The 72,089-nt window shown below is 42.5% G+C and overlaps 1 protein-coding gene across 1 annotated transcript; it reads right to left on the bottom strand.

Moving 5' to 3' along the window:
* Nucleotides 1–3,214: 3,214 nt before the first annotated feature.
* LOC124777477 (glucose dehydrogenase [FAD, quinone]-like) lies at nucleotides 3,215–53,075 on the bottom strand. The gene is made up of 3 exons (XM_047252910.1): nucleotides 52,828–53,075; nucleotides 41,473–41,675; nucleotides 3,215–4,413 (listed from the first exon to the last, which is right to left on the bottom strand). Exons 1-3 carry the CDS (start codon nucleotides 53,073–53,075, stop codon nucleotides 3,215–3,217), a joined length of 1,650 nt encoding a protein of 549 aa, XP_047108866.1.
* Between the last annotated feature and the right edge of the window lie 19,014 nt (nucleotides 53,076–72,089).

The following is a 72,089-nucleotide window of genomic DNA, read 5'->3' on the forward strand; positions in this document are numbered from 1 at the left end:
TACCAGACTCTGAAAGCGGAATGGTAGTTCGAGCTAGAGGCATGGAACATTCCATTTCGGAAATCGTTAGCTGATTCAATATTCGGAGATTCAGTGTCGAGAGTTCCAAATTTCAGGCACTACCTCTCCTCAAGTACAGCTCATTGGCAGACGGCCTACCCGTAACGACCGAAATCAGCGTCGTTGGCGTAAAGTTGTCAGTGCTAATAGACAGGCCATACTGCGTGAAATAACCACAGAAATTAATGTGGGACGTATGACGATTGTATCCGTGAGGCTTTACCGGGCTGTGGCAGCAGACGAGCGATGCGAATGCCTTTGCTAACAACAAGACATCGCCTGCAGCGACTCTCCTAGGCTGGTGACCTTATTGGTTGTACCTTAGACGACTGGGAAACCATGGCCTCGGTAGATGAGTCCCGATCTCAGTTGGTAAGAGATGATGATAAAATACGTCACCAAACCAAAGACCCAAGTTGCCCACTAGGCGCAATGCGAGCTGGTGGTGGATTTATAACGGTGTAGGCTGTGTTTACACGGAAAGGACTGGGTTCTCCGTCCCAACTTAACTGACCATCGACTGGAAACATTAGTGTTCGGCTACGTGAAGACCATTGCAGTCATTCATGGACTTCATGTTACGAAACGACAATGTCCTGTCACCTGGCCACATTTATTTGTGGTTGATTTGAAGAATTTTATGGACAATTCGAGTGAATGATTTGGCCACCGAGTTCGTTCGATACAAGTCCCAGCGAACACTTCTGGGACAAAATCGAGAGGTCACTTCGTGCACAACACCCTGCACCGGCAACACTTTCACTGTTACGGACGGCTGTAGCGTCAGCATGGCTCAGTATTTATGAAGCGGGCTTCCAACACTTGTTTAGTCCACGCTACGTCGAGTTCTTGCAGTATGCAGGGAAGAAGAAGATGCGATACGATATTACGTTGTATCCCATGACGTTTGCCACCACAGTGCGCACTGGAAATGTCACCGAGTAACCTTGGAAATATTGTCGGTGTATTTAGGATTCACACTTTACACACAAAATGGCTCTGAGCACTATGGGACTCAACTTCTGAGGTCATTAGTCCCCTAGAACTTAGAACTAGTTGAACCTAACTAACTTAAGTACATCACACACATCCATGCCCGAGGCAGGATTCGAATCTGCGACCGTAGCGGTCTCGCGGTTCAAGACTGCAGCGCCTAGAACCGCACGGCCACTTCAGCCGGCTTTACACACAAACAGGTACACAAATTCAGTAGACATTGCTTCATTCTCCGTGTTAGAAACGATTCCTTATTCCCACAAGAGAGTTTAAGTAACGAAGTGTTGAACTGTTGCACTACTCCTCTGCTTTTAGTCCGGTCATCATTATCATTATTGTAAGGGACAGTGAAACGAAAAAGAGACAGGTGGAAAAAAGTAACTGAACTGTTTACTATGTAATGACATAACCGTTAATACTTTTATCCCATGTGAGACAAGACTGTCAATGCCTTCATGGAAAAATGTTTTCGGTTGTCTAAGGAACCATGATTCTAACCAGGCCTGCTCCTCTTTGTCCGAAGCAAATCGACGGCCACCGATCTCTTTCTTCAGGGCTCCAAAAATATGGAAATGTCATGGGGAGAAAGCAGGACTATGTAACGGGTTCACTGCGAAACTTCTGCGAAGTTGTTTAGAGAAAGCTGCAGAAATTTCGCTGGGAAACCCTTTCACATCTTCCATACAGTCCTGATCTCTCCACAAACCACATCCATATTTTTCGAGCCCTGTAGAAAGACGTTTGTGCCCTTCCATTTATAAGTTTTTGCGGAGCTTAGAACTACATTCCTTCACTTGTAGTTTTGTATGATTAGATCCTTATTTTTTATTTTCTTATGGAAAATCTGAGTAAGCCTTAACCAGGCGAAACACGTTATTTGTAACAAAAATGACTTAGCAACCATTACTTTTTTCCATCTGACGCGTATTTATTTGACTGCCCCTTATACTATTACTCCTGCTTCAACTAATAGTACCACAACCATTACTACTAATTCTTCACTTACACTGCATTACAACTGCGATAATAATTTTTCTGAATGTAAAGCACGTTTTTACGTCCAAGGACAAGGATGAAAGTAAATGTAGTGCCTAGAGGGAAGATGCCATACTTTTTGCTTTTAAATTAAAGTATGATACGGCATTTTGAGAATCCTACAAAGAGATTAATCACACTTGTTGAGCAAGGTTTCTTCAAATTGAAAATGTACGTTTATGACAAAATCGTAAGTTTTGTGTCCGGTAGTAACTTCCGAAGCTAGGGGTAAGATGACAAAATCAACTTGATACCATCACCAATGACACTACATATTTAATTGTCAAACGCTGTGAAATACAAGTGTGTTTTTTTGCAATTAGTGACCATTCTATCGTTGATATTTATTGTTTTGCAGCACATTCATTACACATGTCCGATTTCAAATCACATACTTTTGGAAAGCTCGAAAACAGTTCACACCAACAAATGTACATTCCCCATTGCTATCTGGAGTCTTCCTCCACTCCACTGGCCTCTACTTGTGGTTCTTACTTAATTTCTAGTCATAGTTGCAAATAAGTAAATGTAAATTTTTTGTAGAAATAAATATACTAATTCTATCATTATTACGAAGGTTATTAAATAAAATCAAGAATCTTAATGCAAAACCTTTAATAATCATAAAATCAAAGTATAAAATAATGAACTAAAGCGTAATCTTAAAGATAGAGTGCCCATTGTAACTTACAGAAAAGGTGCCGTATTTTTTAGTTATCGTAGTGAGCTGCGAATTGAAATGTGTACCCCAGTATAGCATCAAACGGTAACTGGACTCACACTGGTGAAAATGTATAGACGTGACTGCTATTGTTTTTAAATGTAATCGGGACTTTTTGCAATGTAAAATTTAACGCATACCACAGTATTTTTGCTCTCAAAGACGAAAACTATCCGTTACATCCGTCACTGAGTACCTTTCTGTCTTGACAAGGGCATCATACCACGATTACCATCTCCGCACTATCACTCTACATTCCTTGCGTCACAGACACTTTTCTCATAGAAACAAACACATGTGTTCACTCACACATCCAGACACATGTCACACACGTTCCATACCTGAACGAATTTTCACATCAGGATGATGGTTTCTACGTGACTAGTGTTAATCATAGAGAACTCAGTTTCGTCCGCGCCATGTCTCAGCAATCATATCTGCAGCCTTTTCACCGATCATAATGGTTGGTGCGTTGGTGTTGCCGCTGACGATAGCTGGCATGACCGAGGCGTCGACGACGCGCAGCGCAGAGATGCCCCGCACCCGCAGCTGTGGATCGACGACTGCGTCATTTCCGGCGCCCATGGCACAAGTGCCAACCGGGTGCATAGCCGATGATGTCACGAAAGGCATGGCGCAGCGCCAGTAGTCCCTAGTGAGGGCGCCGTAGTGGGAGCACTGTGGCAGTGGTACGTGGCGAACACCTCGCACGCCGGGGGTCCGCAGGCCGACGTCGACCACCTGCTGGAGGCCTTCCAGTAAGGTCTCCATGTCCTCGGGTTGCGTCATGTAGTTGGCCTTGACGATCAGATCATCGTGCGGGTTCGCGCTTCGCAGCTCGACGCAACCCCTACTGCGCGGCTGCAGAAGCAACAGCACTGGCGCAACCATGCACCCTGTTTCCGTTAACACTTGTATCCACTCTGCCTGCCGACTAATTTTCGTCGTTGCTGATATGATGACTGGGACGGTATCGCCCACGGGGATCGCTAGTGCTGCGCACTGGTGATACACTTGCATGCTCGGCCTGTTTCCCTTGGAGGTCTCATTTATCGTCTGCAAGAAGCCCATAAATCCATTGCAGAGGATGTTAGAAAACGGCCCGGTTTTGTTCCGGTAGTACCTGAGCGTGTCCTTTAGCAGACTCTCCCTTCCGAAATTTCTGCAGTCGAAGACATACGCGAGGCCCTCGTAGAGAATGTGATCGTGGTAGTTACAGCCAACGCTAGAGTTCTGGATAACGGGAATCCCCAACGGCTTTAAAATTTCCTGCCTTCCAACTCCAGAGTGCATGAGTATCTTTGGTGAACCGAACGCCCCAGCAGACAGAATGATTTCACGAGATGCTCTGACTACTTTCGTTCTGCCGCGCTCCAGATATTGCACGCCGTACGCGGCCTTGGTGTTGACGTCTATCAGTACCCTGGTTACCAAAGCTCTCTGCTTTATATGTAGATTCGTTCGTCTCCTCGCTGGCTCGAGAAATGCTTTTGCTGTGCTGCAGCGTCTTCCTGCTCTTACTGTTCCATGGCAATATCCATAACCTACCATTGTGTTGTCGGTAAAGTCAGTTACAACACTCATGTTGGAGAGAATGACTCCTGGAAAAGTAAAACAGACGATAATTGGTATTTAATAAGGATCTGGGAAAACAGATGCAATGTTTCACTGAAATGAACAATGTGTCAAAAATTCTACGTGCAAAGTATTTATTTTCCTAAATACATCGTGTTCTTTGGAAAACAATTTTGCAAGAAATCATATTATTACATGTACATCATAATTTAAGAAGACATAAATAAAAAATTTAAAAAATTATATTTACTGTAACGATATGCGTCTGAACAATATAGACAAATTAGCAGGAGAATATAAGTCGTCGGCTATGACTTAAATACTACAGAGCTCTCATATTACTCGTATGACCTAAGTGGCAGTGAATGATTCTCGCTATGTAGTTTTGTTCAAAAATGGCTCTGAGCACTATGCGACTTAACTTCTAAGGTCATCAGTCGCCTAGAACTTAGAACTAATTAAACCTAACTAACCTAAGGACATCACACACATCCATGCCCGAGGCAGGATTCGAACCGGCGACCGTTGCGGTAACTCGGCTCCAGACTGTAGCGCCCAGAACCGCACGGCCACTCCGGCCGGCTACGTAGTTTTGTGATAACCACGTGTATTGTATGTAATGGCAAGTGACCAGAATTTCACAATGCAAAAGGTATGCTCACAGCCAAATATAGAAGTTTAAGGAATTGTTTGTATTTCACTGTTACAAATTTCGAGCATTTTGTGCTCTTCTTTATGCGTGCGTACATACATACATAGACATCTTTACTCAAACCACGTAACCGTAAGTGAAATTACACGGAAAATAAATATAAATTTGGTACTAGTAAAATACAAATAAATGTTTCATACAGTCACGGTTTCTATATTTGATGACTTTAGCCACGGTACATTAGGGTATGAAGATATTTTTGCTTTCTTTCACATCATTTGGCTCTTGTACGCTTTGTAGCACATAGCGATGGATCTGTAGTTTACTAGCTGCCTCGATGAATTCATAGGTAAGTTACCTAACAAGCCAACTTATTTCAGAGGTGTGATGCACATAAATGTCTGTATTAGTAAACAATTTTAATTTAGTGCTGTTAAAATGTTTTCGACAGTTCCGTAGGGTCGCAAGAATATCTGCGTAATTCTGTTGCATTATCGAGAGTTGTTTTTGGTTAAACAAAATTATATTTATCGCCTAGAGAAGAACACATGTTGTCACGGTGCTCGCTTATTTCCAAGTCCGTATCGATCTTAGTGCTGAGTTTTCACTCAGACGGCGCTTTGGCGTTAGGCGGTTGATTCCGGGTGTGATCGCTGGCCGCGTCGTAGCTGGAGGCGTGTGAGGAGGAAAGGGGTGACTACCTTGGCGTGGGGACAGTTCGGCTCGGTTGGGGTTGTTTGCGTCTGGACGCCGAGTGGGGCCCGATGAGAAGACTGGACCGTGATTTGACGGTTAATAGTGTGGACAGTGGCCTGGTGTGCGGTTTAACTTGATTCGCAAGGGGAGAAAAATTTCACCTGTTGCAGTTTGTCGAGCCTGAGTTAGAAATACCTTCTGTGTGCGGCGGGATGTCATTTCGTCCTCCTGTCTCTCCGTCGCTGGGAATGCTATCCTCGTTTACCGTCCCGTGGATGTATATCGATGGGGTACGCTGCTCTCCGTACTCTACTAGACGCTGGTGATGGAAGTGCGTCGTTCAGCGGCACGTTAGTCTGGGTGCTTTATGTTTGATCTTCAAGTGCATAGTCTTCGAGTGGCACTCCTTAGAGTTTTCCTTGCGCACTTAGATTGGAGTTTATTTTGTCTTGTGGTGCTCCCGCTTTCCATTAGCAAAGGTTAAGCTTGATTCGGCACTCCGTACGACGCTTGGCACCTCAGCAGGCGGGTCGGAGCCACCTTCGCGACTAAACGGAAGCATTTGGACTGAGAGGTCTTGTGTTTCGCATATTGTTCATAAATTGTTGTTTTGGTATTAAGTTGGCTGAGGTTTCATACGAATTTCCCGGCATTTGGTCTGTTGTCCGGCCCGGGCTAGGTCTCGTTATTTTAAAAGTCGATCCTTGTTTTGGCTTAGTATGATATTGGTTTAGAGCCTGGTGGTTCTCGCAGTACGCCGGGTCGCTGTGGTTGTGTTGTATTTTGTATGGGGCTGTGCGCTCGAAGCCGTGGAGTACCATTTGTGTGAACTGCTTCACTGGGGAGTACTGATCGGGCCATTCTTGGTCCTCTACTGTATGAAATGATTTTATTATTATTTTAAAGTAGCATTATCACTTAAATGATTTAATTCTTGTTGCGTTAATTGCAACTTGGGTACTGAGAAATTTAGTAGTGTAATTACGGAAGATTTAATAGTGGCGCATGCCCCTTTACCTGTTTCGTAATCTGTTAATTCTGTTAATTACCGATAGACCTTAAGCTCATGGTCATATGATGTGATTTTCTTAAATTATTGTATTTTTATGTCATGTTATTGTTTTTTTTTAATTTGCTGATCAGTGGTGTACTGTTCAAGTATTAAAATGTTTCACATAGCTATTGGGTAGAACGCACGGAACCGCAACGGAGAGAGTAGTTGCGTGCCTTACGTCTCAGTTGTTGGCGCGACCTGGTGTCCGTTGTTTGTTTTGGTGCACCTGAGTTAAGTATTGTGTTGCCTTCTCAAAATGGTTCAAATGGCTCTGAGCACTATGGAACTTAACATCTATGGTCATCAGTCCCCTAGAACTTAGAACTACTTAAACCTAACTAACCTAAGGACAGCACACAACACCCAGTCATCACGAGGCAGAGAAAATCCCTGACCCCGCCGGGAATCGAACCCGTGAACGCGGGCGCGGGAAGCGAGAACGCTACCGCACGACCACGAGCTGCGGACTGTTGCCTCCTCCCTTGCGGCCCGGCCGTGTTCTTCTCATAAAAATTTCCTTCAAGGCCTTTTAGTTAATTTTATGCTAGTATTATTTTAATTTCTTACATTGCTAAAATTGTGCAGCATTCATTATGCACACTGTTTCTCATAGCGGATTTGGTGTGCCAATGCAATTTCTTAAACTCCATTGTGTGTGCCCTTCGTGATACATATTGTTTGTCATAATAGATTTGAGTATGGCAATTATAATGTCTCGTATTTCATGATGTGCGTGTGTAATGGTGCAATAAATGGATGATTGTTATTTCTGTTTTTGGCGCCCTTCATGCCTCCTTTCTTGTCCCTATTGGTACGCTATCCTTGTACTTGTGTTGGTAATTCACATCACATACTACCCATGTTTTGCAACTGAACGATTACTTTATTTTTAACCTAGCGTGTTTCACATATTCTAAATGGGCATAACCAGTAGCCTGTATAAGAAAAGATAATTATTCAGCTACACAAATTTTGTTATTTGACATGAAGTGTTTCGTGACAGCACATTGTAATTAACTTACAATTTACAAAAATAGAGGTTTGGTTTACCTCGTAAATATATTTGTCCTCCCCTTTTCGTGTTCATAATGGGTCTATAGTAGCATTAGAGGAAAAGTAGAGTTTTCCAATTCACAGTTTGTCACAATTGTCTTTCAGTGGACATAAACTTTCTTGCTACACATTGCACATGACCTTTGTGTGGGGTTGGCTGACAGATCACGGGGGCTATAGAGGGTGGCAGTGGAGTAGGCCACTGCGGCGGCAGAGGGTGGGTGGAGTGACATTGGCGGCAGGGCAGATATGCATGCGCGCGCTCGCGCTCGCGCGCGTGTGTGTGTGTGTGTGTGCGTTTGTGTGTGTGTGTGTGTGTATGTGTGTGTGTGTGTGTGTGGCGAGCATGTTCATGTATGTAATTATTTTTATTATTTTTTAAAGTAATTTTTAGTAGTTTAAACTATTTTTTTCTGGTAACCTGTGTAGTGTTGGAATACCGTCCTGTTGTGGATTTATTGATCATTCAACGTATTTTCAATTTTCTTTGTGACACTGCGTATGAATTAGTTTTCATGGATAGTGAGCATTCTCGTTCTTTTGTTACAATGGAATAATACTGTAGCGGTGTGGTGGTGATTTTCTTGTAGTATATTGTATGTTGAGTGGATACATTCACTATTTAGTACCACTGTAGGTTCTTTGTACCTGATGCTACAGTTTCTTATATCATCATCATCATCATCATCATGCTTTAAGACTGATTATGCCTTTCAGCGTTCAGTCTGGAGCATAGTCCCCCTTATAAAATTCCTCCATGATCCCCTATTCAGTGCTAACATTGGTGCCTCTTCTGATGTTAAGCCTATTACTTCAAAATCATTCTTAACCGAATCCAGGTACCTTCTCCTTGGTCTACCCCGACTCCTCCTACCCTCTACTGCTGAACCCATGAGTCTCTTGGGTAACCTTGCTTCTCCCATGCTTCTCCCCCACCATCTAAGCCTGTTTGCCCTGACTGCTACATCTATAGAGTTCATCCAAGTTTTTCCTTGATTTCCTCATTGTGCAAACCCTCCTGCCATTGTTCCCATCTACTAGTACCTGCAATCATCCTAGCTACTTTCATATCAGTAACCTCAACATTATTGATAAGGTAACCTGAATCCACCCAGCTTTCGCTCCCATACAACGAAGTTGGTCGAAAGATTGAATGGTACACAGATAACTTAGTCTTGGTACTGACATCCTTCTTGCAGAAGAGAGTAGATCGTAACTGAGCGCTCACTGTATTAGCTTTGCTACACCTCGCTTCCAGTTCTTTCACTATGTTGCCATCCTGTGAGAATATGCATCCTAAGTACTTGAAACCGTCCACCTGTACTAACTTTGTTCCTCCTATTTGGCACTCAATCCGTTTATATCTCTTTCCCATTGGCATTACTCTTGTTTTGGAGATGCTAATCTTCATACCATAGTCCTTACATTTCTGATCTAGCTCTGAAATATTACTCTGCAAACTTTCAATAGGATCTGCCATCACAACTAAGTCATGCGCATATGCGAGACTGCTTACTTTGTGTTCACCTATCTTAATCTCACCCAGCCAGACTATTGTTTTCAACATATGATCCACAAATAATATGAACAACAGTGGAGACAGGTTGCAGCCTTGTCTTACCCCTGAAACTCCTCTGAACCATGGACTCAATCTACCATCAACTCTAACTGCTGCCTGACTATCTAAGTAAAGACATTTAATTGCTTGCAAAAGTTTGCCTCCTATTCCATAATCACGTTGAACAGACAATAACTTCCTCCTAGGAACCCGGTCATATGCCTTTTCTAGATCTATAAAACATAGATACAATTCCCTATTCCACTCGTAACACTTCTCTATTAATTGTTGTAAGCTAAAGATCTAGTCCTGACAACCTCTAAGAGGCCTAAACCCACACTGATTTTCATCCAATTTGTCCTCAAATAATACTCGCCCTTTCTTTCAACAATACCTGAGGTTTTACCCACAACGTTGATCAAAGACATACCTCTGTAGTTGTTACAATCTTTTCTGTTTCCATGTTTAAAGATTGGTGTGATTACTGCTTTCGTCCAGTCTGATGGAACCTGTCCCGACTCCCACGCCATTTCTTGATGAGTTCCGACTTAATTTCATCCACCCCGGCCGCTTTACTGCACTGCAATCTATTGACCATTTTCTCCACTTCCTCAAATGTGATCCTATTTCCATCATCATTCCTGTCCCATTGTACATCGAAATCTGAAACATTACTGATCGTATTTTGACCTACATTGGGCTACTCTTCAAAATATTCCCTCCATCTGCCCAAGGAATCCACAGGATTCACCAGCAGTTTTTCTGACCTGTCCAAAATGCTTGTCATTTCCTTCTTACCTCCCTTTCGAAGACTGCTAATTACACTCCAGAATGGTTTTCCAGCAGCTTGACCCAAGGTCTACAACCTGTTTCCAAAGTTATCCCAAGATTTCTTCTTGGATGCTGTAATTATCTGTTTGGCTTTGTTTCTTTCTTCAACATAACTTTCTCTGTCTACCTGAGTTCTAGTATGTAGCCATTTTTGATATGCCCTCTTTTTCCTTTTACAGGCTGCCTTGACTGTGTCATTCCACCAAGCTGTTTGCTTCATCCTACCTTTACACACTACTGTTCCAAGACATTCTTTGGCCACTCCTAGTACTGTGTCCCTGTACCTTGTCCATTCCTTTTCTAGTGACTGCAATTGACTACATTCAACTAACTGGTACCTTTCTGAGATCACTGTTATGTACTTGTGTCTGAGTTCCTTATCCTGAAGTTTCTCCACTCTTATCCTCCTACACATGGACCTGACCTTCTGCACTTTCGGCCTCACAATACTAATTTCACTGCAGATTAAATAGTGATCAGAGTCATCAAAGAATTCCCTGAATACACATGTGTCCCTCACAGCCTTCCTGAATTCCTGATCTGTTATTATATAGTCAATGACAGATCTGGTTCCCCTGCCTTCCCAAATATACTGTTGAATGTTCTTATGTTTAAGAAAGGAGTTTGTGATTACTAAGCCCATACTGGCACAGAAATCCAAGAGCTGTTTCCCGTTCCTGTTGGCTTCCATATACTCTCCAAATTTACCCATAACCTTGTCATACCCTTCTGTTCGATTTCCAATCCTGGCATTAAAATCACAGTTTCTTATAGTCGTCCCAATATATTTTCAATTGCAGCTATTACATTGTAGCTTATATACACATCCTGCTATATTGTAATTACCTTTTCCGTGTCGTAGATTCTAATTTAGTTTGTAAAATGCTACTTGTCTTGAAAGATATTGATAGTCTGCATTTTTGAAGGAGTTTATATTTCGGGTGCAAGCGGTCTACGGTATTGCAAGGGATGCCATTTTCTGTTTTTGATATGGGAAGAGTTTTCTGGTATTACTGTGCGTTGTATGTTACTGTTATGTATTGGTACGAGTATACCTGGAGTGTTATTATTATTGCTGCCTTCTCTTTGTGTATTGTGTTTAAAGGTCTTGTGTAGCTTGTGTACTAAGTTGCTGTTGTATCCATTGTTCTATGGCACGTTGGTAATCATATTTAGCTCATACTTGACGATTATTTTTACTGAGCAAATTGCATATAAAAAAAAAGGAAACCACCAACGCACTCAGTACCGAATGTTTTGTCTACTTCAAGTAAAAAATTAAAAGATCTAGAGAGACCTCCAAAAACCATTATGAGAAGTGAGAGTCCACAGAAAAACACTAGTTTTACAAAATTACCTTTTCTTGAGTGTTTTTCTTTTTGCATTCCGGATATCCAATATGGTTAGTGAAAAATGTATACCAATTATAAAGAATCGAAAACTGAACTGTATTAGAAATGAAACTAGTGATGGGAATTTAATACATAGTTTTTGATTGACAAAACAACTAACACCTTACAGGAACAACATTACGCCATAGCAAGGAGTGGCCAGTATGTGTTCAAGGATTGGATTCAGTTCTGATTTCATAACAGTTTGGCACCCTTGTTTGTATACGTCGTTAAAGACGGTGGTGTAGTTGTTGCTACACCAGTAGTCTCCACACCGTATTCTTGGAAGCGTGCTATTCATGGAGAATTTAAGAGGTTCTTATGATGATTCTTCTCCTATACGACTCATTTCATTAAACTTTGACGCGTACTGCAAGTGACTTACGCCATATCTATCAGGTTCTTGGTGAACTAGTTTGCTTGACGTTCAACTAACACTTAATTTGTGGAGCTTTCGCTCAGCAGTGTCCGTGATCGTCTATTAGAGTTTCAGACGAATTGTAAAATTAACCAGTGCTTTTATGTGGTTATAACAGAACAAACGACTTGTTTAATTCAATTACTGGTATTCTAACTCTATCTACTCATAGTTATTTGGTAAAACTTGTATTTATTTTACAACTGTAAGTTGAAGTTCTACTAAAAATCAGAATGCGACATCTGGTTGTCACTGACGTTGAACAGAGCCAGATGCATTAACAACTTGTTGTTAAACCAGAGAAGCTATTCTTTGCTCAGTATCATTCAAATTGTGAGATAACGTCTTTGCAGTTTTAAGAACGACACCTGAATATATAAATGCTGATATCGTCATGTTAAATGATGATCAGTTTTCAGTAATAAGAAGAGGGAAAAACCGAGAACTTAAACTAAAAGCCGGCCAGTGTGGCCGAGCCGTTCTAGGTGCTTCAATCTGAAACCGCGCGACCGCTACGGGTCGAATCCTGCCTCGGGCATGGATGTGTCTAATGTCCTTAGGATAGCTAGGTTTAAGTAGTTCTAAGTTCTAGGGGACTGATGACCTCAGATGTTAAGTCCCATAGTGATCAGAGCCATTTGAACCATTTTTTAACTAAAATTTTAGTATCCGATCAGAAAACAATTAGTTCTGAGTTGGGGTAACATTCGTCTCCGGTTCTTCTCGAAGCTATCCCTATACCACATCTGAAAACGGAGAAGACTTAGGTGCAGGCTTGGATGAACACCTCAACTGTTAAGAAATTACCGTCGGCACACGCAGAAAGACTTCCGCTTTCCTGTATACTCCCCTCACCTTCCCCCATCCCCTCCTCCAAGAACTTTTGGAACATATTTTCCACACGATGTGAAACGTAATCATTTGAAGCCAAACCGTTCATTATTCAACTTCGATTGTTTCTTAAAACTTATGAACAGTTTTTTGTTAGAAACCTCTCCCAATCACATTATTTTATTAACTTGTCTCAGTTATTTAAGACTGCAACATGTTTTGAGGTGCAACTATACAGGGTCGAGTGAAACTGTCTCACGAATTTTTAACCCTGGGTAGCTGATGCAAGTAGGAACCAAAGTTACTAACGTTACGTAGGACGCCAACCCACCATTTTTAAAATAACGCGCCCCGATTGGCCATGGGATTATCCTGTTGCCGTTCGTCGATTGACGGGCAGCGCTATGATTGTCGGTTCACAGATACAAACGTCCCTCGCCCCATCACTGCCACAATGTGATACGCATACATGTCGAATAGGTCTTGCTTTTTGTTGGCACCTCACGCCAGAGGCATTCACATTTAAGCTTCGCTTCGGAGCACACACACGTCACCTGCGATTTAGTCATACAGTAAGCATGGCGGCACAGCATTCATTTGAAGAACAACGAGTTATGGCTTTTGTTTATGGACTAGCCAAAGATAATACGCATAAAGCTCGACGGTGGTATGAAGAACGGTACCCAACAAGACGCCACTCACATCCGCAAACGTTTACAGCAATTCACCGGCGGCCTGGAGAAACAGGCTCGTTAGCGGGATATGATGCTGATGCTGGAAGATCTCGAACACGACGGGATGCTGCATTTGAAGAGACTGCTCTCGAGCGCTTCGAGGAAGCTCCTACGACAAGTACTCGAGTGGTTGGACACTGCTTGGGGGCCACTATTCAGTTAATCTGGGAGGTTTTCAGGGATGACGGCCAGCATCCATTTTGTTCCTACCCTGCCAAGACATAAACTCTGTGGCGGACTAAGAACACATGCTACGGTTTTGCCGGTGGTTTCTGCGGCGTGTTGCACGAGATCCCGACTTCCCCGCCATTGTGTTGCTTACCGACAAGTGCACCTTCCATCGGGATGAGCTTTACAACACTCGAAACGTTCACTATTGGGCAAGGGGAAATACTCACCTCACGTACGTCCACGGACACCAGGAACGATTTTCGCTCAACATTTGGGCAGGCATTGTGGGTGACCATTTGACTGGGCCTCCTCGACTTACCGGGGCCAATTACCTTCACTTTCTGCAGAAATTTTAAACTTCGGTTCCAAGAGCTCACTGACTGTTTCAGATTTAAAAATGGGCAACTTCAAATATAGGGCGAAGAAAACTGCCGAACATGGAGGCCGTCATGCGATTCCTCATCCAGACTCAAGACAAAAGCTTATCTGGGAAACTAAGATCGGTTTCATTTTGACAACACATGTATGAAAACGAGGAGCTGGCAACATTGTCACATCGTGCAGTGCATCGGAATGTACAGAGACGCGTTTGTCACTTAACTATACCAGCCGTCGTAGCTCACATCAATCCTCCAACCCACATCAACCCTCCATCCACCATTGAGCTATGGTTGAAATCCTCTCTCAGCTTTTTTTTGGCTTTTAGTCGTCCGTTCCCCGGTTCTCGTCATTTATAAGTATCACATCATTTTGTCACATGCGAATAGGCTACCACATAACAGTGGGAACCATTGAACCACATGCATGTGTCTACTAATTGCGCAGTGCACCACCATAACTGGTTCTGTGAAGTCCATGGAGGTTGGCCTCCCGATGGAATACGTCAATATGCTTATGGTGTTGCGTGTATCCGATAAACAAGCGGCTGCTGCTCCTCGCCACTCCGATAAGAATGTTTTTCATCGCCAGGAGTAACGCCTTCGGGAAACCGGTAATCTCCGTCCACAAGTAAGGGACAGAGGTCATCCAAGGACTGGACGTACTCCACAAACAGAGTACGAGATTCCTGGAAACGTTCACCAATCTTCTAGGAGTAGTAACCGTGATATAGCAAAGCAGTTCCAGGTATCTTAAAGACTGGTTTTGTAAGTGTTGCAGGATGAAAAACTGCATGTTCAGTTAATGTGTAATTATACGGTATCATTAGACATTAATTAAACTCAAGGGGGCGAGAAGACCTCATTTGCCGAGTACTGTTTTGTGTGTGACTTTTGTACTAAGTTGAAGATAAGGAATGTTTTATAAAAAACGTGATGTGGACTGACTAATCTAGCTTCACTCATGGAGGTAATTTTAACCGCCACAACAGCCATTATTGGACAGAACAAAACCCACACGTCACCTGTCAACGTTGCTTTCAGGCACACTTTGGCATACATCTGCGGGCTGGAATCGTGGGTGTGCTTTTGGGCCATTACCTGTTGCCGGACATTTCTCTGCAATGCTTTGACTGACACATTACAAAACGTTTCATGCAGCGTTCGACGACAGCTATGGTTCCAACATGATGGTGCACTGCCATACTTTGGAATTTAAACGAAGCATTTCTAGGGAAACGGGGTGGTCGTCGAGGTCCAATGTTCTGGCCTCCAAGTTCCCCAGACCTTAATCCAATAGATTTTTATTTGTGGGGATAACTCAAGGAACTAGAGAGAGAGAGTCGTTCTTCAATATTTTGGAGGAGTTTAGCTTGGATGAGAAAACTATAAATATCGTCAAGGAGACGCTCACGAATACGTCCTCTAAAGTCAGATTCATGGGTGAAGTATCGAAACCTTTTGAGATCAGAACAGATTTCTGACAAGGGAATGGTCTCTCACCCCTGCTGTTTAACTGAGCACTCCAAAAAGTTGAGGGAATGGAATGTAAGAACGAGAGCGGGAATAAGACTTGGAACAAAAAACAAATAAATCACGATTAAGTGTTTGGCATTTACTGACGACGTGGCGGTGCTCGAGGAAACGAGCGAGGAAGCTAAGAACAAATCGTTACAAGAGCAGGCAGGGAAAAGAAAAAACTAAGATTATGACCAATATAGTAGATACTCCTAAGAGAATTAAAGTAGGAGCCCAAAAAATAGAGGTGTTTAAGAGTTTGAAGTACCTAGGGGAATGGATTGAATGGAACAACCTTGAAGGAAAAGCAATGGGAGCAAAAAGTACCAAAATCGAACTAGCCTTCCAGAAAACCAAAAACACATACAATACGAAAGACCTGTCTTGGAACACCAATATAAGGCATTATAACACAGTAATTAAGCAGGAAGCACTCTATGCTGCAGAGACACTAGTCAAGAGCAGGAAAGGGCAAATGGAGAATTTGGAAATCAAGGGGGGGGGCGAATTTTGAGGAAGGTCTTGGGTCCCAAATTCCAAACTAAGAAACAAGTTCTCTACAGAAGTGAAGTCCTCTACGCAAAGTCGGAGAGACTCCCGGAAACCAGGGGGAAAAGGCCGGTTGATTTCTATGGACACATACTCCGAATGAATCGCGACAGAATAACTAACCAAATGTTTGACTTCTTTTACAAAAAGACGACTAAACCCAATTGATTTAAGCAAGTGTAAAAGGATTTGAGACAACTCCAGAGTACTGAAGTCATGTTAAAGAACGGCACAGCCAAGACCGTGACCAAAGACAAAACTAAGAGATTCCAAGAGGTTCAGAGGAGGAAAGGAAGAAGAGATCAGATAGAATGAAGAACTTCTGGAAGAAAAAGAGAGCACAAGCATGCAACAAGTGGTTGATCTGACATACCGCAAAGATGGGGTGTTTCGAAGTGGAAAAAAAGGAAGAAGTTGATCGTACTCCACGCATCGATGCATACGACCTAATAGCTCGTGTGCATGCTGTTCAGGGAGTGGTGAGTTCAGATGTGTTAGGTGTGGTCTAGCAAAGTATGATCCAGCGAGCGGCGAAGTGTCTGCAAATGTAAAGTGGTCCCTTTGAGCATCTTCTCTTAAATGTTGCTCGTACGTGTACGTACGGTCTCTGTGAAGATAAGCCTGAATGTCAAACGTAAAGACTAGAATTATTGCCTGTAGCTTAATGTTCAGTCTAGTACTGTCTGCTATTGTGTTTTTTTACCTCTTTGGATTCAGACGATGTTACTGAATCGAATGTTATTTTCTATTGATTTTATTTGCGTCACGGACAAAATAAAGTGGTCATTTACGTCTGTAAGAAGTTCATTTTACGTCGTAGTGTTTAAATAAAGGTAACAGTAACAGAAATAAATACGCAAGGTATCATACTGTGGAGGCGTAAATTGCATACAGTACGATGTTGTAACTGAAAAAAGGGGTCGGCTTGATCACAGCTTGAACAATGGCGTGTCTGCATATCTGTTCCCCAGTTTCACTGAGCTACTGGGACAGCTCCGACAGAGCGTGGAGTTCATGCTACCTGTTCTTGGCCACGCTGTACGAAGCCACAGCATTGCCAGAGCCTCGGTACATAAGTCGTATTTCTATTAAATCTGTTGGTGGGACAAGAGTTTGCCACATACACTTTTACCTTGAATTGGATGAGCAATCGCATGCCGACCGCCAAGAGTGGCGTGTTTACTTCATCCTGTATACAATGATTGACAAAAAAAGCATAGGAGGAAATGTAATGAAACTTCACAGGTTGAGAGAGTACGTGAAATTATTTTAGTGATTACAAAATCGTGTAAAATTTACAAAGTAGTATCAGCCCTCTTATCAGTATGACAATTAACCCCTCTGTCTCCGATGCTTGCATATATTCGGTTCGGTAGGATGTCATCATGTCGTTGTATCCTCCCCTGGCCCACAGCTGTTGGAACTGGTTCTTGATGTCCCCGACAGTCACATTGCGATGGAGCCGGGGGTGAAGCTGGTTCCACAGATATTCTGTCGGGACAGATCTGCGGATATTGCTGGCAACCAGGTACTCAACATCACGCAGGCAGTTCATAGAGACAGGTGCCACATGCGGGCGAGCTTTGTCCTGTTGAAAAATGGCACCACAGTAATGTCGAATGGGAGATGCAGCACTGCCGTGATGTACCACTAATCTCCCTCAATCACTACCGGACATCATCTGCAGCCATAAACTATGGCTGCCCGCACCATAAAGCCAGGAGAAACACTAATGTGCCTCCCGAAAACACTGGAAGAATGGGAGCTCTCCCCAGGTTGTCGCCATACTAGCCGACGACGGTCATCCATGGTGGGCAGAACCGCGATTCATCAGTGAACACACTACGACGCCATCCATCAGCAGTTCATTCTTTCTGCTTACGGCACCACACCCAACGCAGCCGTTTGTGTCGTGGCGTTAATGGCAGCCTATGCATTCGACGGCTGCTGTCCATCTCTGGTCAATCGCTCGGGAGTTACAGAGTGACGCACGAAGTCTATTACTTGTTCTCGAACGGCAGACGCAGATGTAAAAGGGTTATGTTTTTCTTGGTGCACAATATGGCCGTCCTGCCTTGTAGCCGGTCGTACACCTGAATGCCCCAAAATATCTAAATTGTACGCGATTCGACCAGCTAGAGAAACTGAGAGCTACACTGAAACTCATTACAACTCTGTTGGGTGCAGATGTCGCTGTCTCACACAAATACCTGGCATTCCAGTCTCCTTCACGATATCACCCAGCATCTGAAGCTGTTATATCCCTTACAGGCTATTCTCCATCATGCATAGTAGCAACAGTAAACACGAGCAGCACTAAGGCACTCTGGTGCCCGTTATATCCGTCTCAGAGAAATGCAAGTCTAATCATTTACATACTCGCCAATGGTGTGCACTTGTACGAAGCTACACTGAGTGCCGACCATGCCTTCAGCGTGATTCACTTCCTTTGTCAGGCTGTGAATATCATCTCTTACTGTAGTATAGTTCGCCTATTGACAGCAACGGTGCTTTAACAAAGTGTGCAGAACACACTGCAAATCGACACATAACACAAGGACCGAAACATCGATGAGACGTCGAATCACACTTTGTTTTCACGGTCATCTTGTTTTTAAAGCTCAGTTGTGTTCATTGTGATAAACACTGCATAAGATTTCCTTAGTATTTTCAAAACGACAGGCCACAAGATCCAATTAGCCGCAGCAAACATCTGATTCTCTTTTAAGCCAGTAATTTTATAGAAATAGAGGACATATGTTTTCATATTCTAATTCATATCGAATTTCTTTCCTAGAAACTATCAGTTTAATAGCTTTAACAATCAGAACTATTCCTTCTTGCATTGTTTCTAGACGAAAATGTATGTTGATTTTAATTGTACTTTTATTTTATGCACACAAGAAATCTTTTTGTATTTGTCAAATTACTTGTTGGAAAAAGAATGATATAATTCTGATGCATTTTTAAATTTTAAGTTAAAAATTAACGTAGACGTTATTACAAGTGCACCAAACAAAAATACAGAGTAGCTTTCTGCGTGTAAATGTATACTCAAAAAATTAATAAAACTTTCGAACATGACTTTCGATTTTTCTGCATGGTTTCGATATAACGTTGTGAGAGAGATGGGGGAGAGAGGGAGGGAGGAAAGGGGGCATGGCTTGTTCTTTCGTTTTTCAAACTTTACCTTTATTATGATTGCGCTTGTTCTCCATGTTGAATTTTGATTGGTTCTTTCATTCTGTAACTGTGACTGGCTGGCGTAGTACTGAACGCAGGTCAGTTGCAGAGAAATCGATCTCCATTAGCGGTTTCCGCATAGCCTGTTTGGCGAGCCTGTTGGCAAGTTCGTTGCCTGGGATTCCGACGTGACCTGGGGTCCAGACAAACACCACTGAACGACTGGACCGGTCCAGGGCATAGATGAACTCCTGGATGGTCGCTACCAAAGGATGAGAAGGGTAGCACTGGTCGATAGCTTGTATGCTGCTCAAGGAGTCAGTACACACAAGAAACGACTCCCCAGGGCACGAACGGATGTGCTCAGGAGCACGAGATATAGCCACCAGCCCATCAGTGAAAACACTGCAGCCATTTGGCAGGGAATGCTGTTCAATATCTCCTCCATGGACATATGCGTAGCCGACGTGATCATCATCCATCGAGTCGTCGGTGTAAACCACTTCATGGAGTCGGTACATGTCAAGAAACGAGACGAAGTGGCAGCGAAGAGCCGCGGGGTTAACTGAGTCCTTATGGCCATGTGAAAGGTCAAGGCAAAGCCGCGGCCTAGGTGTACACCATGGAGGTGTATGTGAATGGACCTCAAGTATAGGTGATGAAGGCAAGGTCTCCAGTTCGGGAAAAAAGGACAGGACACGAACTGCAATTGGAATCCCTGACCTGGGCCGCCGATGCGGGAGATGGACCGCAGTGGGTAGGAAAAGGCTGCGGCAATTCGGATGCACAGGAGAACTACGAACGTGTGCAATGTAACTGGCCAGGAGTTGTGCACGTCTAGCCTGCAATGGAGGGACTCTGGCCTCCACCAGGACACTAGTCACCAGACTCGTCCTAAAAGTGTCTGTCGCTAGGCAAACGTCAAAGTGATGCACTGGGTCGAGTAAACGCAAAGCTACCAAACAAGAAACCAGACTCCCATGGTCAAGACGGGATTGAACAAGAGCTCTGTAGAGCTGCAGCGGTGTAGAGCAATCTGCACCCCAGTTGGTGTTGCTCACGCAGCGGGGGGAATTGAGGTGCTGCCAGCACTTCCGCTTAAGCTGACAAAGGTGAGGAAACCAAGTGAATATGGCATCGGAAACCAGTCGTAAGAATAGATATGTCTCCACTACAGCGAGTGGATCATCATTAAGGTAAATTTCTGGTTCCCGATGAGTACGACGCCGACAGAAGAGCATAAAACACGACTCTGCGGCCGAAAACTGGAAACCCCTTGTGGGTGGCTCCCTGTAGGCGCCGCCCAGCAACACCAGTACTGGTGGAGCAGTACGAAATGCAGAAGCTGTCTATATACAGAGAAGGTGAAATGGAGGGCCGTTAGACCATTAATGGCCACTAAAAATGGAGATACACTCAATACGGAGTCCTGTGGGACCCCATTCTCCTGGATATGCTGGGGAACTATGGGAGGCACCAAACTGGACACGGAAAGTACGGTGCAACAGGAAATCTTGGACAAAAATCAGGAGCGGGCATCGGAGACTCCATTCGTATAATGTGGCAAGGATATGATGTTGCCAAGTCGTGTCATACGCTTTTCGTAAATCCAAAAAGATGGCAACCAGGTGTTGGCGTCTGGAAAAGGCTGTTAGGATGACAGACTTGTTGGCCACAAGATTACTAGTGGTAGAGCGAATCTGGCGGAAATCGCCCTGACATGGAGCTAGTAGGCCACATGACTCCAGGAGCCAACCTAACTGCCGACACATCATACTTTCCAGCAGCTTACAAAAATTGTTGATAAGGCTGATGGGCTAGTAGCTATCCACAACAAGCGGGTTTTTACCGGGATTGAGCACCGGAACGATGGTGCTCTCCCGCTATTTCCATGGAAAGACGCCATCGCCCCAGATCTCGTTGAAGATGACGAGATCAATCAGTGCAGCTCATACATTCCGGGGTACTGCACCATCTGGAGGAAGATATACATTGCAGATAGTTCTTTCGTGCGTCATCCTTATTCTGACAGCTACAGCTTCAAGAGGGGTCTCAAGAGGCACAGTTTCACTATAGACTGAGTGTAGGACATAAAAGAAAACTCCGCCTGACACTCGATTATAGTCGCTACGGTTCTTGTAATATCCCTTATAGCTGCAGAGGGCAGGGGTCCTCATTGCCGGTTAATACGTTTCCTGGAGTGCAATGCAGAACGCCGGTGTAAAGTTTAACAGTTGCTGTAGCTCAGCCAGGCGGTGGAAAAAACCGTCGCAATTCCACTGGAGGATGATGTCTTTGTGAGACTGGGTAGGCATGGAACATTCAATGAGGCGGTTTACGCCTCTGGGTCACTTGCTGTCACCGACTTAATGCCTGAGTAGTCTTTGTCCATTGTGTCTGTGGGTCCGGAGAGGTCTAGGCCCTCAGTGGATCGCAGAATCTCCACCTCATCCGCAGATGCAGAACTTGTAGGCAGCAGTGGTGTGAGCGCCACCGCAATTCGCTTAGTCTTGGGGATCTTCTTTTTGGATTTCTCTCCTTGGGTTCCCCTGGCTGGGAGAACTTCACTGAGTCACTCTCCAGGACTGAGGATGAGCGTGAAGCCCTACAACCAGCTGCCTTTGGGCTGCTGGCCGCTGTGGCCATGTGGTTCTAGGCGCTTGAGTCTGGAACCGCGTGACCGCTACGGTCGCGGGTTCGAATCCTGCCTCAAGCATGGATGTGTGTGATGTCCATAGGTTAGTTAGGTTTAAATAGTTCTACGTTCAGGGGACTGATGACCGCAGATGTTTGGTCCCATAGTGCTCATAGCCATTTGAACCATTTTTTGCTTTTGGGCTCTTTAGCCACTGGTGGGTGTCATCTTTCCCACTAGCAGAAACCTGGGAAGGGAGTGCCCCAAGGGACCCTTTGCTAGCGATAGAAGCTGAAGAAGACATAAACTTCTCTGGCTGAGAAGAGGGGACTGATACTCCCGATGTTTGAGGGGTGTTGCTCCCAAAGTAGGTGGTGCAGGAGCAAGAGGGAGAGAAGTGCCCCCCATCATTAACAGGGCAGGTGTAGTCTTCTGACTCTGAGAAGTGACTGGGGTTGGCAGAGCTGATGTCGCTAGAACTGTTGTAGTGACGGCATAAGATGATGTCATACATACAGGATGTAGGCGTTAAATTTCCTCTTTGCCTGTGCATTGAATTGAGCCCATGAACGCTTAGAGACTGCTCGTGTTTGACCACCAGCAAGAGATGATGTGCTATTCTTCATCGAGTGTCATTCACCCTGATGCTACCCACTCTGACCAGGGGCCCTCCCGACGGGCTCCACCCAGCCACAACCTGCCAGGTGGCCATTAACGGTAGTTACGATGCCCTAGGGTGATGGGCATCTACTCTTCAGCATACGTTGGAAGTTAATGGTGCAGGCAACAGCGTAGCGATCCCTGTATGGTCAGGGTGCTACAACCAACAGGGTGCATGGTTGCCCCACCACAATGGACTGGCTATCGTGCTGCATATCAGGTGCAACCAAGCAAACAAGTCCATTACAATCGTCAGTGTCGAAAACGATACTGCACAGCCGATGGAAAAATACGCACCCAGGAGGGTGACCTCGCCCAAAAAGTTGGAGAATGAGCAGAAGTGCAGATCCACGTCGACGAAGGATGCGACAGGTCTCAGCACATGATGGACATGATGCACCATGTAAGGCGCCCTTCTCCAGTTGGCTCGTTGTTCGGGAAAATTTTGAAAACTTTAGGTCAAACCCTACAGGAACCATCATATAAAGGTCGATACGTGTGAGACTCGTTTTAGTCATCTCTTAAGACAGGCAGGAATACCTTGGGCTTATTCTAACCCACGGATCTGCAGAGAGACACATGGTGGAGGTTCAGTGATGATTTGGGGAACCATATCGAGGTATTCCAGGATCCCCTTGGTTACAGTACAAGGTCGAATTACTGGCAAGGAATTGTGTGATAATTATGGACGATCAGGTGTATCCCATGGTACAATGTTTGTACCTGAGTGGTGATGCTGTGTCCGAAGACAATATTACCGCTATTCACACAGTTCACGTAGTCCAGTACTGGTTTCTGAGCACGAGGATGAATTTTCATAACTCCCCTGGCCAACACCGTCACTAGATCTCAGCATTATTGAGGTTTTGTGGTTTATTTTGGAGAGGAGAGAATCCTATGGGATATGTATTTCTCCATTCCGAGACGACTGGGTGCTGTCTTGAGCGTCAAGGATATCCTACACTGCATTAGGCACAGTAATGTATTGTGTTTTTGGTGGTTCCAAGTTTTTGTTCAACCCCTGAAACATCAAAATTGGTGATCAGAAAATAAATCAAGTTACGTAATTCTGTTACTTCGGTAATCCATAACGGACGAAACAAGAAGGACATGAAAAGCAGACTATCACAGGAAAAGAAGGCATTCCTGACTAAAAGAAGTCTATTAGTATCAAACACAAGCCTTAAACTGAGGGACAGGTTTCTGAGAATGTACTTTTCTAGAGCAGAATTGTATGGTAGGAATCGATGGTTTTTGGAAAACCCGAACAAAAGGGAATTGAAGCCTTTGAGATATGATGCTACTGAAAATAAAGATAAATGTAGCCATTTGCTACTTCAAATTAGGGATTGACAGTCGGTAGCCGTAATTCCTAGTTATTTTGGTTTGAACTTAGCCACGTGATCTTCGTTTGGTTGCCTCAGACCGAACACATGCAGGTTTTGCTTACCTAGCTGAAATTTTTTGCATCCGGAAAAGTCTCATTTTGACTTGTAATGAGCATTTCAACAAGTGGTGACCCACAAACCCACAGATGTTTGTGCGTTACCGCATTTTGGCGCGTGTAGGTGCTTGTATCTGCGCGCTCTATTACTCGATCCTCAAACTTCAATGCTAAATAATTCGGAAACGCCGCAACGTATCGACATTTTTCTCAACAGTTATTTTCCCAGCACGACCTCTCCTTCATCACACTTACAACCTTTCGAGACCGTTTCTGACCAAACTGTTTAGGTACCGTACTATGGTTAAATTGTCAAGGACGACGTCATTTTAAATATTTTACTTGCGTTTTGTGTTTGTGTTTAAGGTCTGTTTGCGACAACAGCTCATTCTTTCAATTTTGACAAAAACGACCAACACACCTGTCTTCAGGAAAAATTACATTCTGCTTATTGTCATTGTTGTGTCGTTTACTGTTCTCAACTTGTATGAGGTATAGGTATTCAAATGAAAACATTCCTATTGCACCAATGCCCATTTGTGCAATATAATTATTCTTTTGTCTGTTTTCTAGATTACTTTAGAAAACTAAAGGAAAATACCTAAGTCCACGCCCAGCAGTTCCAACAAATGTTGGTAAATATTCTAACTTCAGGCATGGTTCAAATGGCTCTGAGCACTATGGGACTTAACATCTATGGTCATCAGTCCCCTAGAACTTAGAACTACTTAAACCTATCTAACCTAAGGACAGCACACAACACCCAACCATCATGAGGCAGAGAAAATCCCTGACCCCGCCGGGAATCGAACCCGGGAACCCGGGCGTCGGAAGCGAGAACGCTACCGCACGACCACGAGATGCGGGCCTTCAGGCATGTACTGTAGGACAACAAACGTTCTCTCACGTCCGAAAAACCTATTTATGCTTACTGCCGTCCACTGCAATAGCTATAAGATGGTTATACAAAGGCTTTCGTACACCATCAAACACAGAGATTTCTTAAAAAAAGCATAGCTATTTCGTAAGATGATATGAAAAACTAGGTTACACATTGTTCTGACAAGTCAAGTAACTTTTATTGGATGCTGCACTAGTCTTCCTAGTATCTGTAAACAACGATCAGTTTATTGATGCTGACTGGTTTCGGACACCTGTGGGATTTTCAGACCACCTGTATCGTGTGATAACACAGGCGACTGATGGCCGATGTACAATAACTGTCCCTGCAGTGGTGATCAAACAGGCACTATGGTCGACTCAACAACGTTAAGTACATCCTGCTTCGGGCATGGATGTGTGTGATGTCATTAGGTTAGTTAGGTTTAAGTAGTTCTACGTTCTAGGGGACTGATGACCTCAGATGTTCAGTCCCATAGTGCTCAGAGCCATTTGAACCATTTTTGAACATTAAATACACCCCATAGGACGGACATTGAGCTCTTTAATGTCTGACCTTTGTAGCCTATGTAACGTTGTTGAGTCGACCATAGTGGCGCTTTGATCGTCAATGCAGGGACAGTATTTGTACACAGGTTATCGCCTGTACTGTACACGATACGGGTGGTTCGAATACGGGCGCAAGTGTCCGAAATTAGTCAACATCAAGAAATAAAAAAACAGATACTTCTCACTGGTGCTTATGCCGGCACCACAAGCAATTACTACTGGCCATTAAGATTGTAACCTCCCCCCTCACTTATCGACCTTAATGATAGTGAAAAATTAAACCGCGTGTACCTAATGGAAATTTGGGAAAAGCAATCGTCACCGAAGTTAATCTATCGGTAAAGAGGGAGGAAAGGGTTACATCTAAATGAAAGGAAAAATGCAAATGAAACTGGTGGAAATTAATTTTGAAAAGGGGTAAAGTTAATAAAGAAAGTAAATGTGCGGCCGTTACGTTAACAATTAACTAGCGGTAATTAGATATTTGAGATTTGGGGGAAATCACGGTCGCCAGTCCTAAGGACAATTACTATAGTAACTGAAAAAGAAAGGTTATTACACATATAATTAACACTAGAAGCGTGGCAACTGAAGGTTGACACGTGTAGTGTGAAAACTGAAAGTTTGTCAGAAGTAATAAATTTCGCTACACTCTGACTTAATTTAGCAAAAGAATTAATAAAACCGGAAAATCGAAAGTTAATTTAGTGACTGAAGTTAATAGTGAGCTTTCTTTCTGAAGCACATCGAAATCCAGTAAAATACGGTTAGTCTTGGACTACCTCAACAATCATTTCAAAAGCAACTTGACTCTACGCAATTTAGAAACAAGAGATTTTACTTTGAACTTGAATTAAATGATTCTGAACTATAGTAAAATTTAGTACGTACCAAGCTGAGCTGCAGTCACAGGTAAGCTAAAATATGCTAACAAAACTCGCACTCTAAATTTGTGCTCGTGTAACCTAAATATTGTAGCCAGCTACTGAACTTTGAAATTAAAGCAGTGAAATCTAATTATATTATTTTAATGCTGGCGTTTGAATTTCAACGACACTCGGGTTCATTTCGGAAAAGGAAGGGACCCTGCTTGGCAATGCAATTGGGACAATGAGCAACAAAGGTTCATGCTAAGTTGGTGTAATTTTGCGAGGCAAATGGAACAATTCGAAAAGCTGAGGTCTGCCATACAGTTCTGAAACTTTACGTGCTTTTAGTCTTCCTTGTTGGTTGATTGAAGGTTTGAAGCCGTCGATCGAGGAGGTGGCGACAGTCACTCATTGTCGGCCGTCGCTGTTGCAGAAGCTGGATGTTGGCGCGCCTTCTTCTCGACACGGTCACCAGGCGAAATGGGCTCTTGATGTGCGCCAGCTAATGCTTCCCGTCCGCGACACCATGTCCGAAACTATCATCGCGAGTCGAGCGCAGTTACATGCTGCCAAACCCCGAAAGCGCGGCAACTCGCGGGAGCGTCACACAACACCTGCTCCACTCGCTACTCCCGCCAGACCCTCACTGCTCTGCCCGCGCTCCACGCGGCAGAGTTAACACTACCAAAGATCCTACACACTTTGATTCGTCACACGACCTATCGACGTAATCGTTCGATAGCAGTTTTCCCTAGGCAAGACCCAGCGTAAAAATACAAATAATATTTACGAAACAAACCAATTATACATCGACATGAGTGCATAAATATATATATACAAACAGTAAAACAATTACAATATATAAAGAGACAGAAATGTCATATCTTGAGGTAACAAAACAAGGAAAAAAAATAATAGTACAATAGATGGAAATAGGAGTATATGCATTTCCGGCGTTACAAGTGCCCCACATTGTCTGAGGATGTTCGTGTAACGTAAACAGACTCAGAAAATGTCCCAAAAAAGAAACAGCGGAAATGCATATGCTCAAAACATCAACAAAATTTAGCATTCGTCTAATTAATCATAAATCAATTTTTAGACCATAATAATTGAGTGGGGACACTCCTAATCTTATTCCACTCTGTCATCTTGCACAAAATAAAACAGGTTGACAACATATTAAAATTCATAGAAGATATAGAAAATGGTTTAGCTATTCCAAAATCATTAAAATTCGTAACACTATGAGAAATGGAATACTATTTGCAAAATTAATCAGAGTACATGGTCATAAAAACAGGTAGATCAAAATACGCAAATTAATAATTAATTACATAGAATACACATTTTTACATAACCTTTTCATAATTAATATCTCGTCATGAGATTCCACTTAACGCTAAACAAGAAAATAATATTCAGTAGATCGAAAAAAACATAAATATTGACAGCAGAATTCTTTCACATCAGCTGTCCGGGAAGAAAAACTATTCCGCCTTTCGTACTCGCAAGTACAAAGAATGCCGACAGCGGCACAAGAGCCAACAGCGGCACAAGAGCCGACAGCGGCTCGCCTCGCCAGTATTGTTGCGCCCGCGTGTGCGGCACGCTTGATCTCACTCGCCCTTGTGACGGCGTTTCCAGAACGTCCGTTTCACTGAATTCTTTAGGAAAAACTCACTCCCGAGTAATCTCAAGGAGTCCCTTAATACTATCACAGTGGATAACTCAACACTGTCCATCATCACACGCATGTACTAGCCTGAAACTTAAAACAGCGTCTAAGTACATCGGCAATGACTAGTAAAACACATATTCATGAAATCTTACGTTGCTTAATCTACTGTGACTCAGCTGAAAACTTAAATTAGCAGCTTGGATTTTTCAATTGATAAATAATCACTCTCTCTTAAATCATTTAGTCAAAATTAATTACTTATTAATTACAACTTCTTTAATGTCCTCTTGGTCAGTCAAAAGCATGGAAATCTAGCAAACCTTAAATCTTACACTCTATATTTACATATTGTACAAATTACCCATTGTGTGGTATTAATCGATCCTAGGTTGGTACAATTTCAAGTCTACAATATTCCGTAAGCATTTGTGTGAGGTATACCAATGACTTTATATGGTCCATTATAAACAAACTTAAATTTAGAGATTTCATTGTCTATCTCGCTCGATTTCTCATGAGCTTTTACAAGTACTAAGTCTCCGATCGCAAACTTAGCAAAACGCGCTTTAGCGTCATGACGACGTATGCGAGCATCGGCTTTTAGCTTCATTACTTCTCGCAAACGATCTTTTTTCACACCAATACTAATGTCAATCCGTGGAGGGAATTTGATTATCTCTTCCAATTCACTTTCTACACTTTTGTCAATGCCGAAATTCCTCACTTTACGGCAGTTCAAATTCATACCTACATCAATACCATCCGGCCAGTTAACAATGTGTATAGGCTGGTATTGCCTATGCACACCGTCTCCTGCCTCGTCAAAACTAACTACTATTGTTTTATCTTGGGACGTACATGTCAAAGTTTTGCTTTCGCAATTAATCACTGCACGGTACTTTAATAGCCAATCTAACCCGATAATTACTTCCGCAGTTAAGTCTGGCACGACGACAAACTCTTGTTCAAATCGTGCCCCACATATCTCGAAGTTGACAAAAATCTGTTTTGTGACCGGTTTACTGGCCTTCCCAGTAGCACCGATAATTTTCACTCCTGTTACTGGCATAACTACGATGCCAGGTCTGTCCTTCAGTAACTCAAATATTTTCCCAGATACAGCACTCAATTCTGCACCGGTGTCAATCAACACGTTTAGTTGTAGGTCGTGCATATTAACAGACACTACTATCTGTCTACACTTGTCCTCGACTGTTTCTTTATTTTCCCACAGTAAATCCTCGTCTATATCCAGGTCATTCCAGAAAAAACCATCCGGCTTTGATCCCAAATCCGGTTTATCTGGCGGCTTTTTCAGCCTCCGTTCACATACAGTTTTAATTTTAACACGTTTGTCCTGAGGCTTAGTCTGTAGCTTCGCCTCCAATACCGAAACCTTTTCCTGTAACTCGTCAACTAGTGAGTGTTGCTTTGCTATCAATTCACTAATCGTCACCTTCGTTGATTCCACTTTGGTCAGATTAATCTCATCCGCCAATCTACCTGGAGGAATGTGTCCAGTAGTTTCTGCAATTACTTCCTCTGGATCTGCGCAACCCACACTGCTACCGTCTGACCGCATAACGTCAGCTCTAACCTCATACACGCTGAAATCTATGTGCTTTTCTACCAATTGTGTCCGGCTATCACTAAAATTTTCGTAATCTTTCCCCTTAATACTCTCGCAATGTTTAAACTGGAGGTTTGCGTCGGATGGGTCGGCTACTTCTACCACTATAACTTTCGGTAAAGTCTGCCGGTTAGGGCCAGAACTTTCCGTTACTCCTTCAACATCTAACTCCTGCGGGACGAAACACGACGAATCTTGCTCGTGCTGCCCATTAACATCAACTATTTCTGGTAAAGTCTGCCGGTTAGGGCCAGAACTTTCAATCACTTCACAAATACTATCTTCCTGTGGGACGAGACGCGGCAAATACTGCACGCGCTCCCCATAAACACTTCTCCCATACAGACCCCTATAATCTCTTAGTTCGTCGTATAAGCGACCGAACTGCCTTAACCAGACCTCATCCCTCTCTGCATCCCCTCGCTCAATGACGGACGTTTTATCCGACATCTGATCTTCTCTCAACAATTGCGAATCATTCTTAAACTCAATCTCCAGTTCCGCTGTGGGTATTACAGCTGCCACTTTATGATCGATTTCCGGAACACTACTTAAATTGTTCTCACTGACAGCGAATGTATTTTCTACTGCCGTGTATACAGCTGATCTACTACTTGTGGGCGCACTCTTTTCTCTTAACACTGGCACACTCTCCCGCTGTTGATTATTCCATACGGAATTTTCATAATGACGATACCTGGGTTTTCTCCTGTTATTGGGCCGCCAAAATTTCTCCACGCCCGCTCGGCCCCTCACCGGCGCGGCTAATGGTTTCCCTGTCTCGTCCCAGCAGATACGCTCCCCGGATGCTGCTGAGGCGGCTGATCACACCCTCTGGCGTTATTACTATTCTGTGAAGCCCGTATCACGTTAGTATGATACTGGTTTCTGTCATTCCTGTTATCATTTGCATTGTACCGATTGTTATTACGGCCCGAACCATTATTGTTATTGCTGCGGTATGCATTATTCCCATGGTTATCGTTGTTATGGTTGGGGTGGTACCCGTTGTTGTTACCACGGCCTCTACCACTGTCGCGATTATTGCGCCAATTGTCCTCGTCCTCAACTCTTTCCAGGAAATCATTGACTGTCCTATAATTGCTTCCTACGTAGCGTTTTGCATCATCTGGAAGCTTCTTGTAGAGTTCCCAGACTATTTCGGATTCCGTGCGGCGATCACGCAAATATTCCAACTTGCGGATCCAGCCCTCACAAAACTCCCTCATCGAACCGCGCGAATTCGCATCGAAAGGCCTCGATACGACAAATTCGCGCCAGACACTTTGCTGTTTTTGCTCTGACCAGTATTCAGCCAGAAACAAATTTTTAAACTCGTCAAAAGTCAGGTTCGTAATGTTGAGGTTTAAGCCCCAACGCTTGGCATCACCAGCCAGCACATCAATAACCGCATTAATTTTTCTCTCATTAGCCCATGATCTGGGTAAAACTCTTTCACAATTTTTAATGAAATCCGTCGCGTGAATACCGCCTTTTTTCAAGGGGTCGAACCGCTCCTCTTTCGTCAACAATTCCGAACTATGTGCACAGATTGGCACATAGCTCTGTTTTTCGTCAAGTTTCTTTTCTAATTCCGACACTCTCGTAATTACTTGGCAAGTGGTTGTCGCAAGCGTTTCCACTTCCCTCTTTTTCTCTTCGCAGGTATTAGCCTGCTTCGTCACTTTAGTGTCTACTTCGGACACTAAAGCCTTTAAAGTTTCCACCTTCTGTTGATCCTCTTTTTTCACTAATTGAATTTGTTCCGTCACCTTATTCTCGATGATCGGAGCAACTGCTTCTCCTACACTTTTCTCGATTCTGCTAATTTCGGAATCAAAACGAGTATTTATGCTCGCAATTTCCGCCTGAACGCCTATCATTTCCTGTTTAAGATTACCGATTTCGGTATTAATTACAACAATATCTTCTTTGATTTTATCAACTTTTGTATTAACAACTCCAACATTGTTGTTAACAACATTAATAGCTTTGTTCTGATTGTCTAGCTTTCGTTCAATCTTTTCAGACTGAGCTTCTTGCTTGGCAGACAGAGCTATAATTTCTGCCGATTGACTCTTGATTTCATTAATCAAAACATTCAATAAATCAGTTAAATTCCCGGAGACTACCGGTTTTACTTCCGTAGCTGGTTCCTCTATACATGTTCCCCCGTATTCATCATCAAGGGGTACAGATTTGATTTTCGCTTCCGATTCCGAAACATTTTCTAAAGTTTGGAATTCCATTTCTGCTCTTTGTTGCGTTTCGGCGGTCGCGTCTTTCATGCTAGCCGCCTGCCCCTGAACAATGGGAAACGCCGTGCGCGTTTCCCACTGTTCGACCGATTGTTCCGTATCCAAGTCTACCAAATTTTGGTAATTGTTGCCTTCACTCATTTTAATAATTTTCAGTATAAATGACAAATCTCAAATGTAATTAGGATTAACTCCCACTACTTATTCTCGCTGACGTAACGGCCTGTACGTAACCAGTACTTTGTTACGACATTTGCACCATGCAAAATTCGTGTCCAGAACAACCTCAAATTTGAAGATTGTCCTGTCACCAGGTCGCCACGTGTAACCTCCCCCCTCACTTACCGACCTTAATGACAGTGAAAAATGAAACCGCGTGTACCTAATGGGAGTTTTGGAAAAGCAATCGTCACCGAAGTTAACCTGTCGGTAAAGAGGGAGGAAAGGGTTACATCTAAATGAAAGGAAATGTGCTAATGAAGCTGGTGGAAATTAATTTTGAAAAGGGGTAAAGTTAATAAAGAAAGTAAATGTGCGGCCGTTACGTTAACAATTAACTAGCGGTAATTAGATATTTGAGATTTGGGGGAAATCACGGTCGCCAGTCCTAAGGACAATTACTATAGTAACTGAAAAAGAAAGGTTATTACACATATAATTAACACTAGAAGCGTGGCAACTGAAGGTTGACACGTGTAGTGTGAAAACTGAAAGTTTGTCAGAAGTAATAAATTTCGCTACACTCTGACTTAATTTAGCAAAAGAATTAATAAAACCGGAAAATCGAAAGTTAATTTAGTGACTGAAGTTAATAGTGAGCTTTCTTTCTGAAGCACATCGAAATCCAGTAAAATACGGTTAGTCTTGGACTACCTCAACAATCATTTCAAAAGCAACTTGACTCTACGCAATTTAGAAACAAGAGATTTTACTTTGAACTTGAATTAAATGATTCTGAACTATAGTAAAATTTAGTACGTACCAAGCTGAGCTGCAGTCACAGGTAAGCTAAAATATGCTAACAAAACTCGCACTCTAAATTTGTACTCGTGTAACCTAAATATTGTAGCCAGCTACTGAACTTTGAAATTAAAGCAGTGAAATCTAATTATATTATTTTAATGCTGGCGTTTGAATTTCAACGACACTCGGGTTCATTTCGGAAAAGGAAGGGACCCTGCTTGGCAATGCAATTGGGACAATGAGCAACAAAGGTTCATGCTAAGTTGGTGTAATTTTGCGAGGCAAATGGAACAATTCGAAAAGCTGAGGTCTGCCATACAGTTCTGAAACTTTACGTGCTTTTAGTCTTCCTTGTTGGTTGATTGAAGGTTTGAAGCCGTCGATCGAGGAGGTGGCGACAGTCACTCATTGTCGGCCGTCGCTGTTGCAGAAGCTGGATGTTGGCGCGCCTTCTTCTCGACACGGTCACCAGGCGAAATGGGCTCTTGATGTGCGCCAGCTAATGCTTCCCGTCCGCGACACCATGTCCGAAACTATCATCGCGAGTCGAGCGCAGTTACATGCTGCCAAACCCCGAAAGCGCGGCAACTCGCGGGAGCGTCACACAACACCTGCTCCACTCGCTACTCCCGCCAGACCCTCACTGCTCTGCCCGCGCTCCACGCGGCAGAGTTAACACTACCAAAGATCCTACACACTTTGATTCGTCACACGACCTATCGACGTAATCGTTCGATAGCAGTTTTCCCTAGGCAAGACCCAGCGTAAAAATACAAATAATATTTACGAAACAAACCAATTATACATCGACATGAGTGCATAAATATATATATACAAACAGTAAAACAATTACAATATATAAAGAGACAGAAATGTCATATCTTGAGGTAACAAAACAAGGAAAAAAAATAATAGTACAATAGATGGAAATAGGAGTATATGCATTTCCGGCGTTACAAGATGACGTGCTACAGACGCGACATTTAACCGACAGGAAGAAGACGCTGTGATATGCAAATGATTAGCTTTTCAGAGCATTCACACAAGGTTGGCGCCGGTGCCGACACCTACAACGTGCTGACATGAGGAAAGTTTCCAACTGATTTCTCATACACAAACAGCAGTTAACCGGCGTTGCCTGGTGAAACGTTGTTGTGATGCCTCGTGTAAGGAGGAGAAATGTGTACCATCACGTTTCCGACTCTGATAAAGATCGGATTGTAGCCTATCGCGATTGTGGTTTATCGTATCGCGACATTGCAGCTCGAGTTGATCGAGATCCAATGACTGTTAGCAGAATATGGAATCGGTGGGTTCAGGAGGGTAATACGGAACGCCGTGCTGGATCCCAACTGCCTCGTATCACTAGCAGTCGAGATGACAGGCATCTTATCCGCATGGTTGTAACGGATCGTGCAGCCACGTCTTGATCCCTGAGCCAACAGATGGGGACGTTTCCAAGACAACAACCATCTGCACTAACAGTTCGACGACGTTTGCAGCAGCATGGACTATCAACTCCGAGACCATGGCTGCGGTTACCCTTGACGCTGAATCACAGACAGGAGCGCCTGCGATGGTGTACACTGTGACGAACCTGGGTGCACGAATGGCAAAACGTCATTTTTAGGAAGAATCCAGGTTCTGTTTACAGCATCATGATGGTCGGGTCCCTGTTTAGCGACATCGCTGTGAACGCACATTTCGAAGCGTGTATTCGTCATCGCCATACTGGCGTATCACCCGGCGTGATGGTATGGGGTACCATTGTTTACACATCTCGGCACCTCTTGTTCGCATTGACGCACTTTTAGCAGTGGACGTTGCATTTCAGATGTGTTACGACCCTTAATTCGATCCCTGCGAACCCTACATTTCAGCAGGATAATGCAAGACCGCATGTTGCAGGTCCTGTACGGGCCTTTCTGGATACAGAAAATGTTCGACTGCTGCCCTAGCCAGCACATTCTCCACATCTCTCACCAACCGAAAACGTCTCGTCAGTGGTGGCCGAGCAACTGGCTCGTCACGATATCCCAGTCACTACTCTTGAAGAAATGTGGTATCGTGTTGAAGCTGCATGGGCAGCTTTACCTGTACACGTCATCCGAGCTCTGTTTGACTCAGTGTCCAGGCGTATCAAGGCCGTTATTACGGCCAGAGGTGGTTATTCTAGGTACTGATTTCTCAGGATCTATGCACCCAAATTGCGTGAAAATGTGATCACATGTCAGTTCTAGCAATATATTTGTCCAATGAATTCCCGTTTATCATCTGCATTTCTTTTTGGTGTAGCAATTTTAATGGCCAATATTGTAATACAAGTTGCGGACCTATTTTTCACCTGCCGCTTGTTGCAAGTTCGTAAACGGTAGGAATGTTGTACGAATCGTTCAGTTCTTCGGCGACTGAAATCCGCTCCTTGGTAACGAAATCCTTCGGGAGATACGATGTGAATGTCTTCATCGTCGCAAAAGCTGCGGTTGCCGCGAATCAGTTTCTTGAGTTCGTGAACGTTGTCGTCTGTTGTCGATGCCGATGGCCTTCCTTCTGTTACCAGCATCACCGATGTCTGTGCGGACTTGGTCCAGTTGTTGGCACCATTTCACTGCGGCTGGATGCGACATTACGTCTGGTCCATACACTGTCCGAATTTCGCAAAGAATCTGTGTGCAGTGCAGACGTTTTGTCCTCAACAATCGCATTGTGTCGCAAGCTTCAACTTTGGAGTACGTTTCCAGCTGATGCATCATTTCTCTCCCACACTGAGATGCGCCTGTTATTCGTAACGCAACAAAACTTTGTCTGTTGGAAACCAACTGTATGTGGGCTTCCACGGCCAGAGTCAGTTGACAGAAAAGTTTTCTGGGTATGGTACCACCTCATATGGTGTAAAACTAGTTTTGGAGAAAACCAACGTTTCGGCCACGGTTAGAGCGGCCTTCTTCTGCATCTACTGGTACGTTCTACCTATGCAGTGTCCCTCGTATTTAGTTGTTACTGTTCACTGCGCATGCCATTCCGTCATAATTACAGAAAGATAGTTCCTTTCATTGGTCACTTAAGGAAGGAGTGGGGACTTTATTGCTATAGGTTACTGCGGTGGAGGGAGAGCGTAACCTCTGTTGTCTATTGGCTCCTGTATTATGTGCAATGATTGGTGGTCACCGCCAAATGAGAAGTTGGCTACCAAATGCTCGACGTCGGCCGCGCGGCGGCAGTTACTCGCGGGTAGTGCTCGCGCCTCGTTTGACAATGTGGTCTGTTGGACTCTGATTGCGGGCAGCCTAGATGGGGCAAGCCTGAGTCCATCCTCTCTATTCATGTTGTTAGGGTGTTTAAGTGTTTCGATGGCCTCTCTGATTTTGCGTTTCGTCATAACCGGCTGCTTGGCCAACACACATACTTCGCTGAACTTTATGTGTTTTCCGCAACCTTGCTGATGTTCTGCCACAGCTGATTTGTTATGTTGCCCTAGACGAATAAAGTGCTCGGGTTATCGAATGCGCGTTGCTATTGATCTGCCAGTCTCGGCGATGTATGTCTCTCCACATTCGCATTCCATATTGTACACGCCTACAGTGTGTAATGCATCCACCTTGTCCTTAGTGGAGCCTAGCACGTCCTGGATCCTACGACCACTATAGAAGACAGGCTGCACCCCCAACCCGGCGAAGGAGGCTGTAGCCATTGGCTAGAAACGTTGTGCGTAGCCTTTTGAGCTCAGATGTTATGTTTTAAGCTTTACTTAGGCACTGCGCACGAACTGCCAAAGAACGGATGGGAGAGTTTTTCTGCGCTGGGTGGTGGTAGGATTGGGCGTGCAGATCTGTATGTGTGGGCTTGCGATATACTCTGTGCCCCAGTGTTCCCTCCGTTGTCCTGAAAACTTTGAAGTCTAGAAACGGAATTGCACCATTCTTCCCTACCTCGAACGTGAACTGTATCTTCCCGTGAATGTTGTTCAAACATTGGTTTTCTCCAGCAGTAGTTTTATACAATATGACGCGGTAACATAATAAGAAAACTTTTATGTCAAGTAGATATAGTCTCTATTGACAATGCGCTATTCATGTTACGCAATGGTCTTAGCTTGGGACGATTTGCGTTACTTAATTTTTGTAGTCTCCTCTTAAATTAATTATCCTTTTTGTAATTTCAGCTCCAACTTCCTTCTAAGTTTTTCATTACTATAGCTAATTTTATAAATATAGTTATATACTTTGTTTGAACTTTACATATATTTTATATCAATTTAACGTCATTTTATTGGTATCTTTAGATCAATTTAGTGGTAGTTTTCCACATATTTTAAATGATAGAAATCCGGGCCCTGAGGTCACACGTACTTGTTCATATTCTTAAAATAAATGAATGATCACCTACATGCGAGGAGAGAGTCACGGTTCAGGTTTCGCATGGACGGTCGTATGCAGTTGAGTCCCCACAAAAATATGTGAACAGTTAACAGATGTCGATGAAATATAAGTTTTGAAGTTTGCTGTCGAATGGTACGGCAGCAGTGAGTGTCCTACAGGTTTATTTATGGACGTTGGACGTAATTACAGACAAAATCATTGGACAAATCAGTAGTGTCGCATCCGTTGGCAGCCTACAGTGTTATTTGACCAGTTATTAAGGTTACAGCGAACTGTTATAGACTTATTGTTTAATTTAGAAAAACAATGCAACAATGGCAAACGTAAGTGTAAAAATGGATGTCATATTCACAGCCAATGTTAGCGTGCCTGGGTCAGAAAAAAGGTACGTTTTTGCTTCAGGCAACACCGTCGGCTTTCATAAGAAATGTGTTCTCTCTGTGAACAATCCTTTACCGACGTACGATCGCCAAAAAGGAAAAAAAAGAATCAACCAAATGCAGCAGGAGTTACTGGTAGCGTCCTCAGTTTACTTCCACCTCTTTGTAATTTTCCTCTGTTGTCCTACTTTTCGCTACCTATTTTGGTGTAATCCATCCTCATGGGCGTTCAGCTGTATTAGATTTGTATATTGTTATTGGATAATTCATTCACTTCTTTTATTGATCAGTTTTAGTTCACATGATCGATTATACAACTTTTAAGGTTCCGTACCTCAATCGCTAAAAATCGCTAAAAACGGAACCGTTACACGATCACTTTTTTGTACGTATGTCTGTCTGTCTGTCTGTCTGTCCGACTGTTGAAAACCCTTTTTCTCAGGAACGGGCAGTTGTATCAGGTACTTACTGAGGCCTTGGTTCCTTTGGTGGCGATAAAAACTGAAGTTTCTAAGTCAATGAAATCGGAAGAGAGGGCCCTTTATGTCACATATTTTGATATCTAAAAACTCACTCATCAGAGTCTATAGAAACTTCCCACTGTTTGTGGCGCAAGAAACTAAGCTTCTAAGTCAGTGGAATCAAATGATACGTCAATTTATGTTACACATATTTATATTCGCTAACTCTCTCATCCGTACCTACTGGGTACGTCCCGTTGGCCTGGAGTTTGACATTTTACAAGAAGAAGGGCCTCATAGTATAAGTAAAGAGGAAAAATCGAAATAATTAATTTATTTCATAAGAAAAAATTTCTTGGCATTTGTCATCCGACTGCCTCTTTCCATCCATCACAGGATTTTCAGAGCTGCAAAAAGCGTTCGACGATGTGAAATGGTGCAAGATGTTCGAAACGCTGAGCAAATTAGGAGTAGACTATAGGGAAAAACGGATGATGTGCAACCTGTACAAGAGCAAAGAGGGAAAAATAAGACTGGAAAACGAAGAAAGAAGTGCACGAACTAAAAATGGTGTAAGACAAGGATATAGTCTTTCGCCCTTAATGTTCAATCAATTCATTAAAGTAACAACGATGGAATTAAAGAAAAAAGTTTTAAGACTGGGATTAAAGTTCAAGGTGAAAGATTATCCATGATAACAGTCGCTGGTGGCATAGCTATCTTTAGTGAAAGTGAAGAAGAATTACAGGATACGTTGACCGTAACGAACTTAAATAGGCTGTTTAGGTTTTTATGTTGGTAACGCCACGTAGCGCTCTGTATGAAAATCACTGACATTGCCGTGTGCAGTCTATAGCTGGTTGGACTCATTGTTGGAATATTCGCTTGTGTAGTGTTGGGCAGTTGGATGTGAACAGCGCGTAGCGTTGTGCAGTTGGAGGTGAGCAGCCAGCAGTGGTGGATGTGGGGAGAAAGGTGGCAGAGTTTTGAGAACGGACAATCTGGACGTGTGTCCGTCAGAAAAAGGAAATTTGTAAGACTGGATGTCATGAACTGATATATATTATGACTTTTGAACACTATTAAGGTAAATACATTGTTTGTTCTCTATCAAAATCTTTCATTTGCTAACTATGCCTATCAGTAGCTAGTGCCTTCAGTAGTTAGAATCTTTCATGTAGCTGGCAATATTGGCGCTCCCTGTATTGCAGTAGTTCGAGTAACGGAGATTTTTGTGAGGTAAGTGATTCATGAAAGGTATAGGCTATTGTTAGTCAGGGCCATTCTTTTGTAGGGATTATTGAAAGTCAGACTGCGTTGCGCTAAAGAAAAAAAATTGTGTGTCAGTATAGTGATGATCATAATAAGTAAAGAAAGAAATGTCTGAGTACGTTCAGTTTTGCTCAGCTGTTTGAAAATCAAATAACGTAATAGGTTTATCAGCACACTCATTTATAATTTTTCTAAGGGGAAGTTACACGAAGAATCTAATGATAACAGAAGATGGATTGAGAGTAAATCGAGAAAGGAAGAAAGTAATGAGAAGTAGCAGAAACGAGAATCCGAATTGGCGATCAGAAAGTAGACGAAGTTAAGGGATTCCCCTCGCTAGCGTACATAGGAAGCAAAATAATGCATGATGGACGGAGCAACGAGAACATAAAAAGCAGACTCAAACAGGTAAAAAGGACATTTCTCATCAAAAGAAGTCTACTACTATCAAACATAGACCTTAATTTGAGGAAGATATTTCAGAGAATGTTCCGTTGAACCATAGCATTGTATAGTAGTGATATAATGACTGTGAGAAAACCTGAACAGTGGCGAATATTAGCATTTGAGAAGTGGAGCTACAGGCAATTGTTGAAAATCAGGTGGACTGGTAAGGCAAGGAATGAGAAGGTTCTCCGCAAAATCGGCGAGAAAAGAAATATATGGAAAATATTGACAGAAAGGAGAGGTTGGTTGGTAGGTTAATTGATTTGTGGGATGGGACCAAACAGAGTGGTCATCAGTCCCATCGGATTAGGGAAGGATGGAGAAGGAAGTCGGCCGTGCTCTTCCAAAGGACCCATACAGGCATTTGCCTGAAGAGAATTAGGGATATCACGGAAAATCTAAATCAGGATGGCCAGACGCGAGTTTGAACCGTCATCCTCCCGAATTCAAGTCTAGTGTGCTAAACACTACGCCACCGCGCTCGGTGAAAGGACAGGATGGCAGGAAATTTGCACAAACGAACTTTCAAAGGCACTGATGTGCACAGACGGTAGATTAGTTCGAGGAAGTGTATGAACACGGCAGTTAGTCGCAATCTCACTGGTTTTTTATTATTCCAGCACACCCACATCCTGCACGTTTGGATGAGTTACCCTCCAACAAACTCTCAGCAGCACATGACTCCACATGTTTTTACTGGTGTATAGGCAGGAGTAAACTGAAGTTGAAGATGGCTATCTGTAGGTGAAACGTGGACATGCAAGAATATTAAGTAACCAAAGGGATTGCTGTGTGTGTAGAGGAAGATAGAGCCTGGAGTACACCCAGCTAACAATTGAGGACGCACGTAGCAACAGCTGCTCTGAAATGAAGAGTTTGGCACGGGAGAGGAATTAGTAGCAAGTCACTTGAAACCAGCCAGATGTCTGGAGACTCAGAAATACGTTGTACTGCGTATTACATGTAAGACCTCTTATTCAGGATCCGCGCCGTCTGAGGCGTCTTCTAATGGTCCTCTCATGGTCCGCGCGGCTCCCCCCGTCGGAGGTTCGAGTCCTCCCTCGGGCATGGGTGTGTGTGTCGTCCTTACGGTAAGTTAGTTTAAGTTAGATTAAATAGTGTGTAAGCTTAGGGACCGACAACCTCAGCAGTTCGGTCCCGTAAGACCTTACCACAAATTTCAAAATTTTTCTTATACAGGATTTGCAAAATAAAGCTGGCCCGAAAAATAATTCAAGCACCTTAAGACAGGCAACCCAGTTTGCATCATCCACACCTGAGGCTGATGAAGTAAGTTGGACTGCCTAGCTCAAATTGCATGAAGTATTTTTCGGGCCAGTTTTATTTTTCCAGCCCTGTATGTGCCAAAAACCCAATCAATAGCTAATCAAAAGTGATTGCCATACTAGTAATCCATCTGGAGTCCACTCTGGAGATGTCACCCCAACCACTTATTTAGGTTGGTAGACTTGTGTCTGCTACTACTACTGGTTGCTGCTACCCTGACAGCAAGTGTTGGCAACAGTGATTGACCGCCTTACCTTGCTGCAATGCCTGCAGTGCTGGAAAACGGTACTCCAGTGAGCTGACTGTGAGCGGCCCGCCGCGGTTGTGATACTTTGCTGCATCTGGAAGCCGCCAGATGGCTTCCGAGCGCAGATCCTCCGATTTCTTGAAGAAGGGCAGCACTTCTTCATACGACCATCCTTTGTTTCCCATTGCCGCCCAGTTCTCGTAATCATCCCTGCACAGGTATTTTTGTGTTGCTCATATGGTGTATATTGTTATGGATGTATCCGCTTAGGGCAACGCAGAGTTAGTATTATATTTTTGTAGGTATTTTTGTGAGATGACATTTTTGAACAATGAAGTTGAGTAAATATGAAGGATGAACACTGATGATTATTGATTATTAGATTATGCGTGACATCTATATAGGGTGGACATTAAAAGCCGACAAACTGCATGGACGGACTCCTGTTTGGAGATGGAAGAAAAAAGGTCCTATGCACATTTGGCTGCAAATGCATCGTTGCCACACTAGATGACACTGACAAATGACAGTTCCTCTGACAACGTGCCGTGTGTTTCGCGTATACTGAAGGTTGTGTGATTGACGCAGTGTACTTTAAGCAGCAGAATGGTTCGGTATTCTTATCGGGAATAAGCCGAGGTGGTATTTGTGTACGACCAAGCAGATGGAATCTGTCGAGAGGCAGCACTGATATACCAAAACATGTACCCTAACAGACACCAAGCACACCACAGAACATTTCAAGCCCTTCTTTCAGTCAAACGAAAGTGCATGGAGGTGGCCGACTGTGGATGCAGCAGACTTGGAGGACCGGGTTCCGCAGGATATTGAGATGAACCCTAGAACAAACTCAGCCAAGTGATCTGCGAATATGGTATAAGGCGAAGCACAATTATGTGTATCCTGTATGGCTATCGCAACCATCCCTATCACCTTCAAAGAGTGCAAAGATTATCAGCAGCGGATCTTCCTCTACGACGATATTGCAGAAGGATTTTGTTGATGCTTTTTGCACCAGACCATCACTGTTATGGGATTCCTGACAGCAATTCTCTTTACCCACCAAGCAACGTTTATCAGAAGTGGCATTACCAAACTGCATAATCGCCATCTGTGGGCTATAGACAGACCTTGGGGAATGTTTATGGCGTCTTATCACATAGGTTCAACGTCCGTGTATGGACAGGTATTCTTGGCGATCACGTACTTGGACCAGTTATTATTCCACAACGCCTGAACGGAGGAACGAATCTGGACGTCCCGCGGAATACTCTGCCTGGGATGCTTTGGCAATACGACAGGTTATGTGGTTTCTGCATGACGGAGCTTTACAGCTTGCTGACACCTCAGCAACATTTTCTCCGCACGTTGGATGGGATGTGGAGGCCCACTACCAAGGCCTAATAGGTCACCGGACCTAAACCCCTGAATATTTACCTCTTGGGGCATATGAAAAGCGTTTGTGTATGCTGTACCAGTTGCTGGTGTGTAGACGCTTCGACAGGGTGTTCAAGAGGCCTGTGAAGTTATTCGCAGAGAGGTCGGAACCTACGAAAGAGTGCGGCAATGCATGATGCTATGTGTGAACGCGTGCAATGCATCACAAGGGGACCACTTTGAACATCTGTTGTGACGTTCATGCGATGCAACTCTGTTCTGTGTTCTGGGACGATTTCTTGTCGTAGCACGTACACCGTCCATTTCCTTAAATATGTTCATAGGGCCTTTTTTCCTGCATTTCCAATCAGGAATCCATCCCTCCAGTTTGTCAGTTTTATTAATGTTCACCCTGTGTACCTTTGAAACTGTTGTTCAATCGAACATCCCAATGTGTCTTTTCCTTCAAAGCAGCGTATCAGAAGAGAAATTGTGGAGAATGGAGAGTATCTTGCAACGATATAGACTGCTAAATGAGACTTCACGTTATTTCTTAGTGTTGTTTCGAGAGCTTAATGTGACACCGGTAATTATCTGCGGCCCACAGCTAAATACTAAATTTATGCACTGTGCTTGGTTTCCCATAAATCAGGAAACTCATATTTCCATTGGCAGAGAAATGTGTGGAGAATTTCAGAACCCACGACATATTCCATTGAGACGGTTACGGAAATTATTTATTTCACGAAGGATATTTAGGAATTTGTGCAGTTTTTAAGTGTTAACTACTACAGTTTGCAATTACGACCACGAATTGCGTAAAGAACTATAGGATCTTAATCGAACGGTGCATTTTAACTCAGTATCTATAATTCTTCGTTTAAAGGTGAATGAAGAAAGCTTGCTATGGACAGAGGCCGCACCTCGGTTGCAAGGAAAATAACATCGCTCTGGCTAGCGGTCGCCGGTGAAAGAGGTGCGTACTGTGCAACGATATCGTAAAACCAGAAGACAGGTTTATGCATGCGCTTGATTACGGCAAGAGAGGAAATGTCTGATATAGCAGAGTAAACTCGTCGACGTCAATACTTCCTGTGAAGGCTATGCCGCACCTGGAGTAGTTATGGAGCCATAGCAGATCCGGGAATTTCGAGGCCCGAGGCAATTTGTGAACGCCGAAAACGTATTTGGGGCGCTAGCTGAATTGGTTTTGATTTCTTTTGAAAAGTAGTAACTGCCGTTTCTGCTCTAAAGCTTTATCGTAAACTCCTATGGTGGACCTATCACGGGTCTGGCGCAGAACGGAGCCGAATGACCAATGGGAGCTATGTTAAAACGATTTTTGTGAGATAGCCAATCAAAATCGTTCCGAAGCAGGTAAGTAAATTTGACAGTGAGTGTTACTGACGTGGCCGGTCTGAAGAGTAGTAGTGAATGCATACTGCGGTGACACAGTGTAAACGCAGTGTATGATCCGCCCGAAGGAAGTGGTTGGAAATTCTACCTGCATCGGTGGAAAATGATGAGACTCAATTTTCGCAGTGCCAGATAATTCACAGAGGGGAACTCACTGTAATTAATAATATTGGAAAGGATTGGGGGAGGGGGGGGGGGGGAGGAAATGGTTCAAATGGCTCTGAGCACTATGGGACAACGTCTGAGGTCATCAGTCCCCTAGAACTTGAACTACTTGAACCTAACTAACATAAGGACATCACACACATCCATGCCCGAGGCAGGATTCGAATCACCGACCGCAGCGGTCGCGCGGCTCCAGACTGTAGCGCCTAGAACCGCTCGGCCACACAGGCCGGCCGGGTGGAGGGGGGGGGGGAGAGTGGGAGAAAGGACCTCTATTCGGTAAAAGACGGGAAGACGTAAAGTTTTGGGTTACAGTTACCAGGGACGACTCAAAGTTTCTAAGGGTATTACCAAGACGTAGCTAAGCCTAACGCTTCATTGTGAAGAAGGTATCGAGTCGAATTTAAGCGAAATTAATAAAAGAGCTTCACTTTTAATTTTATGTTGGTGTGTACTTTTTAGTAGTTAATGTGTCCTCTATTAACGTCGTCATGTATTTTGTGTTATCACTTTATCCCTGTGTGCGCCGTAACCTTATTGTGTGTTAGATACAAGTGAATGGAAGAGCTGTTCTTTCGATTCTATTTATTGTTGTGAATCTTGATATCTTTGCAGTTCACGAGGCGTATGAACGAATAATTGATCTTTGAGCCAGGAGCAGTCAGAGCGTCATTATGATTCACAGTTGGGAAGTGACCCTGTTCTCGCAGATTTCTTATTGAGACTAACAACCCAATTAAATTCAGTTGCAAAACTGGGAGCTGGTGATGTTGGAGGCAGCTGGACATGGACTCCTTCTTTTTCGTGGCTAAACGAAAGTGTGGTAAGTCAAATGTTACACATTACTTTTTGCTTACACAAAGTGAAATACGTCTACAGACGTTAAAGTAACCTCTGGCGTGCCACAGGGGAGTGTTATGCGACCATTGCTTTTCACAATATATATAAATGACCTAGTAGATAGTGTCGGAAGTCCCATGCGGCTTTTCGCGGATGATGCTGTAGTATACAGAGAAGTTGCAGCATTAGAAAATTGCAGCGAAATGCAGGAAGATCTGCAGAGGATAGGCACTTGGTGCAGGGAGTGGCAACTGACCCTTAACGTAGACAAAAGTAATGTATTGCGAATACATAGAAAGAAGGATCCTTTATTGTATGATTATATGATAGCGGAACAAACCCTGGTAGCAGTTATTTCTGTAAAATATCTGGGAGTATGCGTGCGGAACAATTTGAAGAGGAATGATCATATAAAATTAATTGTTGGTAAGGCGGGTACCAGGTCGAGATTGATTGGGAGAGTCCTTAGAAAATGTAGTCCATCAACAAAGGAGGTGGCTTACAAAGCACTCGTTCGACCTATGCTTGAGTATTGCTCATCAGTGTGGGATCCGTACCAGGTCGGGTTGACGGAGGAGATAGAGAAGATCCAAAGAAGAGCGGCGCGTTTCGTCACAGGGTTATTTGGTAAGCGTGATAGCGTTACTGAGATGTTTAGCAAACTCATGTGGCAGACTCTGCAAGAGAGGCGCTCTGCATCGCGGTGTAGCTTGCTGTCCAGGTTTCGAGAGGGTGCGTTTCTGGATGAGGTATCGAATATATTGCTTCCCCCTACTTATACCTCACGAGGAGATCACGAATGTAAAATTAGAGAGATTGGAGCGCGCACGGAGGCATTTCGGCAGTCGTTCTTCCCGCGAACCATACGCGACTGGAACAGGAAACGGAGGTAATGACAGTGGCACGTAAAGTGCCCTCCGCCACACACCGTTGGGTGGCTTGCGGAGTATAAATGTAGATGTAGATGTCGATATACTTGTAAGTGAAAACATAGACCTCCGAACTATCACATAACCAATTATCGCCTTACCGTCACGACGGCACCATTATCTACAATGAGGTGACAGAAATTCAGTATGCAGTTTAATATCTTGTCGGACTTCCTTTTGCCCGGCGTGGTGCAGCACCTCGACAAAGAAGGGACTCGGCAAGTCACTGGAAGTGGCCTGCAGAAATACTCAGCCACGCTGCCCCTATAGCCACACATAATAGCGGAAGAACTGCCGATGCAGGAATTTGTGTACTAACTGTCCTCTTCAGTATGTCCCATAAATTATCGACAGGATTCATGTCGTGCAATCTGGTGGCCAAATCATTCACGCGAACTATCCCGAATCTTCTTTGAACCAGTCGCGAACTGTTGTGGCCCAGTGACACGGCACACTGTCATCCATTAAAATTCCATTATTGAAAGGCAGCAACTGGTCTCCAAGTAGTCGAATATAACCATTCCCAGTCAACGGATCGGTTCACTTGGACCAGAGGATCCAGTCCATTCCATGTAAACACAGGCCATACCATTATGGAGGCACCGCCAGCTTGCACAGTGCTTTGTTGACACCTTAACAATGGTTTCGTGGGGTCTCAGACACACTCGAACCCTACCGTCAGCTCTTGCCATCTGAAACAGGGACGCGTCTGATTGGGTCACGGACCCAACCGTTATGGTCACGAGCCCAGGAGAGGCGTTGCAGACAATGTCGTTCTTTTAGCAAAGGCGGTCGCGTCGGTCGTCCGCTGCCATCGCTCATTAACGACAAATTCCGCAGCCGCTCCTGAAGTACACGTTCGTCGTACATCTCACATTGATTTCGGCAGTTATTTCACGCAATGGCGCTCATCTGTTAGCACAGACAACTCAGTGCAAATGCCACTGCTCTCGGTCGTTAAGTGAAGGCCGTCGGCCACTGCGTTTTCCGTGGTGAGGAATGATGCCTGAATATTCGGTATTCTCGGCACATTCTTGACACTGTGGATCTCGGAAGATTGAATTCTTTAACGGTTTCAGAAATGGAAAGTCCGATCCGCCTAGCTACAACTACCATTCCGCGTTCAAATTCTGTATTTCTTCTCGTGCAGCCATAATCACGTCGGAAACCTTTCCACGCTAATCGTCTGAGTACAAATGTCAGCTCCGCCAGAGCACTGCCCCTTTATACTTTGTGTACGCGATGCTACCGCCATCCGTATACGTGCATATCGCTATTCCATGACTCTTTGTCACCTCAGTGTATTAGACGATTCCTGAGGACATTCATCTCATTCAGAACCAAATGTACGTTTTTCACATCGTATCCGCTAATATGTGAATACGGTCGCACATGTGGACGACGTCATTTTAACAGTCAACATATACATTCCCGTAGTTCAGAATGAAGTACAGAATGGTAATTAGCTTTCGTAAGGTTTTTAAGAACGGAATGTATCCACATAATTGATCTGCTTTTCAGTAGTTGTATGTGGTTACAGTTACCGCTTGAGAATGGCACACATGCTGAAATTGCGGTCTCAGATATATTCAGCAACCTAAGTGGAACGTATATAAGCACTCCGTCTTCAGGCCACGAGTGGCCTACCGGGACCATCCGATCGCCGTGTCATCCTCAGAAGAGGTTGCGGATAGGAGGGGCGTGGGGTCAGCACACTGCTCTCCCGGACGGTATGATGGTATTCTTGACCGGAGCCGCTACTATTCGGTCGAGTAGCTCCTCAACTGGCATCACGAGGCTGAGTGCACCCAGAAAAATGGCGGCCTGGATGGTCACCCATCCAAGTGCCGACCACGCCCGACAGCGCTCAACATCGGTGATCTCACGGGAACCACTGCGGCAAGGCCGTTGCCAAGTGGAACATATGGTTTCTCAAATCCTGAAGTACTGTGTGTCCAAATAAACTGTACATATTGTTTGTGGGGTGTTCTCTAACATATCATGAATTTTAAATCATGATAACTTTTAATTATTATCCTATTAGCGTTCCACATCTACCTTTCCCAATATATGTATTTCTAACGGGAGTAATTACCTGCTTAGTTTTCCTCCTGTTTCCATATTTACTTCTACACTCTGCAAACTACTCCTAATGGTCGTGACAGATGGGCATTTTGTTGGAGAATGTATTATCCTCTGAACCAGTTTAATACAGGGTATTGGTTATATTTCTGTAACACTTCAGAATTCGAATCAAGAGCAACTGCCGATGCGTAATTTAGAAGTAGATATCTCTGATGTAGCGAAGCAGCTTAAATCACTTATCAAAGGCAAGGCCTCCGGTCCAGATTGTACACCTGTCACGATCCTTTCGGAGTATGCTGATACAATGACTCCATATTTAGCAATTAAATACAACTGCTTGCTAATAGAAAGATCCGTACCTAAAGGTTCGCATCTTGCACAGGTCATCCCAGTACCAAAAAAAGGAAATTGGAGTAATCCACTGAATTACATACCCACATCACTAACGCCGATTTTTAGATGATTCTGGAACATATACTGTTTTGGAACGATAAGAATTCAGAAAAATTCGTTCTTGTGACACACAACTAGCTCTTCATTCTCACGAAGTAATGAGTGCTATCGACAGGGGATGTCAAATTAACTCTAATTTTTTTAGATTTCGAGAAGTTTTTGACACCGTTCCTCACAAAATACTTCTTATCAGATTATGTGCTTATGGGGTATCGTTTCTCAGTTGTGCGATTGGTTTCGTGAGATCCAGTTCGTAGTAACTGACGGAAAGTCATCAAGTAAAACATAAGTAAAATTAGAAGGAAGGCCATTATTGGCCATAATGTTGATGATTTATTAACAGCAAAATCGATTTCAAACTTTTGCATCGCATTGGTAGACGGTAGCAGAGTTTCAAAAAACCGACCCTATAATTGTGTTGCGCTCTATATTTATGTCACTGGGGCCTCACCAAATCAGTTACAGTCACAATGGTGTGGTGACTGCACCCAGGAAATGTTTTTAGAACAGCGAGTGTTATAGTGTTCTAAAGCAGTCCATACACTACTTGCTGCAGCATTTCTGTGTCATGAATTTTTCTCAGAGGCGGAGAGACTTTGATAGAGAAAAACCAGTCGCCGTCATGGGAGATACCTGTCGATGACGGGTATAGTCCTTGACTACCGGAGTTCGCATCTACGAATAAACAGACGGCAGTGCGGTCACTCGCCAGTTCACTGCTGTATAGCAATAACAGTTGAACACCTAAGCCATTTGAAATCACCACTTCGCTATGGGATGCAGGTGCCACTGTCACACATGTGCCCCTCCCCCCCCCCCCCCCCATGTGCATACGAACACAGTATGTCAAACGGGGAAGAGATCGGCATGGGCATGAGCGCAGTGACACCGTTCCTTATTCGAAGCGAGGATTAGGAACCGTGACTGATGAGTACTTGTTACACATCCATTGCAGTGCTTAAGTACATTGTGAATCATATGAGACAAAACGACAACAGGACGACATTCACGCCGCTTAGAGGTTTTCTCTGGTTGGGGATGTTCAGATGCTTATAAAGGATGGAATGTGGTTCTCGATGCTGGCAACTAGATTTTTTTTTTTAGTTTTATTTAAATTCCATATTTAAAAACAGATAGAACTGTTGTTTAATAAATATTCAAACATATATTTCTTCAGCAAAAGTACTGTCTTTTCATTTCTAGTTAATTTTCTCATGAAATTGAGAGTAAAAAAGATAGTGAGGTGGCAAAAGCCTGCGACCGGGCTATAGGTCTCCCTGAAGGTGGAGTACAGCCTTCATCCACCGCGGCGCTAGGAAGGGGCGAGTAGCTAGCCCATCCCCCCGGCCGACTTTCGCCCCAGTGGGAGGGTCCCCGGTACTCCTTTGATTCCAGGATGAGTGGACCTGGGACCACACTGGACGGGCTGGATGAGAAAAATCGTCCACCCCTCTCCAGGATTGGACACGGGACTTGAAAGTTCGGAGTCTAGTACTCTAGCCACCAGGCGACCATTTCTCAACACTCGTGTCACGACACATTAGTGTGTCACGAATACGTGTAGGGTGTGTCGTCAGATTTTTAATGACTTCTAATCTTCCTCAGATGAAACGTTCAGAACAGAAAAGCATTGTCAGCAAATCGTCTCTTGGTGTAACCCAACATACGAGAAATCGCTCACCATTGTACGTAATTACACACATTCAAAAGTGTATCCTATCGTAATAATTGTATATTATTTGCATTCAACTCTAAAACATTTTTTGTGTTTTCATTTTTGGATCTAGGAAAAAAGCCACATGCAGGGGTGTCGCGGAAGTTTCAAACGAACTTTGGTGAGCCCCAAAGAAATAAAATGGTAGAGAAACGCGGTACTAGGCCACCACGACTGCAGAAAATGTCAGTATTCATAGTGAATGAAATAAATTAATGCATTTATTTTTTGTTTAACAAAAAAAGCATATGAATTATATGTATAAACTAAAGAGAGTTATTATTATTAAAAACTGTGATTCATTATTTGTTAGTTTCCACTCTACTTACATATAAATATAGTACTTAAATAAGCTTAAAACAATCGCTATGCTGAGATCATCGGTCCCTAAGCTTACACACTACTTAACATAACTTAAGCTAACTTACGCTAAGGACGACACACACAATTATGCCCGAGGAAGGACTCGAACCACCGACGAGGGGAAGCCGCGCGGACCGTGACAAGACGCCTCGGATCGCTCGGCGAACCACTATTCGTGACAGTTCAGTTATTGACTTTACGATTACAAACCACTACGCACTCCCTCCAGCTACTAACGAATACAGTAAAACAAAAGAAACGCGTAAAACAATTTTAATGTGTCGTTTATTATTCAATCCAAGTCTGTATTTCCGTCACCGTGTATCATCTTCAGAGCTAAGTTTTTACAACAGCAAGTTGTTGTCAGTATCGGAATCACACATCAGAACACAGTATTCTTTTGTGAGGTTGGGGTACAGGTACGACGCAACTACTTAGCTCTGAAGATGAAGGAGATCAAAACCGAAAATTAAAACTATTGTAGACGTCAATACCATCGCTGTGCTACCTCGACTAAAATGTCAGATATAGTGAAGCTAGAAATGTTTTGTTGGGAAAATCTAGAAAATCGAGGTCGGCCAATATATATACACGTACTCCCACACAATCTAACAGGCCATCTGTAACATAAGCAAGCCTGTAGACCACCCTATCGTTCCGAATTATGTCAAAATGTTTTGAGTAACACTCCACAGACACCACGATCCTGTTGTGAAACAACCTCTGTTATGCTCAGCCCCAAACAACCTCCGAGAGCTGTAGACAGATGTTGAGCGACAGTGGATCAGGTCGCGCCATCGCCATCGGGTCTAAACGGGGCTCTAAACTGCTAATGACTATATCTGCCACAGCGCGGATCCTACTTCCTTTGTGCGACTGTCTCGTATAGTGCTCGGAGAAACACGTTTCATGGTACCCGACAAAGCGAGGGTAAAAACCATTGTGGGAGCGGGTCCTGAACAATTACAGAATTGTTACTTCTTAAGTAATAGAACCCAGTACGTTGTCCTCGTTGGTGAGTGTTCATCGGAGGTGAGGGTTTCGTGTGGAGTGCTCCAGGGAAGTGTGGTAGGTCCGCTGCTGTTTTCTATCTACATAAATAAACTTTTGGATAGGGTGGATAGCAATGTGCGGCTGTTTGCTGATTATGCTGTGGTGTACGGGAAGGTGTCGTCGTTGATTGACTGTAGGAGGATACAAGATGACTTGGATAGGATTTGTGATTGGTGTAAAGAATGGCAGCTAACTCTAAATATAGATAAATGTGAATTAATGCTGAGGAATAGGAAAAAGAATCCCGTAATGTTTGAATACTCCATTAGTAGTGTAACGCTTGACACAGTCACGTCGATTAAATATTTGGGCGTAACATTGCAGAGCGATATGAAGTGGGACAAGCATGTAATGGCAGTTGTGAGGAAGGCGGATAGTCGTCTTCGGTTCATTGGTAGAATTTTGGGAAGATGTGGTTCATCTGTAAAAGAGACCGCTTATAAAACACTAGTACGATCTATTCTTGAGTACTGCTAGAGCGTTGGGGATCCTATCAGGTCGGATTGACGGAGGACATAGAAGCAATTCAGAGGCGGGCTGCTAGATTTGTTACTGGTAGGTTTGATCATCATGTGAGTGTTACGGAAATGCTTCAGGAGCTCAGGTGGGAGTCTCTAGAGGAAAGGAGGCGTTCTTTTCGTGAATCGCTGCTGAGGAAATTTAGAAAACCAGCATTTGAGGCTGACTGCAGTACAATTTACTGCCGCCAACTTACATTTCGTTGAAAGACCACAAAGATAAGATAAGAGAGATTAGGGCTCGTACAGAGGCATATAGGCAGTAATTTTTCCCTCATTCTGTTTGGGAGTGGAACAGGGAGGGAAGATGCTAGTTGTGGTACGAAGTACCCTCCGCCACGTACCGTATGGTGGATTGCGGAGTATGTATGTAGATGTAGATGTAGATGTAGAGTTTCAAGAGGCTTCGCTCCAGTTTCTGTTGGAATAGAGGCTTTCGGCCTGCTGACCTGTGTCCGCGCATGTAGATCATGTTGTTGATGGCGCTGGTGCCTCCCAGGGCGCGTCCCGTGGCGATGTGGCAGCGGTCGTGCTTCTCCCCACGGCAGGCGCTGGTCTGGGGCTGCGTGCGGTGCTCCCAGATGTGCGGCGGGGCCACCGAGAGGCCCGTCAGGCCGGGCACCTCGGTCCAGTGCGGGAGCTCGGAGCCCGCCTCCAGCAGCAACACCTGGAAAGGCCTTCGTAAAGCTTTCACCATCTTTGGCGCAATTACGGACTTAGTTTGCGAAGTTAGTGGAACGCAAATGTTTAAAAATATACATGGCAACACTTTGCTATTGATGACGTATACTGTTGTTGTGGTGGTTTGATGGAGATCTCCATGAAGCTTCCCCCCATATCACTCCCTCCCTCCCCATGCAGACCTCTTCAACTCTGCACAACTGTTGAAAACCATGTCCAACGTGGTGTCTAGTCAACCTTTGGTCTCTATCTTAGCTGTCATCTCACACTTGAATCATCCAACTGACAATTGCTTGATGCCCCAGGACCTGCCCTATCAGACGATTTCTTCTTTTAGTCAAGTTCAGTCGCAAACTGAATTTTTTTTCCCTAGATGAGTTCAAGATTTCATTACTTATGCAATCTGCCCACGTAATATCATACTGAAGCACTTTCTTTCAAAAGCTTCTACTCTCTTCTGCTCTGAACTGCTTATCGTTCGCATTACACGTTGTACAAGGCTACACACCATACAAAAAGACTTCGGAAGAGACATACCAACACTTAAATTTATATTCCACATTAATAAATCTCTCTTTTTCTGAAACTATTTCCTTGCTGTTATCAATCTGCATTATACAGGGTGTTACAAAAAGGTAAGGCCAAACTTTCAGGAAACATTCCTCACACACAAAGAAAGAAAATATGTTATGTGGACATGTGTCCGGAAACGCTTGCTTTCCATGTTAGAACTCATTTTATCACTTCTCTTCAAATCACATTAATCATGGAATGGAAACACACATCAACAGAACGTACCAGCGTGACTTCAAACACTTTGTTACAGGAAATGTTCAAAATGTCCTCCGTTAGCGAGGATACATGCGTCCACCCTCCGTAGCATGGACTCCCTGATGTGCTGATGCCGCCCTGGGGAATGGCGTATTGTATCACAGCCGTCCACAATACGAGCACGAAGAGTCTCTACATTTGGTACAGGGGTTGCGTAGACAAGAGCTTTCAAATGCCCCCATGAATGAGAGTCACGAGGGTTGAGGTCAGGAGAGCGTGGAGGCCATGGAATTGGTCCGCCTCTACCAATCCATCGGTCACCGAATCTGTTGTTAAGAAGCGTACGAACACTTCGACTGAAATGTGCAGGAGCTCCATCGTGCATGAACCACATGTTGTGTCGTAGTTGTAATTGCACATGTTTAGCAGCACAGGTAGAGTATCCCGTATGAAATCATGATAACGTGGTGGAAGGACATAGGGCCCAATCAAGACATCACCAACAATGCCTGCCCAAACGTTCAGAGAAAATCTGTGTTGATGACGTGATTGCACAATTGCGTGCGGATTCTCGTCAGCCCACACATTTTGATTGTGAAAATTTACAGTCTGATCACGTTGGAATGAAGCCTCATCCGTAAAGAGAACATTTGCACTGAAACGATTGACACATTGTTGGATGAACCATTCGCAGAAGTGTACCCGTGGAGGCCAATCAGCTGCTGATAGTGCCTGCACACGCTGTACATGGTACGGAAACAACTGATTCTCCCGTAGCACTCTCCATACAGTGACGTGGTCAACGTTACCTTGTACAGCAGCAACTTCTCTGACACTGACATTAGGGTTATCGTCAATTGTACGAAGAATTGCCTCGTCCATTGCAGGTGTCCTCGTCGTTCTAGGTCTTACCCAGTCGTGAGTCATAGGCTGGAATGTTCCGTGATCTCTAAGACGCCGATCAATTGCTCCGAACGTCTTCCTGTCGGGACACCTTAAAATCGTTCTGGAAATATGTCTCGATACAAACGTATCGCGCCACGGCTATTGTCCCGTGCTAATCCATACATCAAATGGGCATCTGCCAACTCCACAATTGTAAACATTGCACTGACTGCAAAACCACGTTCGTGATGAACACTAACCTGTTGATGCTACGTACTGATGTGCTTGATGCTAGTACTGTAGAGCAGTAAGTCGCATTTCAACACAAGCACCGAAGTCAACATTACCTTCATTCAATTGGGCCAACTGGCGGTGAATCGAGGAAGTACAGTACATACTGACGAAACTAAAATGAGCTCTAACATGGAAATTAAGCGTTTCCGAACACATGTCCACATAACATATTTTCTTTATTTGTGTGTGAGGAATGTTTCCTGAAAGTTTGGCCGTACCTTTTTGTAACACTCTGTATATACTCCTTACTTTGGTCATCATAAGTTATCTTGCATGCCTAATAACAAGTCTCACCCAATGATATTGCTTACCTTCTGATCTTATTCACACATAACAACTGACTTAATTAGACTACCATCGATTACTTCTGTTTTACGTTTATTGTTGTTCATCCCACAAGCCCTTTTCAAACCGTTACCTTTTCGTATTTGATATTGCATTAGTATACTTCAAACTTTTTTTCTTCTCACTCAGCTGTGATTCCCTTTCCGAATTCCTCCTTGGTTTTCTGTTCTGCTTCTTCAGTACGATAAATAACATCGACGAAAGGCTATAATCTTTTCTCACTACCTCCTGACCTATCGCGTCCATGTCTTTCGACACTTAAAATAGCTGTCAGGTATCTACTCAAATGAATGCTGTTAGTAATTTTAAATATTATTCATACATGAGTAGCATGTGGAGGTTCCAGAATATTTTGACCTCTAACCGTTCGCTGAAGATCACGAAGGTAGTCACGTGAATGTCACATGCCTCATACATCACAAAACGTATCCCACGTATCTATTGCGGGGCATGCCCTTTTCTCTGTTTATTTACGATATCACAAACCAAAGTCATATCTCCTCTCCCCCAATCACAGTGCACTATTTCAGCTGTCCTTAAAATGAAACAGTGAAACAAAATGGGGCCCCAGAGCAGTCTTTTAGCTGTGCTCAAAACTGTGCAAGTGATCTAAATTTACTACATGATGTTAGATAGTAATTATTTCGAAAATTACGAAAATAATGTAAGATTAATTTGCAGTTTTTGCACAGCACAGACACACACACACACACACACACACACACACACACACACACACACACAAAACAAAATGCTTCTGTGAAGTGTTACTATGCTATCTCCATGCATAAAACATGTTAAATGTTTTGTATATTCGATCTGAGGCTACGTTATTGGAAGCTCATGAAACGAAGTGACATCATACGACGCTTATATAAGTTTTTCAGTAATGTTTCACCATAGCAAGCACCACTTGAAGAGGAAAGAAGGTAACGCCTTATTTTGTACACTAGAGGCGTACAATACATAAAATTTATAGGGTGTTATAGCTTTTTATTCCCAATCATATAGGCCTATTCGTCGTTATGTACGAAAACTACTTTAAAGGAAAGCAACATTTACCCATTGCAACTATGATGTCACGGATCTCCAAAACTGTATTTCCCATGATCAACTACTAATAATACAAAAAAATAATGCTCCAAAATATGACATATAAAAACACACAACGTAGTCACAGCCAAAGGAAGTGGCCAAGTTGCGTTACAGTTTGGCAATAAAATATTTTGACTTGATCTTTATTGCAATTTATCGGTTAAACTACGTATCTTGCGAGAAAACAAGAAGAGCTTGAAACGCGTACGTTTCAACCAGCGATGGCGAGGCATGACAGAATCTCTGACCAGAGAGTTATATACCGTTGCTAGTCTGCGCTTGACTGCGCAAGAGTTCAGTGGTTGTACGTAGCGAGTCGCGAGAGCATGCAGTTGCGAGTTAGCAGTTGCCAGTTGCGAGTCAGAGTTGTGTGTGAGGAGTCGGCAGGCGTCGACATGGGTCTCTGGTCAAGGTTCGGGACGAGGTATATTGTTAAATGAGGTAATAAAGCAGCATTGCGCACATCTGATAATGTAATGTATGTTAATTGTAATTAATTTGTTCAAGAAATGCCCCAATAATAATTTTGTTTCCAAAGCAATCTTTTTTAAGAAAAGAATCATTCGAATTGAAACAATATTTCCTATGCTTTTCCTCACAGAATCAAATTATCAGATTAATTATTGCACAGGGCCTAAGGTCAGCGATGCTGCACTTCAATTTATCAGATTAATTATTGCACAGGGCCGTAGGTCAGCGCAGCTGCCTTAATAAAATTTATCAGGTTCATTTTAGCGTTGATTTTGTGGGGATTTAACATTTTTGCACATTTTTATTATCATTGACTTTTATTACTGTGGGGAGTTTACATTTGGGCCATTATTTTTCTATAATTTTTGTGGGGACCAAATATTTGGCTCGTTTTCATTATCATAGACTTTTCTTTTATTTCTGCTGGGAGGTTACGTTTAGCACGATGCCCATTACCATTTAAATATTTTCCTCTTAATAATTTCTCTGGGGGGGTTACACTTGGCGACATCTGGTCCAGGATCATATTTCTTTGAGAATCATCTGAAAAGTAACCAGATATCTGCTCTTATTTAATAAAATATAATTAGCATTTGGCGCAACGCTTTTACTGATTTTGTGACTTTCTCCCACAAGTCATCGGCAGTTCGTTGCTCTTTGTTGTATTTATGTTTGTTGCAGTTTGTATTGTCTTTGTCTCATTTGTGAATAATTGTGACTTGTGTAAAAATGCCGCGAAAGACTATTAATAATGCATAGCGAGGTATAATGAGTGAAATGGTCGACTTAAACAACTTCACCGATAGTACTTGTGACACACAGTGTATTGATGACAATCCTCCGTTTACTAACAATCAGCACGTACCGACCACTAATGTTAATTTTGATCTTTGTGCTAAACAAACGAACTCAATTGTCTCCTCTGTTAATTTGACGACAATTGATGACGCGGGGCGCTCTATTGTAATGAGCGCTGCCCAGCTTAACACACCCGGTTTGGAAAATTCAAGTAATATACAGACAAATTTTTCTAATGAAAATGGACAGCGTACTGAAAGTACGACGGATTCATTTAATTCCGAAATAGTGACCGACAGTGTACGTTTGACTGACAAACCTTTTTGTAAATCTCAGAATAACCAAATGGTTACAGAAAGCGAGACAATTCCAGATCCACCATTAAACAGCACAGATAATAGAAATGCTAATTTTGACTTGGATCAAACGACGGCATTATTGTTACAAATTCTTGAACAGAACAAACACTTTAATGAAAAACTAGACAACAATGATGAAAATTTCAAACAACTTAGTGAGCAGAACAAACAGTTCAATGAAAAATTAGACAACAATTCCAGACAGTTAAATGACAAATTAGACAACAATTCCAGACAGCTTAGTGAACAGATCAAACAGCTTAATGAAAAACATGACAGCCTTAATGAAAAATTAGACAACAATTCCAGCCAGCTTAGCGAGCAGTTACAGCCATTGCCGCACAGTGTCATGATACTAAGGAACAATTACGCGAGGAAATTGAGGCTTGTGCTAGGAAAAGTAGCGAAGAAATTAGATCTGTTGCTCAGGAATTAAGGGATATGCAAACAGCCACAACAGAAACTCTTAGAGACGAAATAAGTGCAGTCGGTAAACAATGCTCTGAAAAAGCTACACAATTACGCGACGAGTTTAAACTAATGACAGCAGAACTTTCGCGCAAAGATAGACGCGAAATTCGACCAACAGAACACTCAGATTGACGAACGTTTTAATCACCACATACAAAACAGTGATACGCGTTTCCGCAAATTTATACAGGATCAAAATAAAGTAAAACGTCAAGTCATGGAAACAATCACTGCTCAGAGACAAGAAGACAAATGTAAAATGTTTGCGAAGGCAAAAACATATGTAGACAACAATATTGCTACAGTTTCGGACAAAATTATTACCATCGAACAGTTGAACACTGAATTACGTGATGAGATTTCTGACCTTAAATCAAAAACAGATACACACTCAGTAGATTTTCAAACAGTGACCGACAGACTCGAAGAATTAGAACTAACACAGAATTCCGATGACATCAAAGCTGACGTTAAAAAACTGAACGAAACCACACGAAAAATGGAAAAACAGATTAATGCATCTGACACTAAAACCGATGATCAGGTAAAAATACTGACTGAAAAATATGATGATTTGGCCAGTTGGTTGGTTGGTTTTGGGGAAGGAGACCAGACAGCATGGTCATCGGTCTCATCGGATTAGGGAAGGACGGGGAAGGAAGTCGGCCGTGCCCTTTCAGAGGAACCATCCCGGCATTTGCCTGGAGTGATTTAGGGAAATCACGGAAAACCTAAATCAGGATGGCCGGACGCGGGATTGAACCGTCGTCCTCCCGAATGCGAGTCCAGTGTCTTACCACTGCGCCACCTCGCTCGGTTTTGGCCAGTCGTATTGACGTTATAGAAAGCAATAATGGCAGCAAATCAGACGATAATGCCCCAGTTTCATTTAATCAAACATCTGAATTCCAAAATCTACAACAGACAGTCAATGAGATCGATTCATCTAATAATACATTACGTAGAAAGTTGTCAAGTTTACAGCAAGAAGTAACAGAGATAAAAAAAAATATTTCAGTTAATAACACATCACAGCAGACGCCACTTTACGAACATTTGTCAGACTCACGCAGCGCGCATAATTTGGGTAACCTACAGAGAGTACGGCACTTAGATTCCAAACAGACACAAACGAATAGATTCTCTTACAATACTGAACCTGTTCCGCCATACAGAGACATAATTTCGATTACAAACATTTTCTATCAGTTAGAAAATTTAAAGTATTTAAAAATGACAGAGCACAGATACATGATTCGCACCGTATACGACAATTTATTTTTGTGCTTTCACCGCTATTACCCGTAATGCAGAAACTAGCTTTGAACTGGATACTACAATTTTCTTTTGGATTTTTACCGCCATTGCCTGTAACGCAAAAGCAAAAATTTATTTGCAGTACGTAATTGACCTCAGGGGATTCATTACACTTTAATGAATATGTGCCGTAGCGTGCATAGGGCCCCGAGCTGTAGTAGTGCTGTTTCTTCTTTAGTTTTCTGCACTGCTGCCTTCTCTTCTACTATCCTTTATATCTATCAAAACAGCTCTTTAACTATTGCTCTACCTAGTATTAAGAAAAGTGTCAAGAAAACCCGATGTGACAAGTTTTACCGAAAGTAACAATTTTCATTAGGCACTCCAGAACTACCAGCGTAATTTTGATAACAGATAAAATCGTAATCATCATTATATGTAAAATTAGCAGGAACAGCGAATACATTTTGGTAACAATAGATGTTTTTTCACCACAACAGCATGAAAGTCATCCGGTTAGCGTACCTAACCAACAATGTAGTATGCAAGGTCAGCCAAGCTTTAATGTTTCGCCGCGTGCACGTACAGTCCCCTACAACAAATAGTAACGCACGGCAGCAAGGAAATAACTACGCACAGAAAAGACAGTATTTCAATTCCTATCGCAATGCCCCATATAGGAATGACTATCACGACAGACGTAAAAATAATGAGCAAAATTTTCAGCGTACATATAATAACAGTCGGTCTTATCAACAGCAAAATCATCCGCAAGAACATATTCTCATGAATGAACCCGACAGTAGGTATCATCCAGAGCGTAATACGTCTGGAAGAAATAATAGAACAGTTCAAATAGTCGAAATGCCACAGAATCGTCCTGACAATAATAACACGTCAGATAGAATTTGACTAGATACAGTACAGATCGCATCTTCCAGTAACACAAGCACTACTTTTGACACGCAGAATGTTGTTCACGAAAATGTTATTACTTTCGACGACATCCGAGACACTCTTTTACAGGAAAGACCAGTTGTTCAAAAAACTATTTCACATCCTGTCATCGAAATTAAAACTGGTTCATCGAAATTTTCAGCAGTAATCGATTCTGAATCACCTATGTCAGTTATAAATGAAGAGACTTTCAACGAGTGTAAAAAAGAGAATACCTATCCTACATTACCATTAGGCAAAACGAAAGTAAAAGGAGCAGTATCGAGTAAAGGAGTAGACGTTACAATACAGACACATTTATCATTTTTCATTTGCAGGTCACACATTTCACTCAAATTTTTGGATTGTTCCTTTATTGACAACAGACGTTATTTTAGGTACGAATTTTCTGGTACAACACGACGCAGTTATCGATTTTCAGAATTCCTATTTAATGCTAAAGGATGAAAATGTACAACTGGCTTTAGAATTTCAGCACTCACTATCTGCGGAAGAACAAACAATTAATCGCACAGAGGTCATTTCCGTATCACGTAGCATAGACTGCAATTCCACATTGTTCACTGATACGTACGTACATAACTATAATACTTCAGACGTAGCTGACTACGACGTAATGCAGATGATTTCTGATAAAGTTAAACAAAGCAGTGCAAATACAGACGACGAACGCACGCAACTACACAAAATTCTTTTACAGCAAGCTCCAGTTTTTGACAATGTTCCTGGTACTATGTCCACTTTCATGTATGAATTTCAAGTCAAACAGCACGATACATTTAAAGCAAAGCATTATCCCATTCCATATATCCACAGAGAACAAGTTAAAAAAGAGTTGCAAGATATGCTTGACCAAGGAATTATTGAAACAGCAGTTAGTCCGTGCATAAACCCGCTCCATATTGTTAAGAAAAGAGATGGCTCACTTCACCTCGTACTTGATTCACGTCACATCAATGACATCATCATTAATGAAACAGATCGCCCACAGACACTAGAAGAACTTCTACAGAAATTTCATGGTACTGCTATTTATTCTACATTAGATCTGAAATCGGAATTTTGGCAAATTCAGCTCCATCCGAATTGCAGAAAATACACAGCATTTCTCTGTTTTGGTGACTGTTATCAATTTCGCAAATTACCATTCGGTTTAACTATTTCCTCAGCAGCTTTTATTCGCGGTTTGAATACAGTACTTCCGACAGAACTTAAAGACAGAATCACGACGTACGTAGACGACATTCTTATCGCAGAAGCTACCTGGTCTGAACACAATATGATTCTTGAACGTCTGTTACAAACTTTTCGTGCACAAGGACTCACAGTTAATCTCAGTACATCGCACTTTGGTAAAACTTCTATAAAATTTCTTGGACATGTAATTTCAGCAGAAGGCATTGCGCCTGACCCGGAAAAACTTCAGGCTCTACGTGACATTACTCTTCCTACGACGAAGAAACAACTACGCAGTTTTTTGGGCTTAATTAACTTTTTTTGTAAATTTATTCATTACTCTGCTTTACATACCCCCAGATTATGTCAATTGACAGGTAAAAACAGTATTTGGTCCTGGGATAAGCAAGCACATTCTGAATTTGTGAACCTGAAAGAAGCCTTGTTGAATGCTCCACTTTTATCGCACCCAGATCTTACCACAAATTTTTCCATTGCCACCGACAGTTCTAACACCGCTTTAGGCGTACACATTTTTCAGGAAATTGAAGAACATGGCTCAACTGCAATTAAAAACATCGCTTTTGCAAGTCGCATTCTGTCACCTGCTGAACGAAATTATTCCGTTACAGAATTGGAAACATTATGTGTTGTATGGGCTTTTACGAGATTTCGGCACTTTCTTTATGGAAGACATACCACCATTTACACAGACCGTAGAGCAATACAATTTTTACTTTCGGCTAAATTTACACACGATAGATTAAGCAGATGGAAACTTTATCTGCAAGAATTTAATTTTACAATTGTTCACATTCCCGGCACACAAAATGTTGTAGCAGACGCACTATCTCGTTCTCTCAGCAACAATCACCAAGACGTCGCAACCAACTTCTGCAAAGCAAATTTCAGCGTGATGTACATTCAGCAAGTTACATTTGAAAATTTTGTTTCGTCGTCATTACAGGACATAGCACAAGAGCAGAATAAAGACAACGTATGGAAAGAAATTAAACACCTTTGGCAAGATAAGAATAATGTTACGATTAGAAACCACTACACTGTACGCAATGACATTCTGTTTCGCCGCTCTCATCCAGACAGCAACAATTGGTTATTATGCATTCCTGACGAACTTGTTAACAAATTAATCTGGTACACTCATTTAAGTTACGCACATTACGGAGCCAGAAAATGTTGTCTTATACTGAGACAGAACTGTTATTTTACCAACACGGAGAAACGTATACGACGAGTTTTAGCGTCATGTAAAATCTGCCAGAAAGCTAAGTCAGACACAACTTCACATATTCCTCCATTATATCCCATTGTACCTGTTAAATTAAGACACATGGCCGCTGTAGACATTTTTGGTCCGATTCCGAGAACTAATAGAGGTTTTTGCTACATCTTTGTCGCTGTTGAACTCACTTCAAAATTTGTGACCTTCACTCCGTTACGCAAAGCTACTGCTGAAACCATTTCGAAAGCATTTGTAAAGCATTTTCTATTTCATGTAGGGCATTTGCTGAAAGTAATTTCTGACAGTGGATCACAATTTCGTTCTGCTATATGGACACGTATGTTACGAGCTAGAAACATTTCTCCGATCTATATATCCAGGTACCATGCTTCTTCGAACCCTTGTGAACGATTAATGAAAGAAATTGGTAAACTATGTAGAATATACTGCCACAAAAGACATATTGATTGGGACACACACATATTCTCATTCCAAGAAGTAATTAATTCGATACCAAATGAATCCACTATGCTATCTCGGTCTGTTATACTGAAAAATATTGAACCACCTAACAAGATTACAGAATTAGTAAACTTTCCTACATCTCGTCGACTACGACACCATGAAATAATTAACATTGCGCTGAACAACATCAAACGTGCCGCAGAGCGCCGGAGAAGACAGCAAAAACAGGTTTGTATACGCCGTGACTTTCACATTGGACAGAAGATATTAGTACGTACACACTATTTATCCAGCAGAATAAAAGGTAAGTGCAATAAATTTGAACTTCTATACGCAGGTCCATATCGGATTCGCAGCATTCCTCACCCCAATGTTGTACACGTCGAAACTCTGAGAACCAGAAAAAGTAAAGGCAACCACAATGTCTCCAATATTAATCCCTTTATTGAATGAAGACACTTTATGATTTAACATACTATGATGCCATTTACTAATTTTTATGGTCACTTATGCAATTATATTCACATGACTAATTATTGATGATTATCGTATTTTTTCTTGGCAAGTGCCCGGCAAGGTAAGGTTAGCAGGTCGCTCTTCTTGTCGTTACATATCAGACTGTGCACATTTTTTCCAGAGAACTTACGTATCTTATGAATAATGATGCAATGTTATCTAGTGACATATTAATTTCTATTAAATTTTCTCTCCATTAAAGTCTTTAATCCTCGCGTTTATTAACTACACAACATAAAAGCTGAACACAACGAACGTCACATCTTTGTCTTTCTTATGTATATACGATTGTTTCATGTTGTTTGTATGCACTATGAAATGGTTAAGATATAACACACACCAGTTGACTTTGACATTTTGCCTTATGATATCTCAACATCGAGGATGTTTTAGATTTTTTGCTGCTGCATTGTGATATTCTGTGTACATTTTTGCACTTGAACACTGTCTATTTTTTTGACATATTACGTTTTCTGTCATGTTATGACGTATGTTTAATTATGTTACCATAAACCAGTCATTATTTAATGAGTATATGATTTAAATGCAAGACATTAGTCTCTGTTCATCAATTTCAGAAAGAAACGATACGTAAAAGAAATAAATTAAACAGAAATGGGAATTTCACCTTCGGGATGAACGAACGAAGATGCAAACCTCGTGATAAAGAGTAAATGGATCAGGATTAACAAGCATTAACAAGAATATACTATACACATCGTAGAATAGCAGTCTTAACTAATTTTTCTTTCAGAATACGAGGCGATTGATGCAGGCTGTCTGACAGAACTACACATCTTAGTTTTAGTGATGAAATATGCTAGAGATAAGGAATAGTTATGTAATGAGTAATGAAGTGATTTTTTTGCAGATGATAATGAATGCTGATGAATAATGATGAAGAATATGCTGCTATGGATAATGAAGTTTTTCTTCACAGGTGATGATAATAATGGAGTTGTGATAATATAGATAATGAAGTGATGGATAATGAAGTTTTTTCTTTACAGATGAGGATAATGTGGAAGTTATGTATTCATGCTATGTAGTTATTTAAGTATTTGTTGCAATTCGCTTTGACAGCAGGTGTTATATTGCATAGTATAATGACTGAAGGTTTTGGAAAGGACAGCAATGGAACACATTTTCATACACATTTCACTACCTGTTAATTCGAAGTTCGCTAGTTTTCAGCATAAAATGCATTTCTTCTTTCAGCTTAATAATCCATTTTTTGTATATTTTTGCAGGAGAAATGATTTATGAAATTAATGTGCTTTAAGCAGTTGTTCATTAAATCTAGGTCATTTATGAATGTGATTACATATACTCTACTTGTTTCATAATCTTGCAACAGCGGACTCATGACGAATGACGTTACACATTTTCATTTACAGCAACAACCCAGAAGCAATTTTTTTTTCTTGTTTTCCCCTATAATTACCCAAAGCAATGCATTGCTAACCAAAAAATGTATTACCAGTCCGAAATAATGATACCAGTTTAAGAGAGTTCTGAGTAATGCTGATCAGCTATGAATAATATGTCACTTGAATAATGAATGCTACTGATTACGGTATTGAAATGACCAATGATTAATTATGCTTTGTAACAAGGAAATGAATGCTACTGTTTATGCTTTGTAACTAGGAAAAGAATGCTACTGATTACTGTATTGAGATAATTACTGTATTTAAATGACCAATGATTAATTAATGCTTTGTAACAAGGAAATGAATGCTACTGATTATGCTTTGTAACTGGGAAAAGAATGCTACTGATTACTGTATTGAGATAATTACTGTATTTAAATGACCAATGATTAATAATGCTTTGTAACTAGGAAATGAATGCTACTAATTATCCTTTGTAACAAGGAAATAAATGCTACCGATTATGCTTTGTAACTGGGAAATGAACGCTACTGATTACGGTATTGAAATGACCAATGATTAATAATGCTTTGTAACAAGGAAATGAATGCTACTAATTATCCTTTGTAACAAGGAAATAAATGCTACTGATTATGCTTTGTAACTGGTAAATGAACGCTACTGATTACGGTACTGAAATGACCAATGACAATGTTGTCTGTAAATCAATTAATGAACATTTTTCTGTAATACTACATACATGGTACAGAAATGTTCAATAACCGGGCTATGAATGCCGCAAACTACTAATGTAATTCCCAATGAAGACTAGTATGTGACTTAATGTCCTTCACTTTCTGACCTAATTATGCTGAATTACTGTAATATCCATTTGTCCTGTATATCCTCTTGATCATGGAGCACTATTTGGTTTTTGCACTAATTCTACGTTGGTGTGCCTTGTAAGAGCATGGTGTTGACACGACATGCTGTCCACCACCGTAAGCGATGGAGACGTTATTATGGTCCCACTGTTTGGTGTACCTGATGTACTGCCAAAATGATAACATGGAACATTACTACCACCTTTCAGTGTCTTGGGTACGCTGATAAATACTTCTGGGAAAAGAACTTCAGATTGTCTGACTTGGTGTTGTACTTCTGTGGAAAGATATGGACTTTCAGTGCAGCTGCGTGCAACCTAAAGTGCTACAACCATGATGAAATCCTTCCCTTTCCTCTCCTAATTCTTGTAACATAGTGAAAATCATTTTTTGCTAACATGATTTATATTCATGGCCTATACATTTTTTCGATATATTCTGAAATACAGTGCGTGTGCACTTCTGTCATTTTCTAATATGATTACTACTTATTGTATATACATTTTGTGATTTGCTGATATATTATGAATTTCAGTGCGTGTGCTCTTTTGTCATTTTCTAACATGATTACTACTCATTGTTTGTACATTTTGATTTTCTGATATATTCTGAACTACAGTGCATGTGCACTTATGTCACTTGTCAACATGATTTTTTGCCATTATGTTTTATTGTTGTGAAAATGCTAAAGAGTTTTTCAGTGCGTGTGCACTTATTTCATTTGTTTTGTACTCATTGTATATATTTTGTACTCGGTGCATGTGCACCACATTTACTTCGTGATCTACATCCGTATATTCTGTGATTGTAAAGTTAATTAGTTAAAAAAAATTGTTCCTCATGGCAAGCCCAAATGACTCACCATCGCTGACAAATTTTTGCCCCCCCCCCCCCCCCCAGTGAAGGGTTATGAAACGCGTACGTTTCAACCAGCGATGGCGAGGCATGACAGAATCTCTGACCAGAGAGTTATTTATCGTTGCTAGTCTGCGCTTGACTGCGCGAGAGTTCAGTGGTTGTACGTAGCGAGTCGCGAGAGCATGCAGTTGCGGGTTAGCAGTTGCCAGTTGCGAGTCGGAGTTGTGTGTGAGGAGTCGGCAGGCGTCGACATGGGTCTCTGGTCAAGGTTCGGGACGAGGTATACTGTTAAAGGAAGTAATAAAGCAGCATTGCGCACATCTGATAATGTAATTATGTTAATTGTAATTAATTTGTTCAAGAAACGCCCCAATAATAATTTAGTTTCCAAAGCAATCTTTTTTAAGAAAAGAATCATTCGAATTGAAACAATATTTCCTATGCTTTTCCTCCCAGAATCAAATTATCAGATTAATTATTGCACAGGGCCTAAGGTCAGCAATGCTGCCGTTCAATTTATCAGATTAATTATTGCACAGGGCCGTAGGTCAGCGCAGCTGCCCTAATAAAATTTATCAGGTTCATTTTAGCGTTGATTTTGTGGGGATTTAACATTTTTGCACATTTTCATTATCATTGACTTTTATTACTGTGGGGAGTTTACATTTGGGACATTATTTTTCTATAATTTTTGTGGGGACCAAATATTTGGCTCGTTTTCGTTATCATAGACTTTTCTTTTATTTCTGCTGGGAGGTTACGTTTAGCACGATGCCCATTACCATTTAAATTTTTTCCTCTTAATAATTTCTCCGGGGAGGTTACAAGCTTCATAATAAGAGACATTTACATACAACAGAACATTGCAGAAGACAGTGCAGGGGGAAGATACGAGACGAACCGTTAACAAAGACAATGGTCGAACGAGACAGTGATGAAAAGCCTTTATCTCGAAAAAAATTAGAATCTAAATAAAATTATTAATCAGAATAAGTTAAGACTTCGAGTACAGAGACTCACACACACATACAAGCACATGTAACTGACAGTAATTTTGCAATTATAACTGGAGATCTCTAATTGTCTTAAAATTGGAACTTTTCCCCAAAATAAAATTATTTCTCCAAATACGTACGTCTTCGACCACAAAACACACGTTCTATAAGATATGAAAAATTACAAATGGTTTCTACAATGACACAACTGATAAAATTTGTAGTTTGAGCTGCTCTTGTTTGTTATCTACACTATGCTTTGCAGGCGCATTGGACCTACAAATTAAATATTTTTACATCTAAATTGCCTTTATTACTCGTTAAAATACACACATCTTCATCTACATCTATACTGCGAAACCGACCTTAAGATGTGTGGCGGAGCGTGCTTTACATACCAGTGTCACTTCCTCCTTTTTCTGTTCCCTTTGTTTGCTGGCACAACCGAAGTGAATTGTGTGTTTTGCTACCAGCGTCGTCCGATCTTTGTAAAACTTATCAAATTAATCGAAACACCTAAAAATAACGAAGTGAGAACTACACATGAATACTACTGGTAATATAACTCACAGCTTAAAGTGCATTTTTGTCGCCTTGAATTGCTAATGTAATTACGACGTTACTGTTGACTACATCTAATGCCCGCTATTGCAGCTTCAGCTATCCACCATAAATCTGTATATATGAAGATGGTATGTCCGAAAGAACAGATACCATCTTCGTATATAGTTAAGGCTAACCAGCCACTGACCTTTTCTGTGCTGGATGCACACACATTGCCCGAACTCTTGCGGGACTCGGTAAGACTGTCTTACTGGGCAGGGTCACCACGAATGTAGTGTGTGGACACTAAGCTGGGAATGCGGGTCTCACGGGGAGCGTACAAGGGATAAATCCGTGCAGTCCAACTATCCTCTCTGCCCTCGGTGGCACAGATCCATGTAAGCAGGAGATCTACATCTACATTTATACTCCGCAAGCCACCCAACGGTGTGTGGCGGACGGCACTTTACGTGCCACTGTCATTACCTCCCTTTCCTGTTCCAGTCGCGTATGGTTCGCGGGAAGAACGACTGTCTGAAAGCCTCCGTGCGCGCTCTAATCTCTCTAATTTTACATTCGTGATCTCCTCGGGAGGTATAAGTAGGGGGAAGCAATATATTCGATACCTCATCCAGAAACGCACCCTCTCGAAACCTGGCGAGCAATCTACACCGCGATGCAGAGCGCCTCTCTTGCAGAGTCTGCCACTTGAGTTTATTAAACATTTCCGTAACGCTATCACGGTTACCAAATAACCCTGTGACGAAACGCGCCGCTCTTCTTTGGATCTTCTCTATCTCATCCGTCAACCCGACCTGGTACGGATCCCACACTGATGAGCAATACTCAAGCATAGGTCGAACGAGTGCTTTGTAAGCCACCTCCTTTGTTGATGGACTACATTTTCGAAGGACTCTCCCAATGAATCTCAACCTGGTACCCGCCTTACCAACAATTAATTTTATATGATCATTCCACTTCAAATCGTTCCGCTCGCACACTGCCAGATATTTTACAGAAGTAACTGCTACCAGTGTTTGTTCCGCTATCATATAATCATACAATAAAGGATCCTTCTTTCTATGTATTCGCAATACATTACATTTGTCTATGTTAAGGGACAGTTGCCACTCCCTGCACCAAGTGCCTATCCGCTGCATTTCGCTACAATTTTCTAATGCTACAACTTCTCTGTTCACTACAGCATCATCCGCGAAAAGCCGCATGGGACTTCCGACACTATCTACTAGGTCATTTATATATATTGTGAAAAGCAATGGTCCCACAACACTCCCCTGTGGCACGCCAGAGGTTACTTTAACGTCTGTAGACGTCTCTCCATTGATAACAACATGCTGTGTTCTGTTTGCTAAAACTCTTCAATCCAGCCACACAGCTGGTCTGATATTCCGTAGGCTCTTACTTTGTTTATCAGGCGACAGTGCGGAACTGTATCGAACGCCTTCCGGAAGTCAAAAAATAGCATCTACCTGGGAGCCTGTATCTAATATTTTCTTGGTCTCATGAACAAATAAAGCGAGTTGGCTCTCACACGATCGCTGTTTCCGGAATCCATGTTGATTCCTACATGGTAGATTCTGGGTTTCCAAAAACGACATGATACTCGAGCAAAAAACATGTTCTAAAATTCTACAACAGATCGACGTCAGAGATATAGGTCGACGACCCTTCTTGAAGACTGGGACTACCTGTGCTCTTTTTCCAATCATTTGGAACCCTCCGTTCCTCTAGAGACTTGCGGTACACGGCTGTTAGAAGGGGGGCAAGTTCTTTCGCGTACTCTGTGTAGAATCGAATTGGTATCCCGTCAGGTCCAGTGGACTTTCCTCTATTGAGTGATTCCAGTTGCTTTTCTATTCCTTGGACACTTATTTCGATGTCAGCCATTTTTTCGTTTGTGCGAGGATTTAGAGAAGGTACTGCAGTGCGGTCTTCCTCTGTGAAACAGCTTTGGAAAAAGGTGTTTAGTATTTCAGCTTTACGCGTGTCATCCTCTGTTTCAATGCCATCATCATCCCGGAGTGTCTGGATATGCTGTTTCGAGCCACTTACTGATTTAACGTAAGACCAGAACTTCCTAGGATTTTCTGTCAAGTCGGTACATAGAATTTTACTTTCGAATTCACTGAACGCTTCACGCATAGCCCTCCTTACGCTAACTTTGACATCGTTTAGCTTCTGTTTGTCTGAGAGGTTTTGGCTGCGTTTAAACTTGGAGTGAAGCTCTCTTTGCTTTCGCAGTAGTTTCCTAACTTTGTTGATGTACCACGGTGGGTTTTTCCCGTCCCTCACAGTTTTATTCGGCACGTACCTGTCTAAAACGCATTTTACGATTGCCTTGAACTTTTTCCATAAACACTCAACATTGTCAGTGTCGGAACAGAAATTTTCGTTTTGATCTGTTAGGTAGTCTGAAATCTGCCTTCTATTACTCTTGCTAAACAGATAAACCTTCCTCCCTTTTTTTTTATATTCCTATTAACTTCCATATTCAGGGATGCTGCAACGGCCTTATGATCACTGATTCCCTGTTCTGCACTTAAAGAGTCGAAAAGTTCGGGTCTGTTTGTTATCAGTAGGTCCAAGATGTTATCTCCACGAGTCGGTTCTCTGTGTAATTGCTCGAGGTAATTTTCGGATAGGCAGTATAATGTCACTCGATGCTCTGTCCCTACCACCCGTCCTAAACATCTGAGTGTCCCAGTCTATATCTGGTAAATTGAAATCTCCACCTAAGACTATAACATGCTGAGAAAATTTATGTGAAATGTATTCAAAATTTTCTCTCGGTTGTTCTGCCACTAATGCTGCTGAGTCGGGAGGTCGGTAAAAGGAGCCAATTATTAACCTAGCTCGGTTGTTGAGTGTAACCTCCACCCATAATAATTCACAGGAACTATCCACTTCTACTTTACTACAGGATAAACTACTACTAACAGCGACGAACACTCCACCACCGGTTGCATGCAATCTGTCCTTTCTAAACAACGTCTGTACCTTTGTAAAAATTTCGGCAGAATTTATCTCTGGCTTAAGCCAGCTTTCTGTACCTATAACGATTTCAGCTTAGGTGCTTTCTATCAGCGCTTGAAGTTCTGGTACTTTACCAACGCAGCTTCGACAGTTGACAATTACAATACCGATTGCTGCTTGGTCCCCGCATGTCCTGACTTTGCCCCGCACCCGTTGAGGCTGTTGCCCTTTCTGTACTTGCCCAAGGCCATCTAACCTAAAAAAACCGCCCAGCCCACGC

Source organism: Schistocerca piceifrons, chromosome 1 (assembly GCF_021461385.2).
Source record: "Schistocerca piceifrons isolate TAMUIC-IGC-003096 chromosome 1, iqSchPice1.1, whole genome shotgun sequence".
Taxonomy (NCBI): domain Eukaryota; kingdom Metazoa; phylum Arthropoda; class Insecta; order Orthoptera; family Acrididae; genus Schistocerca; species Schistocerca piceifrons.

What these genes read in the sequence shown, in the direction of transcription:
- LOC124777477 (XM_047252910.1), bottom strand. Translation starts at nt 53,075, where the DNA reads ATGGTGAAAGCTTTACGAAGGCCTTTCCAGGTGTTGCTGCTGGAGGCG. An exon ending in ATCTACATGCGCGGACACAG is followed by an intron (nt 41,676 to 52,827) that starts GTCAGCAGGCCG and finishes ATACCTGTGCAG; the next exon opens with GGATGATTACGAGAACTGGG. An exon ending in ACTGCAGGCATTGCAGCAAG is followed by an intron (nt 4,414 to 41,472) that starts GTAAGGCGGTCA and finishes TTACTTTTCCAG; the next exon opens with GAGTCATTCTCTCCAACATG.